Raw genomic sequence first — 71,020 nt, 5'->3', positions numbered from 1 at the left:
ATGAAGTCAGAAGGATCATGTGGGGAGAGTTGTAGGTATGTTCATATTTTGTTGTATACATGTATGAGATTCTCAAAAAAAAATTAAAATAGCCAAGCTTTTCAAGGCATTCGTTCTTCTGTGAAAATTTAAATCTGCTTATAAAATGCTAGAGGCTTCAAGGCCTCCTGCTGCACTGGAAATCATATGCAATCTTTGCATAAAATACTAATACTTAATCCAAACTTTCAAAGATTTTAAACATATTGAGCAAATTAACCCACACTCTAAGGAATTCGATTTTCTATTAATTAAAACAGTTCATATCTTTAAAAACTTGAGTAAAGGGCTGGAGAGATGGCTCAGTGGTTAAGAGCACTGATTGTTCTTTCAGAGGACCTGAGTTCAATTCCCAGAAACCACTTGGTAGCTCATAACCATTGGTAATGGGGTCGATGCCCTCTTCTGGTATGTCTGAAGACAGCTACAGTATACTCACATACATAAAATAAAATTAATAATTCTTAAAATTAAAAAGAAAAAGTCTTTAAAAAAAAAAAAACCTGAGTAAAATGTTGAGTTTGACAGTATAAGTAAGAGATGAGATTTACAAAGCGCTTGTTAATACTGGTTTTAGTCTGTGGACTCCAGGAAGAGGATGTTTGCTTTCCGGAGGTCTCAGAGCCGGCCCTGGTCTAAGGCTCTTGATGACACATTTTCCTCAGCTCTAACTTTTTGAGCTGAAGGCCAGATGATTGCAATAGGGCCCTAGTGAAATGTCACAGGACCTTACAGGAGCTGTTCTCTTCTTCGTGCCATTTACTTGTGATGACAATCCTGTGTCGGCTGGCCAGCCGCCCTCTTAGAATTTGTCTGCCAAAGAGATTTAGAACTGATCTCTCACCCACCCATCGACAAAAGCTTGCTTAGTGGATGCTCTGGGGAATCTGGTAAGCACGACCTTGGCTGTCATTTTAGGAAGTCAGGCGTGCCCAGGGACACATCGGTAGCCCAGGTCTGCCAAGCTCCCTGTTTCTGGCTAAGTTTATATTGATGAGCCAGGGAGTTTTAGGCAAACTGACAGAGGTCACATACTTGGTAGAAGGAACAGCGAGAATCTGAACCCAGGTCTTTGTGCTGCTGACTTTTTTCTAGGGCCTCACCTGTTCTTGAGCACGGATGTGCTAATGTTGACAGGACCAGAGATGAAGTAGGATGATAATAGTTCTTAAATGTCTGTCTAAACAGGGGTATTATTTAGAGCCTTTGGCCCCTATCAACTAATTTTCCCCCTTCCCTATGTACCATGAAGCTGATGTCTGTATCCCCACATTACAGTTGAAGGACAAGACACCAAGAGGCGTGAAGTGACTTACACAGGGCTGCTAAGCACGTAGGGGAGATGAGATTGGAATTTCCGACCTCTGGAGCTCCAGCCTGTAGCTTTGAATGTTAACCTGTGCTGCTTTGATTTTGCTCCTGGAGTTAGAGATATGAGCTGAAGGAAATACTCTTAAAAAAAAAAAAAGATTTATTTATACAAGTATACTGTAGCTGTCTTCAGACACACCAGAAGATGGCATCAGGTCCCCATTACAGATGGTTGTGAGCCACCATATGGTTGCTGGGATTAGAACTCAGGACCTCTGGAAGAGTAGTTAGTGCTCTTAACCACTGAGCCATCTCTCCAGTGCAGAAATGCTCTTTTGTTCAGGCTCAAGAACTGTAAATTCTCAGATGTGCCAGCTCTGGTAATGTCAGTTCCTTTTTTTTTTTTGTTTGTTTGTTTGTTTGTTTTTTGACAGGGTTTCTCTGTGTAGCCCTGGCTGTCCTGGAACTCACTTTGTAGACCAGGCTGGCCTCGAACTCAGAAATCCTCCTGCCTCTGACTCCTGAGTGCTGAGATTAAAGGTGTATGCCACCATGCCTCAGCTGTAAGGTCAGTTCCTTTAAGGAATTGAATTCCCCCAGCATTTACCTTACACCCCGGAAGCCCCAGTTCCGGCATCAGATCTCACCAGAAACAAAGCAGGCTGCCACTTCCTCAGGAAGAGGCCTGCACAAAAAGAGTAGTTCCTGGGCTGGCCCAGCCAGCCAAGACATGACACAGAGATTTCAAAAGAGATAAGTCACTGTGTTGTGCTGGTCACTGTTATCTTTTCTAGTCTCAGATTTCCTAACCCTGACTGGGCTATATGCAAATGTACTGGGGCTTGATCTTAGAACCTTTTGTATGCTAAAGCATGCGGAGCACATGCCCAGGCCTTGCCAGAAACCTTTGAATGCCAGCTATAACCCACGCATATCTGAAATGCAGATTTAATGAGCTTGACACCCCAGGTTCAGGGTTCAGGGTCCCGGTATGCGGGCAGGTTGTCTGTGACTGGGTTGGGCACTTACATTCTATTGCCCACATTAGTAGCCAGTGGTGCTCAGGCCTGGGCAGGCACCCCACCGTTTTGCGTTCTGCCCACTGCTTCCTGGGGAGTCCTCCAGCTGTTTCCTCTTTCATAACCACTGTGCTTTGACATTTGTCCTTTGAGACCCAACAAAAGGGAGCTGGGGAACAGCTTGTTGCCTTTGTTTTCTGAAGTAACTCCCATTAGGACAAGCTTCCCCTGCAGTGAGGGAGCCATGGCCTCTTGGAAGGCTGGTACTGACTTGAGTTATCCTGGGAGGCTGCAGAAGGGGCTGGGCCCGGCTGAGGCCCTTGCTATCTTCATTCTCTGTGCTCACATCTCTCATTGGTAGCAGGGCCCAGCTGGCCTCAGAAAAAGCTTCTATGGTCAGGAAAACCCTGATCTGGTCCCGGAGAACCAAGGTGAGCCCGGTGGTGTGTGAGGGGCTTTGTCCCACGGAGGGCAGCTGGTGACTTCCCCTCCCGTTTACAGATGCTGGTGTGGAAGCTCCCTGCAGAACTTGGAGGCCCTCCCTCCCACTCCCAAGTCCTCCTGAAGTGTGCCTGAAGCTCGAGAGGTCACACTGGTTCAGTGGGTCAGACAGGCTCCAAGAGCCACACGGGTTGTGGAGACCCCTGCTTCTTTACCTTACAATGCTTGAGGAACTTTGACTGATGCTCTGCAGAGACTCATGGTTTCTGAAGGAGAGGTTGTGGGTGCAGATCTGAAATTGTGTGGAGAAGGTAAACTCCATGTGTGTGATGATTAATTTTCTTTCTTTTTCCAATAATTTATTTTTATTTACTTTATATCCCTATCACAACCTCTTCCCTTCTCTCCTTCTAATCCTACCCTTACAAATTTCTCCTCCCATTGTTCCCTACTCTTCTAAGAGAAGGGGGATCCCCCTTGGGTACCACTCCACTCTGGGACATCTAGACATCCTCTCCCACTGAGTCCAAACTATGAAGTCTAGGTAGGGGGAAGGGGATCCAATGGAAGGAACAGAGACCAAGACAGCCCCCACTCCACTTGTTAGGGATCCTACATGAACACCAAGCTGCAAATTTGCTACAAATGTGTAGGGGAGCTATGTCCAGTTCCCTGGCTGGTGGTTCAGTCTCTGTGAGCCCCCAGTGGCCCAAGTTAGTTGACTCCGTAGGTCTTCTTGTGGTGTCCTTGACCCCTCCAACTTGTTCATTTTCTATCCCTCAGTCTTGTACAAGACTCCCCAAGCTCTGCCTGTTATTTGGTTGTAGGTCTGTTGCCTCTGTTTCCATCTGCTGTTGGATGAAGCCTCTCAGAAGGCAGTTATGCGAGGCTCCTGTCTGCAAGCATAGCAGAGGGTCATTAATAGTGTCGGGTGTTAGCGCTCTCACATGGGATGTGTCTCAAGTTGGGGCAGTCATCCATTGGCTGTTCCCTCAGCCTTTGCTCCATCTTTATCCCTGCACACCTTGTAGGCAAGACAGATTTGGGGTTGAAGGTTTTGTGGGTGGATTGCTGTCTCTCTCCCTCCTCTGGAAGTCCTGCTTCACACCAGGAGGTGTCCACTTCAGTCTATATCCCCCTCTGGTAGGAATTTCAGCTACCCTTCCCCCAGTAGGCTCCCCTGTCCCAGGTCTCTTTGGCAGCAAAAAGGAGCTCTGATGGAGGAGTGGTGTCACTTGGTGGCCACTGCACTAAGGTGAATGGGAGTTCTGGAGGTGTTGGGTGAGACTGGTATTTCAGGGCAGTGAAGAAACCTGTGGGATGTTATTTGGATTGGAAGCATCTCTGCATGGACAGGCAGCAAGCCTCTGTGACTCTTGGCTCCCTTCACACTGTCTCCTCTGTGACCCCAGGGTCACGCCCTCTAAGAACCTGGTGCAAGTGCAGAGTATGAGCTTGACCTATCAAGCACCTCTGCTGATACCACTGTAACCTCTCATAGCCCAGGGCAGGATGCACAGCTCCAGGGCTCCGAAGCTCAGAAAAATGAGCTGAATGGTCACTGAGTCTCAGGACTCAGTCGTCAGGGGAGAAAGACGTCAAAAGTTCTAAAAGGCTACTTCTACAGATGTTTATACAGCATGCAGCCCCTTTCTTCTAGAAAAATGGGCTATTTCCTCTGAATTGCTTATGTGCCTTTGCTTTGTAGTCATTGTCGACTGGTTCAGGCTTCTTCGGGGATTTGGAGTATATTCTCTTTCAAAAACAAAAAATAAAACAACCAAAACAACCAACAAAAAAGTTCATGCAGTTGGAAGCCTAGCATCGAGCGAAGCCTAGCATCGAGCACCTTTCTGACCATCTAAATTAATCACCTAACCTGCTACCTGACATCCGTAGCCCCTCTCTTACCTATCACGCTCATTTGGAAACAGCTATTTTCTTGTTTGTCTTTTCTCACTGCAGTATTAAGCTCCCTAAGGCCAGGGATCTAGTCTGCCCTGTTCAGCAATGCTGCCCTAGCACAGTAGGTTCCCAGGAAGTTATTTGTAGATTTTAGGAAGGCTGGGGTTTTTAAGTAGAATTCACTGGGGGGACTGAGGCCCATGAGTAGGAGGTCTATTCTCCCCACAAACTCACCTTGCTGTGGTTTAAGTTTCAAGGGATCTTGTGCCAGGAGCCTAGTCCTCAGTATGCAGGTTGTGTTGAGAAACGCTGGTACCTTTAAGAGGTGGGGCCCAGTGGGAGGTGGCAAGTTGGCCCCTCCCCCTTACCCTGGCTTCGCGTCTCACCTGCAGTGTCTCCTTTTCCCAGGCACTCTATTGTCACTCACCAGCGAGGTGGTGTGGACAAAAAGGTTCTTGTCAAAGCTGGTACTGTGTTTGTGTCTTCCATATCTTACCTTGGAAGCTCAGTTCTGCTTCGGATTCTCCACATAGTTGTGATAAACTGTCTGCAGTGCCCAAATCCTAATTCTTGCCTTGGGCTTTCATCTACTCTGCCCCAAGTTTTTAGGCTCCCCAGAATTGTTCCCATCTGTACCCGCCCCGCCTCCCACTCCCCTGCCCAGGTGCCAAGGGTTGTGCTGAGTTCTCTCTCTCTCTCTCTTTCTCTCTCCCCCCTCCCTCCCCCCCCCTCTCTGTGTGTGTGTGTGTGTGTGTGTGTGTGTGTGTGTGTGTGTGTATTTTCTAATGGCAGCCTCACATGGGAGTTGCCATTCCCTCTGTGAACGCAGGAAAGAGAGGTAGACTCAGAGACCAGGGATTCACAGAGCTGAGGTTCGCACAAGGGGGCTGCTGTTGGCATCTTTATGCTAACAACTTCACCTGTCAGTACTGTTCCCCTTCTGATTTAGCAGTGGCCATGATGGTGGCAACTTCAAGCTAGAGGGAGAAAAGCTGTCAGTGCAGCAGAAGTGCTAGGGATAGTAATCCCCAGCAAGTGTCCAGACACCCTCTTCCACCAGGGTGGGCTTTGCAGCTGAGCTCAGAAAGAGGCCCAAAGCCAGAGACAGAATGCCAGGCTACAGGCTGCTTGGTGTTAGTGAAGCAGGAGAGACAAGGCAGAAGAGAGGAGGTGGAAGGGCTAGAGGGCAGGACTGTTTTACAGTCTAGAAGAGAGTGACAGCGATGGTGGTTGATGCTGACAAATGAGTCAACTGGGCCCCTTGTTTGGTCATTTCTAGATTGGGCTGTCCTTTTCCAAGTCATACAGATGCAATTTAGGTTTGGGGGCTGGTGGTATATTCTCAGCAGTTGAAGCAAGGGTTGTAGCTCACTTGGTTGAGTGCTTGAGTAACAAACACAAAACCTTGGATTCCATCCTCAGTTCCTGTATTTGGGTGTGGAGGCAGAAGCAGGAGGATCAGAAGTTCAAGGTCATACTCCTTTATATAGAGTTCAAGGCCAATAAGAGCTCTGAGAGGCCTTGTCTAAGAGAGAGAGAGAGTTGAAGGAATCAGTCACTGAAGTCATGACAACCAGATCCTAGATATCTCAGGGTGCCACCACGCTCCTAAACCATTTCCAGCTCTACAGCTGAACCCTCACATCCATTCTGTGTCCTGCACCTCCTTCCTGTGTCTTTCTTAAACCTGCATCCAAGCAGGCCAGGCTGCATTCTGGATGAATGTCTCCGGTTCTGGGAATTCTGCAATGACTGACTTGCAGGTAGCTCACACAGACAGTAAGAACCAAAATTCATTGGTCCTCCCACCCTGGAGGACTGACTCTACCAAGAGACCTAGAAGACCATTAGGAGCAGCCCCTGCTGGGAGTTAGAGCGGGCAGCTCACTGCCAGCAACCCTGCTTGCCTGTGTGAAGTCGATTGGGTGCTGGCATCCGATCTTTCCCCACGGTGTCTCTCAGGTTAGCTCAGACACCAGCTCCCTCCCTCCAACCCAGACTCTCTTCCTTGTTCTCAGCTGATGCATTGGACTTCCACCCGTGGGGCTAAACACTGGTTCTTGCACAAAATAAAAACATAGAAATCTCCCCTTGTTCTGTAAAAGGCACAGACACAGAAACAAACACACAGTCTGGAAACAGGGCAGTGTTTTGTCAGTATTCTAAAGTGTACGTTTCATGGGGGAGTGGGGAAGATTGCTTTAAAAGGCTTTGTAGTGGGCACTATAGCGGGGGAAAAAGATTAGGAAACATGGATCTGACCAGCGGCTTGTGTGACCTCAGCACTGGCACTGAGCTTTCCAAACAGTGTCTCTGCTCCCCTCTGCCAGCCTCGCCAGGCAAGTCCACCCTCCGTTGCCCTTCCTGAACCGGGCATGCCTGGCATGTCTGCCTTCCGTCCAGATCCATTCATGGTTGCTCTCATCGAGGCTCTGGTGCCCTTGGCTTATTTTCTGTGGTTTTCCTTCCCTCTAGCTATGGTATCGCTGGCTCAACCAATGTGACTGGGGATCAAGTAAAGAAGCTGGACATACTTTCCAATGACCTGGTGATCAATATGCTGAAGTCGTCCTACGCTACCTGTGTTCTTGTGTCTGAAGAAAACACAAATGCCATCATAATCGAACCTGAGAAGAGGGTGGGTCTGTGTTTACGCCTCTGAAGGCTTGCTTGCAGCCATTTTCCTTCTCAGCTTCATGGAAGATTTTATTCACTTCTCTAAGCTAGATTTCTACCGATTACCAAGCTCTCTTGCTCTTCTGTGTTCCCAAACCTCTCCTCTTACCTTAGTCCCAGAGGTTGCATTGATCCTGCTCTCCCCGTCTCTCCAGGGTACGTCTCTGTCACTGCTGTGTTTAAGGGATCATTACAGCCTGATTCTGGTAGTTGCCTGTTCATCATGACCAATCTCCAGCCTTCGTGTTAGACCCACAGCCAAGCTGAACTGCCTGGCTCAGGCACTGGGATTCTCTGGTGCTCAGAGTGCCTTGTGGGGGAAGAGGAAAAAGCAATCGTCTGTGTGCCCCACCATCTAGCTCCACACGAGCATGCTGTAGGACTCAGTGATAAACAGGCTGGGGAGGATGGAGCAACTGCTGGGGACATGCTCAACACTGCAGAGAGACCCAGGGACTTTTGAGCATGGCACGCTGCAGGGCAGAGTTTATTTGGCTCCTATAAGATAATAGCAGCTAGTCATATCATCTTTCCCCCATCAAGGCGAATTGACAACATGGAAGTGTAGAACTGGGAAAGAAAATCAGCTTAAACATTCAGTTCGTGTTGACCTTAGTAAGGGACAGAAGCCAGGCTAATGTGACCTGCTCTACAGCCCTTGCAAAACATCACTACCTGCCACAGAAGTCCCCAATCATCTCCACGTTGTTGGCCAATTCTCCATCTCTGCCTGCTACCCCTACCTACCCCCTCCACTGCCCCGGTGACATGCCATCATAGTGGCTGCTGTCTCATTTTCCAGTCTACAGTTTCCTGCATCTGTGGAAATGACTTGTTAAGAATAGGCAATGAGGGAGTCCCCTGACTCTGGGAGAGACTTAAACACCCCTCCACATCTACTTGAATTGCTAATGGGAATCTCCCAGTGATGAGCTCATAAACCGACTCCCTTGAAAAATGTCTCCGATTTGTTGATCTGAGAGAACTTAGTGGTATAAATGTTCGGTCTGGCCTGCCTGCACACGGTCACTGTAGTGTCCCTGACGGAGCTTGGAAGAGCCTGTTCAAGGAGCTCTCGAGCTCTCAGCTCTCCTGAGCTGGAGCTGGCCAGCCCGAGTGGCACCACAGCAGAGAGCCATTTCCTTCAGGAGTCATAGCAGGGATTTTGTTGAGTAATCTGAGCAGCAAAGTCTAGAGGATCCATAGAGAGAGTCCATTAAAAAGCCAGTGGTCAATGAGCTGAGGCAGGAAACAGGAGGTGGGACACTGGCAAGAAGAGAGAGGATTCTGGGAAATACTAAAAGAGAGCTGTTGGGAGAGACAAGACAGGAGATGGACTGGAGAGACATAAACCAGCTGATAAATGAAATAAACCTAGGAAGACGAGAAGGAAGAAGTGGGCCGGGGTTAAAGGAGAGGTAACTAACCACATGGTAGACATAGAATAGTTTAAATGGGTTAAATAATTAATCTCAGAGTCTGGGAAGGAAAAACAGATAGAATATACTTGCAAATGGTGCCCAACATGGTGCACCATTTATAATAATTATTTTAATAATCCACTTTTTCCTCTCCCAATTCCTGCTCCTGAAATGATGACTCTGAGATTAAATATTTATTAATAAATGCCTAGGCATTATTAGCTTTGGCTCATTCCCTGACTAGCTGATACCTTATTTAACCACTTAAATTATTCTATGCCCACAACTTGGTTGGTTACCTCTCCTTCAATCCTGGCCTACTTTTTCCTTCTTGTCTCCTCAGTATCTCTCTGCATTCATCTACCTGCTGGTTTATGTCCATCTCCTCAGTCCATCTCTGGTCTTATCTCTCTCGTCTCTCCCCTCAGCTCTCTTTTATCTCTTACTATTTCCCAGAATCCTCTCTCTTCCTGCCTGTGTCCCACCTCCTGTTTCCTGCCTCAGCTCATTGGCCGTTGGCTTCTTCATTGACAGTCCATGCTTTTAAGAGAGTTTCTCTACAAGTAGCATCTACCAAGTGTGAGTGACCAATGTCTTACAAACCCAAGTGCTAAGAATGGCTTCTCTTGCCCTCAGGCCTTAAAAGTAAGAGAAACAAATGACTGATTCTGTTTGGCTTCTTTCCTTTGGCTGCCCAGACACTCTCAAACCAAGTGTGATTCAGTTACATCAGTGACATAGGAAGCAAAGATTTAATTATCTGTCTTTTGTCTGTCTGTCTGTCTGTCTGTCTATCCATCTTCTCATACTCCCCAACAGAATATAAATAAGACCATTTCACCTGCCTGTCCTTTCGAGTCCATTCAACGCATACTCACCTTGTTTGCCTTCTGTGCTTTTTGCCTAGGGCAAATATGTTGTCTGTTTCGATCCCCTTGATGGCTCATCCAACATTGACTGCCTTGTGTCCATCGGAACCATTTTTGGCATTTACAGAAAGGTAAAGTGAAGTCAGGTAAAGTGTACAGAGTCCCTGGCTTTGATCAGAAAATAAACATGGAACATAAAGGCTGTGAGGCTTGAAGAGATCTGCAGCCAAGCCTTGTTGCCCTGCAAATACCGTGCAAGAAAGATCCACAAAACTGCTAAGATATGGTGGTAGGAGGCTGGTAGACAGAGAGGCCATTTCCCTCTTTTAGCTACCTCTCTCTTTTACAAAAGACGACAAGGCAGATATTGTGACAACCTCCCCAAACCAGCCCAACCTGCCCCACTGCTTTCTTCTTTAAGCCAAAAGCTTCGTTTCATACAATACAGAGAACAAAACCAAACAAGTCTTCTCACTTGAGCCAAGCCACCTCTCTCTTAGTCTAGTCTTCCTCTAGTAATTGGCAGAACCAAAAAGTATTCAGTTCCCATAACCAAGAATGGAACTGTAAAAGGAATGGTTTTTTGTTTTTTTTTTTTTTTTGCTCTTGTGAGAGAAAAGCCTTAGGGAAACCAACTAACAAACCAAAAAACAAACAAACAAACAAAAAAGAAAAACAATTTTTCTTTTCCTCCCCCAGCCTCTGGTAACTTCTGCTCCCTCTCAAGTTCTGCGAGACAAGCTTTAAAATGTGCTCTTACTCTAGGTTATGGGAAAAAAATTGAGCAGCATCTAACTTGTCCTCTCATGACTCCAGAGAGATGCTACAAACTGTTTCTGAGAATGTCTTTGCCGTGGGAGTAACTGACCACACTGCTCAGAGAACGTGTGTTTCAATTGACAACAGCTCACAGAATCGATTTTTCTCATGAAATACTCGGCCCTGCAGCCCTTTGCTAATCTGTTTAAATAAAGATGGAAAAGGCAGGCAAAAGGTGCTGGGGCCTGTAATCAGGTTACCTTTATGGAGCTGGCGAGAATATGTGCTGCTTTTTGGGAGTGATAATGGAGACACAAGGGAATATCAAATCAGGGAGATGTTAAGAGGCTGTTGACTGGAAAGAAAGATCCTGATACAGGATGCAGGGACCCTTCAGGAAGTTGCAATCAGAATGCTGCTAGTGTGGGGAGGGAGGCAACCCCTGGGATGGGATCTCAGTAGCTTCCGTGAAAACAGTGGGTTCCACCGGAGGGTCTTGATGCCCTTGGGGGTTCCATGTCAGATGCTTATATTATGATTTACAACAGGAGGAAGAGTACAGTTATGAAGCAGCAACAGAAATAATTTCCTGGTTGGGGGTATCACAGCACAAACTGTTATTAATGGGTTGTAGCATTAGGAAGGTTGAGAACCGTTGCACTGCATCCTCTTGATACATCCTGTGGATGGCTGAACTGGGAAAAAGGACCACGAAACAAACGGAAAACGTGTCTTTATTTTCTCCTTTGCTTTAGAAAAGTACTGATGAGCCTTCTGAGAAGGATGCTCTGCAGCCCGGCCGGGACCTGGTGGCAGCCGGGTATGCGCTCTATGGCAGTGCCACCATGTTGGTCCTTGCCATGGATTGTGGTGTCAACTGCTTCATGCTGGACCCGGTGAGACATTTCTCAGGCAGAGTGTTTAGCTAGTAGCTTTGAACTTGTACCTGGTGTGTGTGTGTGTGTGTGTGTGTGTGTACGCACCACCCAACCTAGATGCTGAGAACTGACCCCAAGTCCTCTGGAAGAGCAGCAAGTGCTGAACTATCTCTCTAACTCCTTCTCCTCTTTTTCTTTTTCCTTAAAAACAAAACTAAACAACAACAAAAACCATACACAAGGTACAAAGCACAGCATGGTGAGAGATTGCTTGGGGCGTGACAAACTGCTGTAAACCAGAACACCATCTCTACCTTTGATCTGTGCATGGGTAACAAAACTGTACTTTCACCTTCCTGGGAGCAGGGGCACTTAATTAACAAACTAAGACTGGAGAGGAGGGTGAATACACAAGTCAAAATCTCTGCATACGGCCCCAGGGGAAAACAGGGCAGGTCCAGAGCCCTGGACCTTTAATCTTTAATCTGAGAGATGGGTACAGCCTCTGATACCAGTGATGTCTGCCAAAGTCTCTCCTGTCCACATTGTCCAGTCCCTTGGATGAGCTCCTGGTGCCCTCTCTCTTAATTTTGAGTTGACAGACATTGGGGGGGGGGGGCGGGAATCAGTCTCTTGACTGTTGATTGCATACAGGCTTGTGAACAGGTGGGTTTCTGGGTACTCAGGAGCCTCCCTCCCCGGATACAGATGTTTGCAGGATCAGTGCAGCAGCTGGAATGTTCCCTTGCTGATTGCCAGGGCTTCTTTAGATCTGAACCCTTTTGCTTGCTCTTTGGCCTGATGGAGGCAAGGCTACTCCAGGGAGATGCTAAGTGCCTTTCCCTTCCTTATGTCTCCCCTGCAAGGACAAGTCTGATGGCTAAGACTCACCTGTGGCCACAAGTGGGTTTCCAGCAGGTGTCAGCTTTCACTGAGCTCTTATAGCTCCTGGCTTCATACTTAAGAGACTCTCCTTCACCTACGCAGGTGGGTACTCAGGCTGCATACCAAGATGGCTGCCTGGGGAGCACGGGTACCTGAGCTCAGCAGGTAGCCCCCAGCTGCTTGCGGTGAGAGAGTTTCCTTTTTCGGATGTTTTAGGTGGAGATATTCATTTTTGTCTTCCTGACTATACAAAAATATTCCTGTAAGTTTGTGGCCCAAATTTTTAGAGATTGAAACCAGAAGGCACAAAAGTAAATAAGCGAAGGCTCACTTGCAGTGATGCACTCTGTGATCTTGGTTACTTCCCCTCCTCCTCCGCCTCAGCCCTCCCTAGCCTCAACACCCCTCTGTATCTCCAGGAATGAGTCTTATCCTCTTATTTATTTATTTATTTATTTATTGTTAGCACCGATCTACTTTTCTTTTTCACATACCTCTTTCATTCATGCGTCTTAGCGGGTTTTTCCATATATAATGGATTTTGGTAGGTTTCATCTCCTGGATTCTCTCTTTCCCTTGCTAGCCAGTCCTCTCCTACTTTCATGTCTCCTCTGTGTGTGTGTGTGTGTGAGAGAGAGAGAGAGAGAGAGACAGAGAGAGAGACAGAGAGAGACAGAGACAGAGAGAGAGAGAGACAGAGACAGAGAGAGACAGAGAGACAGAGACAGAGACAGAGACAGAGGAGAACTTAAATAGGGTTTCTTGTATGGGCACCAGGCACGGGCAGGGGCTCTTTATAGGGGCATGGGCAACTTATCAATGACCATGACAGTGAGGAAAATGACCTTCAAAACATTAACTGATAATTGTCCTTCATGGAGGGGTGGGGCCTCATGAGTCCCTCCCCCATCTATGATGTTGGAGGCAGGGTCTCAAAATGTAGTCCAGGTTGATCCTAAATTCCTCATCCTCTTGCCTCAACCTCTCTTGTATTGGGATAAGAGTTGTGCTCTCCTGTGTCTGGCCTTGTGGAAATCATTTGCACTCTATTCTTCTCACCACTGGAGCCTTTGGCTGCAGTCGCTGTGCACTGGAATGAGGCGTGGTCATGTCCCATGCTTTGTTCATGCCAGGGGGAGCTTACTGGTCATCTCTCTACCTTTCTCTCTTGTTTCAAAGTCCATTGGAGAATTCATTATGGTGGACAGGGACGTGAAGATGAAGAAGAAAGGTAACATCTACAGCCTTAATGAGGGTTATGCCAAGGACTTTGACCCTGCCATCAATGAGTATCTCCAGAGGAAAAAGTTCCCTCCGGTGAGTGAGACGGCAGGTGGGACTGGTAGGGTGTTCAGCCCTGGGAGCAGTGTCCTTGAGAGCAAAAGGGACACTTGACATTGAGAAGGTCTGGACTTCTCTCTTGATGAGAAAATCTACGGATGTGCATTTTATCCTGGAGATGGAGAGAGAGGTGGGAACCATGGAGCCCTAGATGCTGGGGCTGGAAAGCTTGCTCAGAGACATCAAAACCCAAGTATGATTTCATTTTTATCTCTCAACATATCAAAATCTGGACAATAACGTCAACCAGATGAGTTCCTTTACAACAATAAAACATTCCTTGGGGGGTGGGGGGGAGGGCTGGCACCCAAGCACCTACTATGTGAGGTCACCCAAGCACCTACTATGTGAGGTCACCCAAGCACCTACTATGTGAGGTCTGTATCTTCAGGCCTATGCCTTGGTGGACCTCTGTTTGTTGTATGAAGATGGTCGTTGTCAAGCAGGGGAGATGGCTGTGTAAACTGTGTGTTTACACAAACATGGGAACAGGAGATTGGTCCTCCGGGTCCAGCTTCCAGGAGGCCTGCCCGGAATACTCGTGTGGGGAGGGTGAGATGGGATCTCCTGAGCGAGCAGTAAACTAGGAGCACCAAATCATCAAGCTTATGTGAAAAACCCATCTCCGTATCCAAGGTGGCGAGTGATGGAGGAAGACACTAGACGTCCATCTCTTGCTTCCACATGCTTTTACATTCCCATAACCCCTTGCACATAGAAACATGCATACACACCTGCATGCACACCACCAAACACACATGCACACGTGCACATACAGAGACACATGCCCATGCAGACACACACACAGACAGACAGACACAGACAGACAGACAGACACATCTACTTTGGTATCTCACTACAGAGGTTACTAACTGGAGACTATGAAAACGAAAGATGGCTGATATGTCCGGGGGCTCTACAGGGGTGTCTGATTCTGCCTTACCGTTGATACGCTTTTCTGAGAATGTATTCCACATGTTAACATGGCATCCGGGGTCCTCAAAGCCAGCCCCAGGCTTCCTCTCTAGCATGGGTTTCTCTCCTTTCCCAAGCACAATCCTCTGCACACACGCATGCCAGCAGGCCCTGTGGCAACAGCCTTTACCTCTCTGCTGTTAAGTCCTGGCTTGTACGGCGTCTTCTCCTACAAAACATACAGCTGTTCACCTGCCCAGTTCTTTAGCTCGACAGAACCCTTGTCAACCTTCAAGTTAAAATATTCATATTGCCTGTTCCAACCCCATAGCCAGAACCAACCACACTCTCCTTGGAAGCTACTGCCAGAACGTGACCTGCTGGGAGATAACTGAATAGGCCTTGTCCCCATAACTTCCCTTGTTCTCTGGAATTGGATTTTCATTTTATGTCTTATCTCAGCTCAAAGAGAGTGTTTGTAAGATCCTTGCTAAGTTGCTGTGGAGAAGAATAAGCACCAGGACACTAGGAGTATGCCTCTCATCTCCCACAGCCCTAATCCTTTGCTCTTGTTAACCTTGTAGGATGGTTCAGCCCCCTATGGTGCCCGGTATGTGGGGTCCATGGTGGCTGATATTCACCGCACTCTGGTATATGGAGGGATCTTTTTATACCCCGCCAACAAGAAAAGCCCAAGTGGAAAGGTATGTTCATCTCCCAAGGAAGTGAGAGAGAGGCAGTGAAATTCGTTTCTGGCCTGGGGGATTTGACTTCATTAGGGAAACAAAGGCCATGGAGCTGATGAATACTCCTGTGGTTGCTAAGACATCTGTGACATAGTCTCTAGATTTGAGGCAAGGCCCAGATTGTATCAACTAATGTCCTCTGCCGGAGGCGATGGCAAAAGAGAATTAATGGAGATCCAGCAGGGGACTAAACATGCTCAGAGCTTCCAGGGGCATGGGTTTGGCTTGGGCAGAATGGGTTCCATTCATAGAGGGAAATGAAATAGTCTTGTCTCATTGCCAAGACAGAAAATCAAATATGCATTGCAGAGAGGGGTGTGCTTTGATGGCTCCCAAAAGGCCTAAAATAGATGTACTAATGAGCTTGGCATTTGCTACTTGGGAAGCAATGTCGTCTGACGAGGGACAAGACTATGGGGAAACCCAGAGCTTCCAGGTGGAATTTTCTACTGACTGCACTGGTCTGTGTTATGGCCCAGTTCCCAGAAACTCACAAGGCTAGTGTGCCTTCTAATGCTGGCTAAGGGAGATTCTTTTCTTCTTCACACAAGAGGACAAAATGCGTCCTTTACTGTCTTCTTTGCTACCCATCACCCCTCTACCTCTGCCTTTCCTCCACCTCTGCCTCTGCCTCCTTCTTCTTCTTCTTCTCTCTCTCTCTCTCTCTCTCTCTCTCTCTCTCTCTCTGGCCCAGGATGGTTTTGAACTATGTAGCCAAGGTGACCCTGAACTCCTGATCCTCCTCCTTCCACCTCCTCCTAAAGGCTGGGTGGTGTGAACCACCATGCTGGGTTCTACACAGTACTAAGGATCAAATTCAGGGCTTTTTCATGAGGGACAGGCACTCTTAGCAACTGAGCTACATCCCCAGCACACCTCTCTCTCTCTCTCTCTCTCTCTCTCTCTCTCTCTCTCTCTCTCTGTATGTATACACACACACACACACACACACACACACACACACACACACAAAGAAATAGGAGGAACGGTGCCCTTAGGATGTCAGGAACTGAGACTGAGGGTCTGACCAGTCTGCTTGTGGCCATGTGAGGTGTGTGTTTCACTAAAAGTCACGTCGCAGCCTGGAAGTGTACAGCCAGCTTGCTTTCTATCACACTTTCCCCAAGCGACTCACTTTCCTTTTCTTGGAAAGAAGTGTGGAGGTGCTCCCTTCCCCACTCCAGGCTCTCGGGTCTGGCCCTGATTCCCATATGGAAACAGACTCAGGAAGCACGAGCACAGGCCAACGGCATGAAAACGTATGCAATAAAAAAATTAATATTCAAAAGCAAACACCAAGATACATGGCAGCAGACAAAATCCCAACCCTGGAGCACTAGGCGGGTTTCCACGAGGAGTGAACAGGGCTGGAGACAATAGACCACTGTTTGGAGGGGCCAGTCTGCCTTCCAGATGTCTGCAGCCAGACACCACTGTGGATTTTAAAAATGCTTTGGGAACAGACAGAGCTCCATCCAACACACACGGAATCACTCATTAAGTCCAGTCACTGGCTGTAAAGAGTTGGGAGCTGTTAGTGCTGCCAAAATGTCACTCTGTCCCAAATCCAGGTGGTCTGCCTCATGTTTGCCTCAGGTGGCTGGCTAGGCTCTGGTTCCATGAATGGTTTTATTCAAACATAATACCTAATGATTTTTGTCTCTGATACATTCTGGGACGCAAGGGAGCTTTCCTAATTCAAAAGGAGAGAGAGAGAGAGAGAGAGCATGGACACCCCCCCAGCTCTGAGGCAGAGCTTTACATTAGAACAAGCTCACCCAAAGAGTACATATGGTACATATGGAGGGACCCATTTGGCAGAGAATGGCTTTGTTGTACATAAGTGGGAGGAGTGGCCCTTAGGCCTGAGGGGCTTCGATGCCCCAGTGTAGGGGAATGCCAGGGCAGGAAGGCGGGAGAAGATGGGTGGAGGACTATCCTAATAGAGGCAGGTGGTGGTGGTGGTGTAAGGGGTTCTGGAGGGGAGACCTGGAAAGGGGATAACATTTGAAGTGTAAATAAAGAAAATATTCAGTAAAAGAAAAATAAGAAAATAAAGAGCAAGCGCCCCAACCCTGATGGTGCAGCTTCTGGCTGAGGGCCTTGGTGCCTCTGATCTTGTTTTCCAGCTGCGGCTGCTGTATGAGTGCAACCCCATAGCTTATGTCATGGAGAAGGCCGGTGGGCTCGCCACCACGGGGGACAAAGATATATTAGACATCGTTCCCACCGAGATCCACCAGAAGGCACCAGTCGTCATGGGGTCCTCTGAAGATGTGCAGGAGTTCCTGGAGATCTACAGGAAGCACAAAGCCAAGTGAAGGCCAGCCTTGCCCCTGCCCCAGAGCAGAGCTCAAGTGACGCTACTCCATTCTGCATGTTGTACATTCCTAGAAACAAACCTAACAGCGTGGATAGTTTCACAGCTTAATGCTTTGCAATGCCCAAGGTCACTTCATCCTCATGCTATAATGCCACTGTATCAGGTAATATATATTTTGAGTAGGTGAAGGAGAAATAAACACATCTTTCCTTTATAAATTATTTTTTCTTTAGTGCGTTGTGTCAGTATAACACTAGACAACTCCTTCACTCCCCACAATGGCAGCCACACTGGAACGCCGGGTCGAGTCCATTTTATCCAAGGTAACATGGAGAACTGAAGGTCCAGGAAACCTGCTGGTGGTCTCCAGCCAGTAGGTGGCAGGTAGGGCTGGGAGGTGAACGCAGGCATCCTGGTCACTTCTCATGCCATAAACTGGGCCAACGTCGCGTCATTTATGTGCAGTACTGTTCAGTTCTGGCTGTTTCTGCCCTTCTAGAAATGAGCAAGTGTCCGGCTTCTCAACTTTCCCCAGGTGTCCATAACCATCCGAGACACAATGGCAGTTTATGTTACTATTCAGTGGTGCTATTTATGCAAGAACGGCATCGAATAACAAAGCCATATAACCCCTAGGGAGGGTCCAGTTGCCATGGTGAAGATGATTGATCCTAAGAACTAAATTTAATGAAACAGATTATGTGCCAAGTGGTTACTTTTTGAGTTAGGGGGGCTTTCCTAAGAGGACCTGCCACAGCTGGTGCTATGCAGAAATACACCCGCCTGGTGCATGGTCTATTCTGCACACAGTTCACCCCTTTCTGGATCAGAAGTTCCAGATTATGGTAAGTTATATCAAATGTTAGAACCCTGTACTCTTGTGAGCTCTCTCTCTCTCTCTCTTTCTCAGTGTGTGTTTAAAATGTGCTTCCCCCACACACTTGTGAATGAAACACTCCACTGATTTCATGTCCTTCAAACAGGAAACTTGGTTCAATCCCAAGCCTTGGGTTTGTTTTTGTTTGCTGACGAAACTGAAATCCTAGCATTCCTCTGACTCCAGCTGTGACTAGTCTTCTCAGGAAAACCTCTGGACTCAAAAAGTACCGTTTCTGTGGGGGGGGGGGGGCGCGGGGGTATGTATAGTGTGCGCTCATATCTGTATATGCATGTGGAGAATAGAGGACGACCTCAGATGTTGGTTTTTCCCCCCTCAGGTGCCATTTATTTTCTAATTTTTAATTTCATTTTTAAAATAATGGATCGTGTACCTTGAACTCAGGTCCCCATGCTTCCAAGGCAAGTGCTTAGCTGACTGAGTTATCTCTTCACCCTCCACTTGTCTTCCAATGGTCTTACAGCATCTGAGGAGGGTGCAGCATCCAGAAATGCACACCCCAGTACCATGATGAACCCAAGCAGAGCCACAAAAGTTTCCCTTCCTCTGCCTTTGTCTGTGTGTCCCACCTGGTGTCTTTGGATCGGGAGTTGGATCCGATGAATGGAATGTTTTCAAGAATGCTTGTTTGTATTCGCTGAGCGCATTCCTCTGTATGTAGCCCTGAGCCAGGGCAATAACAGCACAAACGCCCATCCTCATCTGATATGTCTCAGATTCAGCCTTGACGGTTTTAGATGCAGTCCTTGGATATACAACACACTCCCTATCCATAAAAATGCATGGAGACTTCGTTTCTATGGGCTGGTCTTGCCCAGAAGTGGGTGACCCTTCCACTTACAGCATCTCCTCTGCAAACAGCCCCCTCACATGCAGGCTGCCAGGCCTCTTTGCTGACCTCAGTATCAGCAGAAGCAGGAAGTGTCAAGCAGCTCCATTGTGTTTGCTTTTAGAGTTTCCATAGATTATGCTATGCCTCTTATCTTCCAACCTAAATCGCACAGCAAACCAGCAGAGGGTGCATCCATGAGGACATTCCTCTGATACAACTGGAAGCCATTCCTGCTCCGGCTTTGCCAACAAGGGCTGGTTACACACAGTGTATATGGCTGGGCATTGGATAGAACAGGTCAGGCGTGGTGGAGATTCTCAGAGCCTTTGGAGTAACTGCAGCCTGATCCCCAGCCTCAGGTTTGGGAATCACTTCCAGATTCCTGTAGCTGGTGCCATCTCAAGGATACATTCACATTCAAATCTCTGGGACTGGCTGGCCAACGTGACCCTATCTGGGTGAAGGGTCACTGTGGCTGTGATTAAGCTGATGATTTTGAGATGAGCTCAAGCTAGACCCCACGGAGGGCCCTAAATGCAGGAAGTGTCTTTATAAGATCACATAGGGGGAGGATGTATATTAGAGTTCTCAAAAAAAAAAAAAAAAAAAAACCCCACAAGTGACAGAATGAGCACACACACACACACACACACACACACAGAGTGTTAGTTACTGCTGGAAGGGCTTGCAGGATGCGGCTGTCTCCAAAAGAAAGAGTAATGATCAAGCATCTGCTCTATGAGACTGAATGATTTGACAGTCCCAATCTGGTGTTAAAATCCCAGGGAGGTCCTAGAGATCAGAGATTGGCAAGTCTGTGTTGGCGTTCCTAAGAAATATGTCCTAACACCAGGAAAGGAAGGGATCAGCATGACTGGTGAACTTGCCAAAACCTTCCTTCCTCCTTCCACGTCTTATTTATGTGGTTGGCCACCAGAAGGTATGGTCTGGATACTGGGTGGGTCTTCTGACCTCAAATGATTCGGATTTAGGGTAGGCCTCCTACCTCAAATGATCCAAGAAAAATCCCTCCCAAGTGTGTCTGGATGCTTGGGGTTTAGTTAATTCCAGATGCAGTGGATGACCACAATTAGCCACTTACCCTATGGCAGTGGAAGGAGAGACCAGAGTGATGTCACAAGCCACGGCAGCCAAGGAATGCACCAAAGCCAGAGGAGGCAAGCAAAGGCGCTCCCCAGAGCTTTCAGAGGAAGCATGGGCACCTTGGTTCTGGGCTTTGGGCCTCCAAAATGGTTAAAAATAAAATTAATCCTGGATTGTTGGGTGTGTTGTGTGGAACAATACATCCGTGTGTGTGTGTGTGTGTGTGTGTGTGTGTGTGCGGGGGCACGTGGGCTCGGGGGCACATGTGTCTGAGTGCAGGCGTATGTAGTATGCACACATATGGAGACCAGAGGTTGGTGCTCCATGTCTTCCTCAGGTGATCCCCATCTTTTTTTTTTTTTTTTTTTTGAGACAAGGCTTTCCCCTGACCCTAGAGCTCACTGACTGTGAGGCTGGCTGCCCAAGGAGCCCCAGGAATCCTGCCTTTGTTTCTAAAGTGCTGGGACTGCAGGACACATCTGGCTTTTACGTGGTCACTCTGGCTGGAACTTGGGTCCTTGTGCTTGCATGGCTATCACCCCGTCGACCGGTTTACGGAGCCATCTCCCCAGCTGCACATCCTGTCGCTTAAATAACCTGGTTTGTGACTTTGTGTGGCAGGCCTGGGAAGTGTCTTCCCAGCGCATATCACAAGACCCCCGTGTGACAGCCCAGAGGGCTCCTCCTCCAATAGTGGTGGGAGGTGGAGGTAGCTGTGAACCAGAAAAGGAAAAGGGCACAGGTTAACTATGTGTCATGTCACATGAGACATGTCACTAATGTGCCAGTGGTCCCAAAACACCTCTGTGGGGCAGCTCTCACCCGCCTCATCTCCTGGGGAAGCTTCCTTTGCATCTAGGCCACAAAGGTGCCACATGCAGATGTGCTAGGATCACATGACAGGATTAGATAAAGCAGTTTTGCCAACAGGAAGGGTCCTCAGACAATCTTCCAGAAACATATTTCTTTGTCCAGGTCTCTGGTGGACGGTCTTACAAGCTTTAACTGTTCCAGGGTCTGTTTGTCCTGATGCGCTCAGACGTGGGGTTTTCATGGAACACAACCAGGTCCTCAATAACTCTGTCGCTAATATGTCAGCAGTCCTGAAATACCTGGGAGGGGCAGCTGCCACCCAGCATCCAGAATGTCACTGTGGCCACGCTATGAGTTTCCAGTCTGGTGTGTACCCTGGAAGAACTTTGGCATTTGCAGAAAGGCCAGCAGCTGCTGTCTCAGGCCACTTGGGCAACCTGAACGTCTACCCTTTAAGTGCAGCTTTGTGTATGGGCCAGAACTCGACATTAGGCATCTTTTTTCTTTATATGTTGACAGAGTCTCTCACTGAACCCAGAGCTTACTGATTTGACTAGACTGGCTCTAGTCTCTTCCCCACAGCTGAAATCACAGGTGCACTCCAGTATGTCTGGGTTTTAACATAGGTGCTGAAAAATCCAAAGATTCTCTGGCTTGCACGGCAAGCACTTCACCAATGAACTCAGTCATCCAGCCATCCTTCCAGCCTCTTCACCAATGAACTCAGTCATCCAGCCATCCTTCCAGCCTCTTCACCAATGAACTCAGTCATCCAGCCAGCCTTCCAGCCTCTTCACCAATGAACTCAGTCATCCAGCCATCCTTCCAGCCTCTTCACCAATGAACTCAGTCATCCAGCCAGCCTTCCAGCCTCTTCACCAATGAACTCAGTCATCCAGCCATCCTTCCAGCCTCTGAATGAGGCTCTCAAAGGGGACCTTTGAGTACCTGAGAGGATGCAACAGCCACAGCCTGGAAGACCAAAATACAGTCATGTACAAATTTCTCTGAGCTATGAATGTTCTGTCTGCATGTGTACCTGCAGGCCAGAAGAGGGCATCAGATGCCTTTGTCGATGGTTGTGAGCCACCATGTAGTTTTCGGGAACTGAACCTCTGGAACAGCAGCCAGCGCTCTTAACCGCTTATTCATCTCACCAGCCCCACCAAACAAATTTAATTGAAATAATTATCAAGGGAGGATATAAAATTGCAAGGCAAAATGCACACCCTCAGTTTTGTTGACTAACTTATTTGATAGAGAGTCTTGACATATTGCCCAGACTTGGAATTCTCCTGACTCAGCTCTCCAAGTAGGTGGAGATATTGAAATTATTTATATGTATGCTTATAGTTCTAGGTACACTGAAGAGCTGGAAGGATATAGGTTTCTAAGACACCGAGTTGGATACCAGGCACACCGACTGATTTTGAATACTTAGAGCCACTCCACCAGTTGTTGTCTGAATTTATGAGGAAAGCACAGTCTTACATGTTGAGCATTACTCTCAAATTAATCCACATATTGGGTAGCCAGCTTGGGACCCAGAGCCAGGTCTGTCTGCCATCAGAGAAAGTTAGGATATCACAGTAACAGAGAGCATGGCCAACTCTAAGCAGTTAATTCTAGGTCACCTTTAAAAAGTATTTCTTTAAGCGTTTTTGTTGGGAGCTATTAAGATAACACTATTGTCCTGATCTCTGAATTGGGCCTCTTCCCCCGAGAAGAAAAGAGGGTCAAAAGCGGGCCACCGGCACACCGCTCCGAGAACAACCACAGATTGTTCCAGCCCTAAGTCAGCGCGGATGTCCTGACCTCAAGATACCCTGATACCGCCAAGTTCCTGCTTCCACGTGTAACTGCCTAAGAATGTGCAATTCTATTGCCCCTCCCCCACTGATAAGTACTTCTCCTTTTGCTTGTATTGCCCCATCCCTCCCGCTGATAAGTATCTGTACTTCCCCTTTTCCTTGTGCAATTCTATTGCCCCATCCTTCCTGCTGAAAGGCACTTCCCCTTTTGCTTGTGCATTTAAACCTCAGGCCTGACTAATACATTTGGGGGCTTTGATGCATTCTAGAAGGTCTCCGTGTCGTTATTCGCACAAGGCCCTCGTCCCTCTCTACCCCCCATTTGGTTCTTAGGAGGAGGTCCCCTCGAGACCCTCGAATAACTGGACCTGCTGGACGGGTCACCTTTTTATGAGACCATTTCGTGTGTCTGTCTCCTACACATGCTCCACTTACATGCTTGGTATCCTGGAGGTCAGAGAGGGCACTGGAGCTTCCCAGAACTAGAGTAAAAGTTGGTATTTGGACCCAAAGCCAGGTCCTCTGCAAGAGCAGCCAGTGCGGTCCTGATGTATGTTTTCAAATCAAGGGTTTTTAAAATAAAAATAAAAATCCAGAGAAACTGGCAAATCAACCCTGAGACTAGACACTCTGCTAGGAATGTAATATTATCTTCCTCATCCCTCCAGTTACACATGCTTAATAGAAGCAAGCCTGAAAGAACTCTTGCTCCAGTCACCCTGGGATTGCCATTAGTTTGTTATGTGACCTATGCCCCAGATAAAGAATCTGCCAATATGCCATCTGAGAGTCTCAACCGTGCAGAATGACACACAGTGGCGGCTAGCTGCAGAAAGCCCTCTTGCTTCCCATAGGAGGAATTTGTGAGTCATTTTATTAGCTAGTCTTCTTTCACCTGTGGCTGATCCTGGCTTCTTAGGATCAAACAAAACAAAACTGGGTGTAGAGATTGAGGCCAGCCCTTCCCTGTAGCGCAGTACTATTTACAGCCTGCTTCTTGCACTGTGGCAGCTGCCACCGTCAGGGAGGGAGGCCAGGGAAGTTTCCTTGAGGGCTTGTCCGGCTATCTGAGTCACGTGGGGTGGGGTTCATTTCCCTCGGACTTTGGCACAGTCAAGTGCAGGTGTGTCTTCAACGAGTAGGCTGTGAGGCTGCTGCCTTGAGAGAGCAAGGATTTCTACAAGGAGCAAAGGGAGGCTTTGGGATCTCATTTGCACAATGACGGACAGAAGCCCCTTTGAGACAGACATGCTGACCCTGACCCGTTACGTTATGGAAAAGGGGCGACAGGCCAAAGGGACCGGAGAACTCACCCAGCTGCTCAACTCGATGCTGACTGCCATCAAAGCCATCTCTTCCGCAGTGCGCAAGGCCGGCCTGGCCAACCTGTAAGTCCTGGAGAGCATGCGCAGGCAACCCAAGCCAGGGTGTGGAAGCCACAGACCGGTGCTTGTGCTAGAAACGGGGTCCAAAGCTAATTTGCTCTTTGTGCCGTAAGGACACTGCATTTAAATTCTTTAAGCCTGCTTTGATAAAGCAGCCTTTGGCATGTTTTGCAAGGAAAGGGAAAAACTGCTTAGCAACAAACTGCAGAGAAAAGTGTGACTACCGGTTACTTGGGATTATAATGGTAACACTATAGCTTGTTGCCTCAAAACCTATATTGAATTCTCATTACTTATATTTGCAAAGTCTTAATGGGACTTTAAAATGTGTTTTGATGCCTTTTTTTTTTTTTTTTTTTTTTACCCCGTACAGGTGTGTTCAGTTGTCATGACCTCTGTCAGTATTGTGGGGTAGAAATCACCAGAACACAGGTTAAGGGGGCTTGACTGTCATGAAAAGAACCTGGCTCAGTTTTCTCCATCTTCACGTGGTGTTCAGGAATCTGGACAGGCTGGGCTGGGGCAGGCACAGCAGAGCACCTTTGCTTGGTTCTCTTTTGCAAAACAGGGCCACGTTCATGCTGGAGTTGCTCTTGGCCACAGCCAGGAGTACGGTTTTAAGGCATGATGAAAAGAAATCACTTCCTTTGGACTTCCATTTTGATTCCAGTGAAGGGCCCCTCTGAAGTCGAAGGAAGGGACATACATGTGTGTGTGTGTGGGGGGGGGGGACCCTCGAAGAAGAGCCAACAAAGTCCACCTATTTAAAATGTTTATTCTCGATCGTGTGGTGCCTTTATTCCCAAACTGTGACAGCATTAATTTCATAATTGCAATCATAAAACCACCACAGAGCTTACTATGTACGTGTTTAGGAACAGATAACAGGACCCAAATTAAAGATGATTGATTGGCTCTTTCCCCGGCCCGTGCTGTCCCTTAACTGTGTGATTACTTCATTCGGCAAGAACGGCCAAGCGCTCTCTGCCTTTAAGAACATGCTTCCAGAATGGGCGTTGCCTGCATGTGTGAAGATCATCCCCGAGTAACATTAGATAGCGTCTTTGCTACTCCTGTGTTCCCGCTCTGCTATAATTAGGGCGGTTTCCTGTGGCCACTCAGGACTTTTGCCCACACTTTTAACCCCTCCTCCGTGCAGGCCTCTCGGCTCCACAGCAACTCTCTTGGCAGCGTTCCTTGTGTATCTGCCACAGTCTGCTTCTCAGTGGTTCAGCATCCGACCAAGGGCCATGAAGGTCTAGATAGTTAAGTGCTTTATTTAACTTGGTTTTTCTTACCTTGTAGCTGTGGAATATGGTTTATTCTCGCTAAGACCTCCATGTTTGTAAATCTGGGAGCTACTAATAGTTTTAACACAAAGGGCTGTTACAAGGGTTAGTAAGTCATTAGGGCTATGGTTCTGACAGTGATAAATACTCAAGACATGCCCCACTATTAGCTACCATGGTTCTGAGACCATTCGAGGAAAAACTTACAGACTGGCCTATGTGGTGATTGACCACTTGGTGGCAGGCTCAGCCCTGGAAGTGGTGTCAGACAGAGTCCTAGGTCCCTGGACTGCTCTTCATAGTGGGGAAACCCTAACCTCCTCACACAGAGAGCAGCCACGGGGGTGGGGAGGAGACAGGGGCTGCAGGTACCCTGGCCTTGTCCAGTGCAGCTGTGTCCAGCCTTTAGGCATCGTGACAGGACCTCGTGGTTTACAGATGTGTTGGGCAGCATTCACGCACATGGCCAGTAGGTGGCAGGCTGTACACATTTGCTCAGCTCTTCATGCCCCAGCAACAGCTGCTTACATAGGAGACTGTGATCCTGAGGCAGAGCAAACCAATTTAATTGTTCTATTTGTTTGCTTACACGCTGCCGTTTTGAACCAAGGGGTAACAGCCTTTGAGGTCATGACGTTTGACGTGAGGTTGTTTCCCAAGGCTCATCATACCATACATCAAATTCTGGATGGGAGTAAAGTGGGAGGGGACGCCGTCAGTTAGAGAAAGGGGAGGGGTGCTTTTATGGACGTCAGCGTCCATACGCGGCTCTCAACTAGAGACACCTGTTCGCATCACCTGAGGATTTCTTCAACAAATAAATGGAATTAAAGGGAAGGGAAGAGGGCAAATGGCTTTTTTTTTTTTTTTTTTTTTTTTTTTTTTGCCACCCCTTCTCCATAGTTCAGCAGGACCTGGCTCTGAGTGTGGGTTAGTTAGCTTCCCCATTGCTGTGATAAACACCAGGACTAAAAGCAACTTGGAGGAGGAAAGCAGTCCATCACTGGGGCGCGCGGGAGGGGGGAGGCGTGGGGGGTGGGGGGACGGTCAGAGCAGGGACTCAAGGCAGGGACCCAGAGGCAGGAACTGAAGCAGAAGGCACGGAGAACGCTGTTTACTGGCTTACCCAGCACCACCCACCCAGGGGTGACACCATCCACAGTTGGGTGGGCCTCTCACATCAGTCAGTAACAAAGAAAACGGATGTTTCCACAGGCCAATCTCCTGAAGCCATTCCTCGATTGAGGTTCCCTCTTCCTAGGTGACTCGAATTTGCTTCAGATTGACAGAATTAAAGCAGCCCAGAGTGAGACGAGCCCGAGGTTATCGGGGACACCCTGAAGGCTTGAGGTGTGAGGAGGAGATTGTGTATTATGGCTCTAAAACACAAGCCTCTGTAGAGATGTTTGAAGTTGAAGCTTGATGTTCCAGTGTCGAAAAGCTATGACCATCCACTCTTTGGTACCCTTAGTTATCCTTAGGGGCTCTCCCGTTCCCTCTAGCTGCCAGTGCCACGCAGGAGTCTGCATTTTAGTGAGACTGGATCTGGTCAACTTCCTTGGAAGACCAAGGAGACGTGACAATGCCCCCAAGGTGCAAAGGAAGTAACCTTGAGTATCACTGCTTTGGGTCATAGCACGCTCCCTATGTATTTATAATTTGGAGATGGAAGAGGCACGGGGGAGAAGGGTACCTGTACTGTTGGTTTGGGCTCCTCACATTCTTTGCTGGGATTAAGACCCCTTCGGTGACTTAATCTACCCTTGTCTTCTTAGGTATGGGATTTCGGGGAGCGTGAATGTGACAGGAGATGAGGTGAAGAAACTGGACGTGCTGTCCAACTCCCTGGTCATCAACATGCTTCAGTCCTCCTACAGCACCTGTGTGCTCGTCTCCGAAGAGAATAAAGAGGCGGTGATCACAGCCCAGGAGAGGAGGGTGAGTCTAGCGCCGGCTGCAGTACCTCCCGTCAGCAGTAGATGGCGCTACTGGGCTGAGAGAACGGATTGTTTTGCTTAAACTTTTTCTGGGATTGTCCTGTATTTTAGGACTTTTGTTTTCTGGAAACAAAGCATTTCTCAGTTCTTCAGCGGGAAATTGTACGTGGTCTCCTGTTCAGTGCGTCAGTAAACAGGCCTTGGCGTCATTTTGATGAACTTGGACTTTGTAGAGTCCAGGGATAAGGAGGGTTTATTTGGGGAAGTCTTCTCTTTGACAAGAGCTGTACAGAGCAGTCTCTGATTCAGCCCCACCCCCACCCCCAAGATTTCTTATCTATGGCCTTCACTACCCCTGTCTGGAAGAGGGCTGCAATCTCTTGCAGGGAGTGGCTCTTCCCAAATAGATTAGCCTAGCAAATAGACGAATTCGGGGAACACTTTATGATAATCCTGTGCCCTCGGCAGAGTTTGCTAGCGCACGGAAAGGGGTTACATTCAGCAGAGTCACAGAGACTTATTAAAGACTGAAGTTTGCTGGTGGTCAAAAATTCGGTCAACCTTCAGTCACAATACTGTTCTGCGTTTGAACATCAGTTCCACCACCCGAGCCTTGCAGCAAGTGGTTGTGAGTGTATTTTTCAGCATACACCAGACATATAACCGATACCTGTTGAGCTATGTCCATAAGCAATGTCTTTTGGCATTGCAGAAATGGAAGGCTCATGGGTCTAAATGTCTTTGCTGGGACAAACGTCAGTCGCGTGCAGCTCTAATATAGCACAGTTGGGCCAATAGGTAGCTGTGCTGACGGGGTGCTTTTCTGTCTGTGATGTAGGGGAAATATGTGGTTTGCTTTGACCCTCTGGATGGATCTTCAAACATTGACTGCCTGGCCTCCATCGGAACTATATTTGCTATTTACAGAAAGGTGAGTAGATAGACTAGCATCTTTCCACTTAGTTCCTAGTCTGGAAGTCTATCTTTTCTTTTACTCACTAGACAAAGCACCGGAGGCAACTCCAGAAACCCCTCTCTCTTCTCCCTACCTTGCAATCTCCACTGGGAATCTTCATCTACCTTCTTCCCAACATTCCCCTGGGAGAGAAAAATGGCAGGGCTCCCATGGGGACCTTGTTCTGATTGTCTGGATGGAACTGAATAGCCTTCATCCAAAATGCTAAGGGGCAGAACTATCAGGATTTCAGATTTTGAAATTTTTGCAAATAACATAATGAGTTGTTTTGGGAATGAACACAAAACTCAATTGTGTTTCTCATAGACCTTGTACCCATCACCTGCATGTAACTTCATACAGTATATGTTCTAAGTACTCTAACCTGCAACCCAGGGTCAGGTACAGAATCTGCCATGCATGAGCTCATACTGGTACTTAAAAAGCTTCAGGTATTAGAGGATTTTATTTATTTACTTATTTTAAGCAGTGTCTTGCTAGGTAGTTCTAGCTGGCCTTGAATTTACAATATTCTCGCCTTACGCCCCTGGATGCTGGAGTTACAGGCATGTGCCACCATGAGTAAGAGTAGGGATACTCCACTCTCACTAGGCTCTAAGCACACACATCCTCTGCTTCCGAGTGAGACTCAATGCTTACTGTTGGTTTTCTGTTGCCGCTGTGTACTTTAAGCCTCTTAGAGGCTTAAAACACCCATTGATTATCTGTTCACTAAATCAGAGAAGGCTTGGAATACCTAATCACCCATTGATTATCTGTATTCTAAATCGGAGGAGGACTGCCAGCTTTATCTACTTAGGGTCCATAAACCAGCCAATCTGATCTCTTCAGTACCTAGAAGCTGGGAGTGGGAAGAATTTGCTTCCAGGTGAGCTTAGGTTAATGTGAGCTTCGGTTGACGGTGGAGTTCAGTTCCATTTTGTAGTACACTAGAAGTATTTTCCCTCTTTGTTAGAGGAGTCCTTTTCAGCTTCTGGAAGCTGCCTGTATTTGGCCTGTGACTTCTTCAGTTTCAAAGTTCACAAAGGCCCCATGGCCTTCTCTCAGAGTCACTAAGACAGCCCCTCCTTGACATTGCTTCAGTCTCCTTGACTTGCCCTTGAGAGCCAAGTAAGTTCAAGCTTTCATTTGTTTAGACAGGACTAATATTTTCAGGACCACTTGGAAGAAAAGGGTCACCTCATCTTACAGCCCAGCCCTGGGGGAAGTCAAGGTGAGAACTCAAGGCAGGACCCTGGAGATAGAAAGTGAAGTACAGACCACAGGGTAATACTGCTTATTGGCTCACCCACCTGGCTTGCTCTGCTGCATAGCCCAAACTCGCCTGCCCAGGGATAGTGTCACACCCAGTGGGCTGGGTCCTCCTCCATCAATTAACAGTCAAGAAAACATCCGGTAAGACATGCCCACATGCCAATTTGATGGAGGCACTTCTTCAACGGAAGTTCTTTCTTCCCAGATGCGTTGAGTTGACAACCACCACGTCTGGGCTAAGCCTTTGCCTCAGTCCCAGGAAGTGGGTAAAGACCCACTGAGGAGGAGACCCTTTGACTGAGGAGCAGTAGAAGGACAGAGAAGGAGAATTAACTCAGTGTAGCTCACTGTGTCAGCAATGGCTGGATGACAACTTAAATGGGTTCCCCAACTCCATCACTGCAGCCTTTAACATCTGAAGACCAACTGCGTTGGAAACAAAGGGGTATTATTATTCATGGCATATAGCCATCATGCTTGAATTTAGAGAGACTCAAGACACAAGGGTTTTGCCTTAAGTTTTAAAATAAAGCACAGGCTCTAATGGCCAGTCCAAATAACCATGGGCCTCCTTAGATTATAGTTCTAAAGAAAAGGTAGACTCCAAACACACCAATGAGGGTGTGCTAGGCATCAGAGAAGACATGTCTGATTATACCATCAGGTATCTGGAACACCAAATCATAAAGTCAGAATGTTGAGCTGTGGTTGGGCGTACCTACAGTCAGTAGACAAAGTGTATTAGTTACAAACTTGAAGACCTGACTGTAACCCCATGGACCCACATAAAAAATGTCAGGTATGGTAGAATGCACTTGAAATCCTAGTGCTGGTGCAGTGGGGACAGGATGATGCTTAGGGCTTACTGGCCAGTCAGTACGGCCTACCTGGTGAGTTCCAAGCCAATGAGGGGTGTTGTCTCAAAAGGAGGTCAACAGGGTTCATAAGGATAAACCTAAGGTGTCTTCTGGCCTTTACCTTGTAGGGCTGCTGAGTAGAGATCACTGTAGTGAGTTAGGGACATGGCTTGTGGGAATTACAAGGGAGGGGATGACTTGAGCATCTTATAGTGCTCTTGACAGGATTCAAGAACAGATACTCCCATGGAGACACAAGAGCAGCCTTGGTTCTGGCTCTCAGTCTGAGCTGTTCATGAGCCAGTAACTCACATCCTCTGGATGCGCTCTCTGCAGCTCAGAATTGTTCCCGAGTCACCCGAGTTTGTCCACTGTGCAGCACCCCATAACCACTGAAATAAATAATTTTTTCTTTTTTTATTCTCTAATCCTTTTTTATAGTCTAGTCTTCATCCCCCTGCCAGTCTGCCCCCACCCGATCTCTCCCCATCCTATACCTCCTACCCACCCCACCCTGTCTCCAAGAGGATGACCCCACCCCTCCACCCCTATCCCACCAGACCTCCCCACTCCCTGGGCCTCGAGTGTCTCAAGGGTTAGGTGCATCTTCTCTCACTGAGGTCAGACTAGGCAGTCCCCTGCTGTATATGTGTCAGGGGCCTCAAATCAGCTGGTGTATGCTGCCTGGTTGGTGGCTCAGTGTCTGAGAGATCTCAGGGATCCAGGTTAGTTGGGGCTGCTGGTCTTCCTGTGGGGCCGCCCTTCTCAGCTTCTTCCAGCTTTTCCCCAGTTGAACCACAGAGGTCCCCGGCTTCTGTCCATTGGTTGGGTGCTACTATCCGCATCTGACTTACAGCTGCTTGTTGGGACTCTTGCTGGGCTCCTGTCTACAAGCGCGCCACAGAGCATCAGTAACAGTGTCAGGCCAGGCCTTGGGGCCTCCTCTTGAGCTGGATCCCAATTTGGGCCTGTCACTGGACCTCCTTTCTCTCATGCTCTTCTCCATTTTTGTTTTTGTTTTGTTTTTTGTTGTTGTTGGTTTTTTGTTGTTGTTGTTTTTGTTGTTTGGTTTTTCGAGACAGGGTTTCTTTGTATAGCCCTGGCTATCCTGGCACTCACTTTGTAGACCCGGCTGGCCTTGAACTCAGAAATCCGACGGCCTCTGCCTCCTGAGTGCTGGGATTAAAGGTGTGCGCCACCACGCCCGGCTTCTCCACTGTAGAGCACTTCATTCAAATTCCCTCCCTTTCAATCCTGCGAGTCTCTCACCTCCCAGGTGTCTGGAACATTCCAGAGGGTCCCTCCACCTCCTATCTTCCAAGATTGCTTGTTTCCATTCTTTCTGCTGGTCCTCGGAGCTTGAGTCCTGCTTTCCCCGGCCCCCCAATATCTAATTATGTTCCCCCTTTTCCTCCCTGTTCTCTCTACTACCCAGATCCCTCCCTCTCTCTGCCCCCCATGATTGCTTCCTTCTCCCTCCCAAGTGGGATTGAGGCCTCCTTACTTGGGCCCATCCACTTGTTAACCTTCTTAAGTTCTGTGGATTGTATCCTGGGTACTCTGTACTTTTTTGGTTAATATCTACTTCTTAGTGAGTACATACCATCCTTGTCCAAATACATGGTTTAAACATGAGGTGGCTGTGTTATCTTTTCACCTTGGTGACCAAACTCCTGATAGACTACTTCACAGGGAGGAAGAAGGCTTTGCCTAGGCTGTAGGTTTTAGAGGGTTCAATCTATGGTTGCTTGGCACCACACACTTAGACAGACATCATCATGTGGAAGTGTATGCTGGAGAAGATTCTTCATATGAAAGAGGATGGGAAACAGAGAGAGACATAGAGAGTGAAAAGAGAAGGCCATCAAAGTCATAACGCCGTTGGCCTCCTTCCTCTGAGCCCCTCTTCTGATGTCGCTAATGAAAGGAAGACTGCGAACACACTGATGAAGATGTGCTGTCCAACACTGCAAAGTTTCCAGAATGTCCCCCAAATATTTCCATGAGCTGTGTACCCAGCCCCTTACACATGGGCCTTTGGAGCTAAGGCCACTTCATACCCAGTTCACAACTGCAGCCAAGTAGGTGGAGCAAATCTCAACTTTCCTGTCAGGACAAGACTTGACGATGCTTACTGGCTGAGATGTGTGAAAAGCAATTGCAACAGGCAAAATGGGGAAGGGTTTTCGGGTTTTTTTGAAAAATTTCTCACTCTGTTTAGGAGCTCTGAGGGGCAGCCCCTGGTGAAGGAAGGGCTCTCGAGGCATAATGCACTGTGCATTTCTTCTTGTCTTCCACAGACCACGGAGGATGAGCCTTCTGAGAAGGATGCCTTGCAGCCTGGCCGCAACATCGTGGCTGCGGGTTATGCACTGTATGGTAGTGCAACCCTGGTCGCTCTTTCCACAGGACAAGGAGTAGATCTCTTCATGCTGGACCCGGTAGGCACTGAATACAGTGTTGTTTGTTCTCAGGGGCTCTATGGGCTCCTGTGTTTGAATTCTTGTTCTCTGGGATAATTTCCCAGTCATTCTGAGAACTTGTTTTTGGAGTTAGAGAACTCTATCATGAACAATATGAAGAGCCTCCATGCAATGTTTTATATAAGTAAATTATTGTATATGTCCTGGATGTATAAATCGTGTTAAATATCTCTCTTCAGATGTTTATCATTTCTATTTGGTGAAAACATTCAGTCTCCTTTTGTATAGCTTCCGGGGTAAAGTTTCTTCTCTACAAAAGCATTCACCCTGTTTACATGTTTACAGAGCATTGAGAGGTAACAGTCCCAGACCAATGTCCAGATGATGTCATAGATCCTTAGGGCAGCGCCATTCCTAAGCCTCTGTGAGATGATGGGTCCCTCAGCCACTTCTGTGATGACTGAACACTTGACGTATGGCCAGTATAAATGAAAGAAGGGAGGTTTACATTACTTAAAATATTAATTAAAGTAGGCCCACATGACTAGTGGTTTCCCTTGTGGACAACAAGGGCCTAGAGAATTTTCCCCACTGTGCAAGGAGAGTGGGTAGAAAATGGTCCCTTCCAGTACTGTGTTATTCTCCTCACTGTTCATGATGGCAGAGTGTCCTGTAGTAGAAAAGGAAGAGGTATGGTCTCTGGACAGATGAGAGCTGTGACAGCATAGTCCTGACCAAAGGAAGAAAAAGCTGGGTAAAGACAGCATCTCTAAAAGGAAGACTAATCTTTTCTGAGGTGGGCAATTTAAAACAGAGAAAAAAATATTAAAAAGTATTTCCAAGTTATAGAATTTCTCCTTTAAATGACAGGAGATTCATCTACCAGTGGCAATGTGCTTTGTTGAAGAGGCTGAGCTTTTTATGAAAAATCCCAAATTATGACCAAAGACTGTTTCAGAGACTGCAGAACTCACTTTAGTGGAAAACTCAGCATTTCACTTTAACTCAGGTTTGAAAATACACCCCCCCACACCATGGAATAGCTAGGTTTATTATTAATGTACCATCGATAGACATAAGACCCAACATCCCCTGCCCCAGCAAGGAACTTGAAAAACCATGAACAAAAAGAGCACATGTTAGATGCGCTAGGGAGTCAGAAATCCTGCCATCTCTGCTGTGGTACCCAGAAGAGAGTGTGAGGCTCTCCAAGGCTCCCAAAGCTTCTTCAGGGAATTCAGGGTCGTTTTGGGCAGAGTCCTGGGGGGGCGGGGCGGGATGCTTTGCAGAAGCCTACAGGCACACTGTACCTCTCCCATTCCTTCTCCATGAAGTACAGTAAACTAATTCCCAGGCCCATGTCAGAGCTTCTGACAGTTGGAGGCGGAAGGGTGTGTTCCCTTGACCCCAGCTCAGATGTGTGGGCCTCAGACAACCGCTGGAGCTCCATTTCACCCCTTCGATACAGGAACCAAAGCCTCGCGTCTCTTTTGTTCATTTCCAGGGACTCAGCCGAGGCCTCCAGCGTCTTCTCGTTAGGGTTGGGGTCTGTCTGGAAGGCTGTATTAGCTCCATGAACTGCTTAAGGGTGAGCACAGAGTTGCTATCCGTGGAAGACAGACTCGGAGCTGTCTCCATCTCAGTTTCCTCCATCATGGCTGCAGCTCACTTGAGTTCCCTCCTTCAGTTTTCAAGTTTGAAAATATTTGTTGAACACCTTCAGTACTCCAAAGTGCCACTCTAGACAGCAGAGATAAAGGCTCTCAGATGGAAATCCCAGAGTCAGCCAACAGGGCAACTATACAGTTCATCCAGTGACTGTTCAGATATAAAAGCTTTTCATTATTGATCCCACAGACCCAGCCCACTTCCCGTACCACTTTGCTAATGTCCTGGCTTCTCTTTATTTTTGAACAACAACAACAAAAGCCCTGAGAGATTCTGTGCTTCACAAACATGACCTTTGAGCAAAATCCTTTAGAAAATTCTTCTGCATTTTTCAGCCTACCAGTTAAGTGGTGCCATTTCCACCTACAGATGTCAAAGCAGCCCTATGAGGGACCCTCTGTCATTCTTGTTTGTTCCAGTTTTCTGAGGAGTCAGGCAAGGTACAGTGAGTGAGTGATTGACAGAAAGGAACCTGTTCAGGTCATATTAGTCACTGGCTGAATTCTGACTCTCCTCCCTTGACTATAAGCCATATTCGATCATATTCTGAAGAGGTCCGGGAAGCCATAGGACACACAGAGCCAATTCTAGGACGCAAAGGCAGTCTTCTGCTCTTGCAGCCATGACAGTCTGAATAGAGATCCGCATGAGATAAGCAAGAGAACTTGTCTCTGTGTCTGAAAGAGATATAGACCATAACACAATCTTTTCAGATCTTTCTTTGAGCCACACCACATTGCTGAAAATAAATTTGCACAGTGAGAAGTATATGACGCTTTTGTACTCTTTGGGATGGGGGCTTCAAGCTGAAAAAGCTTTGGCAGTTTTCATAGATGGGAATTTCCTCGAGAGTGACCAACAGGTTCTGCAGCAAAGTTTGCAGAAGAGTGTTCTCTGGTGGGTGGCCAGATCTTGCCAGATCTTGCCAGATGCAAGGCTTTGCAGACTGATATCCTGATTCGGTTGGATCACATCTTTTGTTCAGGCACAAAGGGATTCATGCATGTTAACTAAACTCTCAACTGAGAAAACAAACTCTAGCCTCAGGGAATTCGTTTGTAAGTGGGAGATAGTAGTAGGTCTAAGTTACTAGGGCCTGTTTCCTGATAACCAGGTGCTCTTGGTGTGTGGCAGGCCATGTGACCATCAGTGACTATTGGTGACCTCACAGTCAGAATGGAGGAGCATGATTTCTGTAGCTAACTCCTACTACAAGGAACAACACTCCAAGGCCTGAGGGTCCCCATACCCAGCTCAGCCTCGATAGGCAAAAGCTTTCCATGGCCATACTGAAGCAAGACACACCCCTGTGTACAGTCTGGCTTCCTTGTTTAGAAGACTATGCTAGTGCTTAGCCATTTATGATGAGCAAGAGAAAAGCGATCCAGCCTCAGCCAAGCAAAAAGTGGTAATGTGTTGTTGGGAGAGCTGAGGACCCAGGCCAGACATGAATAGGTCTAGAGGAACATGAACCAGTAAGGTTAGGAGTGGACTTGAATTTTGTCTGGCCAGGTCTTGATGCTGCACACTGGTCATGTGTCTCTTGCCCAGTTTCAAGGCTTGGGAGGAAATATCCAACTCTTGGGATATGTCATATCCACGACCTTGGGCTAACACGGCTAAAATCAGAGGCTTCCTAGACTGGCATTTAAAAAGAACACATTGGGGCTGGAGAGATGGCTCAGGGGTTAAGAGCATTGACTGTTCTTCCAGAGGTCCTGAAGTTCAATTTCCAGCAACCACATGGTGACTCACAACCATCCATTAATGAGATCTGATGCCCTCTTCTAGTGTGCCTGAAAACAGCTATAGTGTACTCATACACATAAAATAAACCTTTAAAAGAGGGGAGAAAGAGAGAGAGAGAGAGAGAGAGAGAGAGAGAGAGAGAGAGAGAGAGAGAGAGAGAGAGGAGAGAGGAGAGAGGAGAGAGAGAGAGAGAGATTAATTTTGAGATGGGTTGTCAGTATATAGCCCAGCCTGCCCTCAAAATCATGGTCCTCCTGTCTCAGTCTTCTGAGCACTAGGATTCTACAGACCAGCCAGCAGCAGCGCACCTGGCAGAAGAACACTTCTTTATATAAAGTTAGGGATCTCTTAAAGGGTGAAGCCAGGCGCTAGATAGAAGGCTCAGTGGGTAAAGGACTTGCTTTACAAGCATGAAGACTTGAGTTCAGGTCCCCAGCACCCTGTAAAATGTAGATGCAGAGGCACAGGCATCTGTGATCCCCATGTGACGTCCCCAGGATTGTGAGGAGGACACAGGAGAGAGAATCTCTGGATGCTCATGTGCCAATTAGCCTGGCAGACACAACAGTGAACAGGAGAGATCACATATCAGGCAATATGATAGGCAAGGGTTGACATCTCAGGTTGTCCTCTGACATCTACATGTTTTGTGGCACTTGTGTGTCTGCACACACACACACACACACACACACACACACACAAGGTTGCAGACACATGAACACACTTGCAAACACACTCAGCTTGCACATACACAAATATACCCAAACACAAACACAGAGATGAACACATATATGAACACTCCTGTACACAGGTTCACACACTTGCATACATACATATATATGCACACACACAAACACCCAAGTGCATACACATGCACAGAAGTGCTCACATAGGTATACACACAGGCATATACACACACAGGAACACACAGGTGTGTACACAGAAACACACATATACTTGAATACACAGGTGTGCACACACATGAACAACCTTCACACACTTAAAAACATACAAACTTGTGAACATACACACAGATGAACGCACAGGTATGCATGCACATGAATACACGGGTATACATACATGTGAGCACACAGGTATGCATACACACAAACACCCCTCACACATACATAAGCGAGAGCTCGCATACACACACACACACACAAATAAAGGAGTTGAACTAAACATCAGGCTGTCACTGCCATGGACCACCCCAGTCAGGTATGGGGGTCCCTGGAATGAGGGTCCTTGAATCTAGGTGGGTAAGAATTTGGCGGTGACAAACAGAAACAAACATAGAGACAGTTTGAATCTGAGTGTATTCTTCAGCTCTCAAGCAGGGGATTTTATACATTAAAAAAAACAAACAAACATTACATCTCTTAGAAACTATATCCAGTGAAACAATCACAGATACCAACAAAAATCATTTGTCACAGTAAAGCACAAAAACCATCCAAGCATTACAACTCTGAAACCATGTATTTAGTGAATCGCAAACAGAACAGGCAACATTATTATAAATCATCAAAATATAACAATTCTAAAAGGATGTATTCATTGGGGGCTGTCGTCCAAGGCTAGTGGCATATTTCCAGGAGCAGGTTAATAAATCTTTAACGGTCAGTGCTCTTAACCACTGAAGTAACTTTCCAGCCCCGTGGTCAATTATTATTTAACATCTAGTGCCTGATTTTTTATAATCTTCAATGTATAAATTTAAACTATTTTAATTCTTTCTAATTAAGGCTTTCTTTACCATATACCAAAACCCACCTCCAATGACACATGTGTAGCCATATGAAATTTTATTGTCGGGAAAGTTTTTATCAGAGTAGTTTTGTAAATGATTTAGAAAGTAAAGTTGGTTTCCCTGGGGATAAGGTCATGTTAGTGGCCCCATCTCTAGGAATTGTTTCTTACCCATTATTCTCCCTTAAGATCTTGGCCTAGGCTACCAGGAACATGTAAATAAGAAAAGGAATAAGAGAAAACAAAACAGATAGATTGCCATGAGAACTACAGCTCAAAATTTTTTTCTCCAGCGAAGAGTTCCACAACCGGTTCCAGTCAGGGTTTCTATTCCTGCACAAACATCACGACCAAGACGCAAATTGGGGAGAAAAGGGTTTATTCAGCACTAAAGGAAGTCAGGACTGGAACTCAAGCAGGTCAGAAGGCAGGAGCTGATACAGAGGCCATGGAGGAATGTTCTTTACTGGCTTGCTTCCCCTGGCTTGCTCAGCCTGCTCTCTTGTAGAACCCAAGACTACCAGCCCAGGGATGGTCCCACCCATAAGGGGCCTTTCCCCTTGATCACTAATTGAGAAAATGCCCCACAGCTGGATCTCATGGAGGCACTTCTCAAACTGAAACTCCTTTCTCTGTGATAACTCCAGCTGTGTCAAGTTGACACACAAAACCAGCCAGTACAATCACCTCAGTCTGTGGAACTTGTCACACAGATCCTACTGGAGGTAGTGTGGCATATCACAAAATAAAATCAGGCTATCATAAAATAAAGATACCCACAGTGACTGATTGATGTCAGGAGCCAAAGACTACCAGGAGCACACTTGACTTACAGTAAAAAGAAGTTGGATTTCCTTGCAAGGAGAGAGAGTTGAGAAAAGGAGATGGTTTCTTATAGCACTTGGTGATTCTTAGGGCGATTTGAGGAGGAATAGGTCTGTTCTGGATAAGATGCTGTCTAGAGTGGGTGAAACTCAGGACTGGGTATCTCCATCTAGCGTCTTTCAGGCAGGACGAGTAAGGAACACAGACTCCCTGGGAAGCAAGCCGCTTCACTACTCTTTGTCAGGAGAGAGGAAGGGGTAGATAATTCTGCAGTTGCTGAGTTTTCTAGTTTCTGTCCTGTTTCAGACATGGTTGGCATAGCTTTGCTTACGTATTTGGGGAATGAAACTGGTGTTCCTTGGGCAGCTTCTAGCCTGACCATCAGCTGTGAACCAATACATACGTCAGTCCTTCACATCCTTCCAGCTGTTACCAGCATTAACACAGGTCTGGTCTCCAGATCCTGCAGACAGTAATGTTTAATGCGAAGGCCGCCTCATCAGTTCTTAGGGAGGTGATAACCAGAACTAGGTGGAGAGTTGCTTAAGAGATATTCTTCAGGAACTTGGGGCATTGGGCACAGGTTTATTAACAATTATGGAGGGCTCTTTTTGTTTTTGCCATTTATCTCCTTTTGTGGGGTGAACCCAGTAATGGACTGGAGTCATTTCTTCTTTTTCCCAGGTAGAAGTGTCCAGAAAACCAGGAAATAGTAATGGGTTTCAAGAGAGAACCATTAACATAAAATAATTAAACCACAAACTGATAGTAAAACCATATTATCTCTTATCCATGTAGTTGCTTTCTTTCGTTGTTGGACCCATAAGACATTAAACTGGAGAAGAGAATCTGGGGATTAGTGTAACTAGGTTGCTTAGAAATGACATTGAGGGTTGGAGACATGGCTTCCAGAGCTCCTGAGTTCAATTCCCAGCAACCACATGGTGGTTCACAACCATCTGTAATGGGAGCTGAAGCCCTCTTCTGGTGTGTCTGAAGACAGCTATAATTGTAGTCATATACATAAAATAAATAAATAAATCCCTTTTTATAGTAAGTACATTGTAGCTGTCTTCAGACACCCAAGAAGAGGGTATCAGGTCTCATTACAGATGGTTGTGAGCCACCATGCGCTTGCTGGGATTTGAACTTAACCGCTGAGCCATCTCTCCAGCCCATAAATTTTTTTTTTTTTTTTAAAGAAAAGACATTGAAAACATGGAGGAAAAGGAAAAAGATCACAGCCTCTTTCCTTTGATTAGTTTTATTCTTTATTCTATTACTGTTGGGCCTCTGTGAAGATGGCATATCATCTTATTCTTCCTATCACTTATGAAGACACCACATGGCAGGTTCCAGATGACTGCAGGGAAGCCCCAGGCCCTCCTAGCAGGCTGTTGTCTTCTGACAGTTGTGTGATGTGCTACTGGCTTCTGTTTCCTGGCATGGGTCATCTTCCTGAAGTCTCTTGTCTCCTCAGGCTCTTGGAGAATTCGTGCTAGTGGAAAAAGATGTCCGGATTAAGAAGAAAGGGAAAATTTTTAGCCTCAACGAGGGCTATGCCAAGTATTTTGATGCTGCTACTGCTGAGTATGTACAGAAAAAGAAATTCCCCGAGGTGAGTGAAGGCAGCCTGGGCCAGTGGCAGGGAGCAGGCTGTCTCTGTGGTGTGCTATGTGTGTGACTTCTTCATCTCTTTAAAGGGGTTGATACCAGTGTTTACAACTCTCATCTGCATGAGTCTGATGGACTCTGCCCTTCTTCATAAATGACCAGTCTTCTTTGTACCTAAAAGTTACATATTAAAATGAATGCTGCCCAATTCAGTCCCTCTAGGAATTTGTCAGGACCCACATTTTCAGAATTCATAACTTCAGCCAGAAAGAACCACTCTCAGGTCATGTTTGCTAATCTGTAATCTATAGATATTGGATACCCAGTTACTCTGCTTTAAGATGGAATATGATTATATCTGACAGTTCAGTTTACAGGTTATCTTATCATGGATCTTGCTGCCAGCTGTAGGTAATCCTGTGTTGTCATTATTGTTTGTGATGCCAGGGCTCCAAGTCAGGTACTTACATATATTCTGCAAAAGCAGTGAGGGACTGAGCTGCCCCCTGCACCCACACCATCTCACAGTATAGAGAAGAATGGAGAGAAAAATGTCTACCTGCTCAATAGCACAACCTTTCGTTGTCTTTCTCTCTGTGTGTGTGTGTGTGTGTGTGTGTGTGTGTGTGTGTGACCTTGGACACAGTTCTTGGGTACAATTTATCTGTTTTTTTTGCCAGTCTGGAGCTTGCCAAGGGGGCTTGGCTGGCTCGACCGTGATCCCAAGGAGTTTACCAATCTTTACTGCCCTGGCACTAGGACTACAAACATGTTTCTCCATACCCCACTTTTATGTGGGTTTTGGGGATTAAACTTCTGGATGCAAGCACTTACCTAATTTAGCTATCTTCCCTGCCCCACGGGGTCTTTGAATAATTCTTTTTTTGTTTTGTTTTTGGTTTGGTTTGGTTTGGTTTTTTTGAGACAGGGTTTTTCCGTGTAACTCTGGCTGTCCTGGAACTCACTCTGTAGACCAGGCTGGCCTTGAACTCAGAAATCCACTTGCCTCTGCCTCCCAAGTGCTGGGATTAAAGGCATGTGCCACCACTGCCTGGCAAATCATTCTTAAATAAAGTTATTTTATTTTATTTTATTTTATTTTATGTTTATGAGTGCTTTGTCTACATGTGTGTCTGTGTACTGCTTGCATGGCTTGTGCCAATGGAGGACAACAAAGGGCATTGGATCTCCTGGGTTTGGAGTTGCAGATGGTGTGTGCTGACATCTGCGTGCTAGAAATGGAACCCAGGTCCTCTGGAAGATCACCCAGTGCTTTTAATCATTGAACCATCTCTCCAGGCCCAGGAATGTGGAGGCCCTTTTGGCCTCTAACCCCGGCACTGGTGCAGGCTAGCTGCTAAACCTAGTGGTTCTGATCTCTTCCCTTTTTGCCCTTCAGGATGGCAGTGAGCCTTATGGAGCCAGGTACGTGGGTTCCATGGTGGCTGATGTGCATCGCACCTTGGTCTATGGAGGAATCTTCATGTACCCAGCCAACCAGAAGAGTCCTAATGGCAAGGTAAGTGTCTGCATCCACTAGCTGCCATGATAGTCAGCGAGCTATGGGGATTCATCTGCTCCTGGCAAGCTCTGTGGCTACTGAGCTGCTCCTGGGCATGTGTGTCCTTCAGATCACAGAGAAAGAGAAATAAGGTCTATTCCTTTCCGTGAGATTTGAAGTTGTGGTAGCTTTGGGGAAAAAAAAGCTGCTATGGTTATGGCTTGCAAGTCTTACAGGCCCATTGTTTGCAACAGTCATGTGCCCCCCCCCCTCTCTCTAACTCTCTCTCTCTCTCTCTCTCTCTCGTCACGTGCTCATCTCTCTGTAGTCACGTGCTCATCTCTTTCTTTCTCTAGAGTTGCAGGTTCATTCATATCTCTCCCTCACTTTTGTAGGCTGTGTCTGATTTTTTTTAAAAAAGATTTATTTATTTATTATATGTAAGTACACTGTAGCTGTCTTCAGACACTCCAGAAGAGGGAGTCAGATCTCCTTACGGATGGTTGTGAGCCACCATGTGGTTGCTGGGATTTAAACTCCAGACCTTTGGAAGAGCAGTCGGGTGCTCTTACCCACTGAGCCATCTCACCAGCCCTGTGTCTGGTTTTTATCAGCAATAGCTGACCTGGGACCTTTGGCCCCAGGGAATAAATCTGTTTCCCAGAGAAAAATATTTTGTAAGCATGGTCTTTGCACCTGTTTTGGAGGGTTTACATATGCCATGAGCTCCACACAAGAATTCAGGATAAAGCTGTCTATTCAGAGTCCCTTCCATGTCTCTAGAAAAGTAGCTTCCAGAAGAGCCAGGAACAACTTTATGATACAATATTGAAAACAGCCACTTTAACAGTGGGAGCCTTATGATCCAAATTCTTCTATCATGGCAACAACTGTCAACAGAAATGTATCTGTATTTTGACCACAGAAATCACAGCTAGCTCCTCACGCCAACAGAAGCCATGCATTTTCCTCTAAGCTGACTTCTGAGATTTCCACTATTGGAGTGCCAGATTCAAAGCAAAGATAAATTTATCACAGCCCATGAGTCTGAACAAAGACTGTCACACCCAGGTTTGTGTATGGGGCACCTCTCTTTGTGAGTGTTTAGCTCACATTTACTGACCTGCTGACCTCATGACCACAGAGAAGTCTACACAAGAGGGCCACAAGGGAAAAAAAGCACAGCAGAGAATCAAACGAGACTGTGCAGAAGATGTAACGCTCTTGAGTAAACTCACACTTGCCACCTGCTTAATTCCAGCAGGTAGAACACAGACACGTTTATTAGAATGACTGTAAATGATCCCCAAAATGTCCACATACAGTTACGTAAATGTGTCCTGAAGACACAGGCAGTTCCATGTAGAGATGTGTTCACTGCATCATGACTGTTATCCAGGCTGAGGATACCCTCGATTCCTGATCTCCACATTTTAGTTCTCTGTGACCACATCATTGTGTGTGTGAGCCTATGTGTGTGTGCATGAGCCTATGTGTGTTTGCATGAGCCTATGTGTGTATGCATGAGCCTATGTGTGTGTGCATGAGCCTATGTGTGTGTGCACGAGCCTATGTGTGTGTGCATGAGTCTATGTGAGTGTGTATGAGCCTATGTGTGTGTGCATGAGTCTATGTGTGTGTGCATGAGTCTATATGTGTGTGCATGAATCTATGTGTATGTGTATGAGTGTGTGCATGAGCATGTGCTTGTACATGTGCATGTGAGTGTACACACTCACATCCCTGTTTTCTGTGCTTGGCTCATATGGCTGAGATCTTAAATGCTCCCCCACCCACCCACGAAGAAAGGAGACCATATGATCCAAAGCACCATGAATTTTTTCCGATGAAGGCTACTTATGTACAACTAAGATATCTGAGATCCTCATCATCAAAAACACATTATGTGCTACTGTTGAGCTTTTGAAATAGATCTGAATTGACAAACTGGTTGTAGTCTGACTTGTCCTCAAGACTCCGAGACAAAGAAAGGGTGGAAGAAAAGAGCAAAGCCAGCCAGGCGTGGTGGCGCACGCCTTTAATCCCAGCACTCGGGAGGCAGAAGCAGGTGGATTTCTGAGTTCGAGGCCAGCCTGGTCTATATGTGCATGAGTCTATATATATAAAGTGAGTTCCAGGACAGCAAGGGCTATACAGAGAAACCCTGTCTAAAAAAAAAAAAAAAAAAAAAAAAAAAAAAAAAAGCAAAGCCTAGAAGCACCCAAAATAAAGATCTGCCTGGCTGAATTGTCAGGACAGAGTGGCTGCTGGGCGTCCCTCCTGTGGATGATCAGAGAGCTAATGATTAGGTGCCAGGGGTGCTTGTGTGTGTTAGGCCTTCTGTCAGGTGCCTGCTACTATGAGGTTCTCTAGTGAAGGCATCCTAAGTGTTTGGCTGACATGTTAGTCATTTCCCCTAGAGACTGAACCTGCTCTGTCTCTTCAGCTGAAGACATTTTTGTTTGTATGTTTGTTTGTTTTGTTTTTTTTGAGACAGGGCTTCTCTGTGTAGCCCTGGCTGTCCTGGAACTCACTCTGTAGACCAGGCTGGCCTCGAACTCAGAAATCTGCCTGCCTCTGCCTCCCAAGTGCTGGGATTAAAGACGTGTGCCACCACTGCTTGGAGACTGAAGACATTTTGTTTGTATCCTTGGGGCAGCAGTAGTAACACCAAAAATAAATAAGTAAGTAAATAAATAAATAAATGCCAGAAAACAAACAAATAAGAAACCGAGCATTCACATGGACATAGGTGTTATCAGACAGTTACATTGCTTGAGCTTCACCTAGTCAGTGGTGCTTCTAAGAGATTACTAGCCCATGGTACCCAGTGGTAGGCAACAGCTCAGGCCTAGGCTCCTATGGGTCCAGAAAAACACTTAGACCCAGGATTCACACAGACAGCTCAGCAGTTCACACTGCTCTTAGTATTTAAGGGCGTGTCTTGACGGTGGAGGGTCTGACCTCTTGAAAAATGTATATGCCTGTCCCCTTTCCTTGTTCTGCAGCTCCGGCTCCTGTATGAATGCAATCCTGTGGCCTATATCATCGAGCAAGCAGGAGGTATGGCAACCACAGGCACCCAGCCAGTACTGGATGTGAAACCTGAGAGTATTCACCAGCGAGTCCCCCTCATTCTGGGGTCCCCTGAGGATGTGCAAGAGTATCTCAGCTGTGTGCAGAGAAACCAGGCAGGCAGGTAGTGAGCCTGAACCCATGAGCCCGCTTCCCTTTGTCTTTGTCAATTGAAAAACTAGATGAATGAGCTATGGAGATGGGAGGAAAGGCAAAGAAGTCAAGTGACACAGGTCACGGTCAGAACAGCGCCCTGCTGCTAAGGACAGGGTTAGAAGCCAGGGGTAAAGAAAGATACAGTCAAAGGACTAAAATAAAAATATGAATCTGAAAAGAATTCTTGTTATGGGTCTTCTGTCATGAACAACAACCTAAGTGGGCAATATAGGCCCCCATCCACCTAGTGGGAAAGGCACGTGACCAGTCAAAGAGTGTTTGAAGTTTAACTGGGTTCTTCCTCTGCTCACAAACATAGGGTATGCAGATGCAGGTGATGGTTATGTTGGGCAGGTTTTGAGTCAGGAATCTCAGGCTATGAAATGCTGAGCCTTTCCCTGAGCCCCTTTTAGTCTGTGAGTTGGATGGTAAGCAACCCACATAGAAAATACGGTTACTTTTCCGAAAAGCCAGATACGACGTAGAGTTCAAACTTAAACTGAATGCTTACAGTTTTCAACTTTGGCATATTCATTTTTGGGGAACTATTATAAAAGACCCTAGAGTAGTAGTTCTCAACCTTCCTAATGCTGCAGCCCCTTAATACAGTTCCTTATGTTGTGGTGACCCCCAGTGATAAAGTTATTTTGTTGCTACTTCATAACTAATTGTGTTATGAATTATAATGTAAAATTTGATATGTAGGATATCTGATATCTGACTCTCTGTGAAAGGGTCATTTGACTTCCAAGGGGGTCATGACCCACAGGTTGAGAACCACTGCTCTAGAGTTTAACAAAAATCTAGTCAAACTTGTCAAATGGCTCCACCCTTGGTCAAATTGTGTCAAGAGTAAACAAGTATAGGCCTCTAAAATCTGAATTGGTTTGAAAGATAGTTGATATGTATGTACAAAACTTTATATATATATATATATATGCATATATACACACATACCTATATACACGTATATACTTATATATACATATGTATGAATATATATATAAAGTTGATCAAGTATATATGTATTTAATTGAATAATTAAATTTGTAAAGTATTTGCAGGCATACAACAGCATACTAATACACACTTTAAAAATTTTGGGCTTTCTGATCTAGTGTTTTCAGACCATGATATGGGAAATCTTAGGAAGCAAACATAACTGGTGTGGAATTCTGACTTGAGAACTGGGAGAACCACACATCCTTTCTCCTAGAATATCAGTACTATACTTGCTTCTGACTTCAGGTTTAATTACATATTTGACCACAAAAAGTCAGTAGTCACTAGACAAAACAGGAAAAAAAAAGCCAACTTCATTTTGTCTTTTTTTTTTTTAAGATTTATTTGTTATTATACATAAGTACACTGTACTGACTTCAGATGTACCAGTAGAGGGCGTCAGATCTCATTACAGGTGGTTGTGAGCCACCATGTGGTTGGTGGAATTTGAACTCAGGACCTATGGAAGAGCAGTCAGTGCTCTTACCTACTGAGCCATCTCACCAGCTCCATTTTGTCTTATTTTTAAGGATATAATCTTGTATATCTTTTTAAAAATGAAAACTCAGAACTTTTTTTCCTAAAGTAGCAGTAGTGTTTCCTAAGTTAATGTCACAGATTCATATCACAATGTGGACCTTCAGTGACTCAGCTGCCATTCCCCACAGAGCAGAGGCTGGTCTGTGAAGGAGAGCATCCTCCTCTGTACATGCCACAGCCTCCTTCTTCCTTTTTACTGTACAGCAGCTCACACAACAAGATACCAAGCATTTGAAGAAATTCCACAGTTGTCTTTCCTGTCTCTGGCCATCTTTATGTAGCCAGTCTTCACCCCAGCTCGAAGAAAAGCGTGTTCACCCTTAATCAGAAAGAATACACAGCCTTCACATACCCATCTCCCTTAAACACTGAACCAGAGGTGACACTTAACAGACAGATCCAGAAAAGGCAGAGGATCAACTCCTGAATAGCAATGGTCATATCACAGAGGATTGTGAAAACCACCCGGGCACAGACAGGCTGTCTTCCTTCCACCCACACATGGCTCAGAACCAGCAATGCCGTGGTGCGAATTCCATCACAACCCTGCCAACCATGACAGAGTCTTAATGTTATGATCATACACTGATAGTTTGGGATCGAGCTTCTGGGATCTGCAACAGCAATCCCTTTGGAATTGGAAGCATAAAGATTTCCGGCAGTCTATACTTGTTCTTGACCAGCCAGTACTTCTTTCTATCCGATTCTGTGTTGATCACCAGTGGTCCTGATCCTGACTGGTGCAGTTTGCATCGGAATAGTTGCCTCAGGTACCTGGAGAATAAAACCAATAAATATCACAGATTCCTACCACAATGTGACTGGTGATGGTATGTACAGAGGAGGATGCTCTCCTTCACAGACCAGCCTCTGCTCTGTGGGGAATGGCAGCTGAGTCACTGAGGTGAGAGACTCCAAGCACCTCACAGTGATCTGTTGCCACCAACAAGCCTCCTGGTAACGTCTTCTGAGCAACGACTGAATGTCTCAGTGTATTGTCTGAAGAGCTCTCCTGGTTGGTCAGTCAGTCCTTCTGTGCTTAGGCTAATGAGGCATGGATGGTAATTGCCTTGTGCACCATTTTGGTCTGTTTGTCACCTTTCTGCGCTTAGGTTTGCCCCCTCCCTTTTTCCTCTGTTACGGTTTTATTTCTACCATTTTTTTTTTTTTACTTTGTTCTATTTTTTCCAATTTTCTTTATACATTTATCTAATCTGTCTGGACTTTTTTTTTTTTTTATTGAGTAACTAAATTAAAAAACATCTCTTGGGCTGGCGAGATGGCTCAGTGGTTAAGAGCACTGACTGCTCTTCCAAAGGTCCTGAGTTCAAATCCCAGCAACCACATGGTGGCTCACAACCACTCGTAATGAGATCTGACGCCCTTTTCTCGTGCATCTGAAGATTGCTACAGTGTACTTATGTATAATAATAAATAAATCTTTAAAAAAAAAATCTCTTTCCCCCTCTTCCCTGTGTGTGTGTCTCTCTTTGCTATTTTTCTCACTAGCAATCTCTGTCTGCCCCTGTCATGGACTACCACACTCACTTCTCCTTTGTTTTTTGTTTTTTGTTTTTTTTTAAGATTGTGTGTGAATGTGTGTGTATGGGGGAGGGGAGAGGGAGGGAGGAAGGGAAAGACGGAGAGGGGGAAAGGAGAGAGGGGGAAAGGAGGAGAGGGGAGGGAAGAGAGAGGGGAAGGGAGAAGGAGAGAGGGAGAGGGAGAGAGGGGAAAGGAGAGGGAGGGGGAGGGAGAAGGAGAGAGGGAAAAGGAGAGAGGGAATAAGAGAGGGAGTGGGAGGGGGAGAGGTGGGGAGAGAGAATATGCAAGTGTCTATGTATGGGGGCTGAAAGAGGTCCTTGTTTGTCCTCTATCACTTTAAGGCAGGACTCTCTCTGAGCCTGCAGCTTGCATTTTCTCAGTTTATCTTGTAGCCTCACAGCTGGGAGCCGGTTTGCCTGCTACTGTGAAGGCCTGCGGGTCTCACAGAGTCAAGTCAGGCCAGGGTCTACTGACAGAGGCATGGAATGATAAGAAATCCCAAGGATTCTATCTTATTTCTTATCCCAAGGAAAGGGGCTGAAAGTTCTGTTAATCTTGGCAGAAGGAACAGGGAGACCTCTGGATCGGGACAGATATCGAATGTACAGCAGCTATTGTGGCTTGTGACTTTGCTTCCCATGATACTGTAAAGTCTATAAAGCCTAAGAGAATTCAACTCAGGGCTGCTTAGTACTGACTGGACAGCCCTCCTGATTTCTAACCTTTGTCTCTGAGCCTTCTTTTCTGTCTTTTCTATAATCATCCTCACTCTCCCCTCAGAGGACTGTTTGAACTTGCACCATTGGTATCAGTGCACCTCACTATCCTAGAGGAAAGGTTATATAGCACTTAGATGATAAGACTCAGGCCCAGCAAGTAACATGTAAATTTTTTCTACTTCCTTTTTTAATTTTCTTCTTTGTATGGTTCTGCTAAGTAGCAGCCACCAGATCAAAATAGCTTGATACAGTCCAAAGATCTTTTTTTCTTTTCTTTCTTTCTTTTTTTTTTTTTTTTTTTTTGGTTTTTCGAGACAGGGTTTCTCTGTGTAGCCCTGGCTGTCCTGGAACTGAACTCAAAAATCCACCTGCCTCAGCCTCCCAAGTGCGGGAATTAAAGGCATGTGCCACCACTCCCCAGATAAGATTTTTTTTTTTTCTTGTGAGTTTATGGCAACCACAAAACAAACACAATTTATGAACTATAACTTCTCTGAGTAAGGAGTTAAAAATACAAGATTAGGCTAAATCATCTTACTATGTAAAGAATACTCGAGGAGAAAGAGGGGAAAAGTAAACAATAAAATTAGAAAATAAGTTTAAAAGTGCTTTTAAGCAACATCTTCTTGATAAAGGCTTTAAATAAAATTAGGTTAAATACTGCAATTAAAGTCAAGACGAATGAATAGAAACAGACCAACTGTGCCATTCCTACAGCAAATTATCTTCACCTTGCCTTTGTAGACTGAAGCTGAGGGAACAGTGGAATTTACCCTCATGGTATAAGATAAAACAGGCTTTAAATGAAGGGACGGGCAGACAAAGGTCAAGGTTAGTAGTTTAGCCAGCAGCCAACAGTTCTAAATATGTGTGTACCAAGGACAGAGTGCCAAGATCTATAGACATCCCTAGAGCTCAGGGAAGGGATGAATTAGAACACAGTAGTGACAGGGCCTTAGCACCCCACTGTCACTGATGGACAGACTACCCAGATTAAAAACAAAAAGATCAGAAGAGCTAAGTGGAATCTTAGGCCACATGGTAGTAACAGAAACTTACAGAATGTTCTGTCCAGCAGTGGCTGATGACACAGGCTTTTCATCAGTGTGGAAACATTCTCCAGGAAAAACCATGACAGGCCACAGAGAAGTCACAACGCACTTAAAGAGAATCAAAATCAAATCATGCATATTTTCCAACCACATTGCGAAAAGGCTGGATATCAATATCAAGTAAGGACTCCGGGAAAATATGGACATGCACAGAAACCAATCAATTTACTTTTCAACAAGTCAGGTGCTGTGATGGTCTCGAGCTCTTCCAGGTCTTCTAACGTTATCATATTTCCTTAGCTGCTTGATTTCCAGTCTGCAACTCACCTCTCTCTCCGAGGGACTTTCAGAGATCTTGTCCGCTTGGGGAAAGAGGTCTCGGCACAGATGCTGTAATGCTGACCTCCTAGAATGCTACACATTTAGAAAAAAAAAAGCAGCCAAGTGATTTAAACAGGGACCTCCATGTAAAGGAGTTGGAGAAATAGCTCAGCGGTTAAGAGCACTGACTGCTCTTCCAGAGGTCCTGAGTTCAATTCCCAGCAACTACATGTTGGCTCACAACCATCTGTAATAGGATCTGATGCCCTCTTCTGGTGTGTCTAAAGACAGTGATGTACTCACATAAAATAAATAATTAAGTAAGTAAATAAATCTTAAAAAAAAGAAAAAAGAAAGAAAGAAAAGAAAAGAAATACACTTACCAAACAAAACCCCAGTGTTATGGGGGAACTACTTCTCTGTGATTTGTTGCTAGGAAGATGAAGGAATCTCTAAAACACACAGCCTATGTGGCAAGCATAGTGGCAAGCATACTAGTTAGTAAGGATGCTTAAGCAGAGAAAGCAAGCTGATCTGGAAGCTTCCCTGATGCCCAGTAGCACTTGTAGTTCCAGAAGGCACTGGGCAGAGTGGGCTCTAGAACTGTCACCTATAGCCCACTTGGTTATGGCCATTGTGTGTTACTGCCAAGATGAGTTTGATGATAAAACAGATGGATGGCTGTTCTAGGTATCCCCCCCCCCCCCACCCCGCCTTTTTTTTTAAATTGGATTAGAACCTAATGGGTAGGAAATCTTGACTGGTACATAAGCCCCACCCCCAGTGGCTCAGTCAGCCCCAGGGCCGAAAGGAGAGAACAGGGGAGAGGGGGCGCTGGGTGGTTCCCACACAGGTCAGAGTCCTTGGTCCTGATCATGGCTGGAGTGCAGGAAGGCCTTCCGGCAGGAGGTTAGACTCAACTCTTTAGGGGAAAGCCTATTCCATAGTTCAAACAAGGCGGGCCTTGATGAGCAGAGACAGTCTATGGTTTTAGAGCTTTACTGTAGAAAAGCAGAGAGAAAAAGAGAAGATAAAAGAAAGAGGCCGGCCATGGCCATATGGAGAGAAAGGGAGGAAGGGAAGGGAAAAAGGAGAGCTAGAGATAAGAACGAGAGAGTTGAGAGCTTAAGAGAGAGAGGAGGGGCCAAGAAGCCCCTTTTATAGTGGGCTGGGCTATCTTGCAGTTGCTGAGTGGCTGTGGGGAGGAGCTTACCTGGCTATTGTCAGGTAACTATGAGGGTGGAGTCTAGCTAAAATGCCAGGAGTTTGGGGCCTTGTCTGCATTACTGATAGTCACAGAATTATGGAGCTGGGGGGCTCTGTGGTGTCAGGCACCTGTCTCTGAAAACGTGGCTCACTGTTCCGTCCCTTGTAGAGTTTTCTACTGGATCTCTGGAGCAAGCCTCATTCAACCAAAATAGGCTGTTTTTCACGGTCTCACACCCATATGGCTGCCCATGTTCTACAACACCACTGGTACCCAGAGCACTACCACACCCCAAGACTGTCAGAGACCATCCCGTGAGAAAGTGAGCCCTTCACAATCTCCCTAACAGGCCAAATGGCCTTGTACTAAGAGCTGGTTATCACCCCCCTTCCTCCCTATTCCTTTCTTGGCACCTGAGGCTGTAAAAGCTGAATTATAGTCCCCTCTTTCCTATCTCTTCCTGAGTTCCCATGCCATCCAAGGACATGAGTTACGCCTGAGCCCAGCCTGACCCCCAAGGCTGTCAAGGAGGATCGATGTTCCAGAGATAAGATCCAGAGTGCCCGCTGCCTGGCGCCTGCCTTCGGCCCCCATGTAAGCAGTTGCCCATTTCTTTGTTCTTTGTATAATTCTCCCTTGACCCCTCCCATATTCCCCGCGATGTATGCTTTAAAAAGAAGGCACCTCAGCATAATAAACGAGACCTCGATAGGTACCCTTCCTGGTCTCCTACTTTTCTTTCTTTTCCTCCCATCTCCTTCCAGGTTCATGGTCCTCCTCGCACCCACGAATAACTGAATCCCGCGGGACGGGATACAAGACTTTACTGTTCTTCCAGAACTTGGTCTCCCACCACACTCTTCCTTTCTTTTACCTACACAGAATCCTGCCAGGATAATCAGAATAGCAGACTCTGAGGCTATGAGCTTGGATAGGAGGACTGTGATGTTTGCTCCCTTCTCACAACTAAGGTCATTCTCCATGGATCCACTCCTACCTTACAGCTCAGGGTGGAGGAGATGGCTGCCATGCAAAGGCTGCTGAAGGTCTGCTGATTTCATGTGATCATTCCTTCGGGCACATGTCTCCCATAAGACCAACTTCTTGGGGGAAAGGAAGCCAAGCCAAATGCTGTCCAGGCATTGGAAACCAGGATGCAAGTCAGGCATGCTCTTCCTCTCTTCACCCCTCTCCTGTCCCTACATGATGTCTTGGTTATATCTATTTCATCATATTGCAACTGCTCTCAAATTCTGCCTGTTCATTTACTATAGGCAATCCTAAGACGTTTCTATGACCATAAATTAGAGATAAAATCACAACCATTCCCACATTTTACCTGGGTGGCAAAGCAAAACAAAAACCAGTGTTTTGCAAGTGAGCCTCTTCTCTAAGCCTAGAAGCCTGACAGTATGGGCGGCTATTTATTTGTGTATTTTTTTTAGCCTCTGAAGAAAGATCTTATTCTACCAAGGTAAAACATATAACCTCAGAGGTGCATATTGCAGGAACTTGCATCCAAATATTGTGGGATTTAGTCCAGGGGGATAGATGTTGGGTAACATTATTCCTCTGGAGATGTAGACAAATATCTACTGACCCCAGATAGGAAATCAATGTATGGATATGACAGAAGTCCAGGTTGGTGAACTATGGAGTTCTGCTGGGGTTACTTACAAGAGCAGAAATGACCCAAAGGCAGTTGTATCACTCAAATAATCTTCTCTCCAGGATGGATGGTTTTATCTCAGAGGCAGCTGCATTGCAACAAGAGATAATGCAGGAAATTGCTTCAAATCCTAGCTAGGAGAAGAGTAATCCCAGAAGAGTTAATCCTCACACCAGAGTATTCAGTTCTTCTGGGGCTTTGCTGTTACACTAGGCTGTCCAGACTGTGATAGCTGGAAAGAGGAAGCTCCAGCCCATCGAGTCTCTTTGAGGACATGGAATGAATTGGAGGGCTGCCTTAGTCACACCAGTTCATACGGTCCCCATTCTCTTTCCTATTCTTCTCTTCTTTTCTCTTTTTTTCTTTCTTTCTACCTATCTTTCTTCCTTTGTTTCTTTCTTTCTTTGAGTCATCAAGGAAAGTTCACCATCAGTTCTTTTGAACTCTCTGATATAGTGTATCCTGAAGATTGGAATAAACTTGATTGTGAGACTCTAAAAAAGAGAGGCCAATATTTTGTTGTGTGGTGCCTTAGGCTCAGTACAAAGTGGATGGCAGGGAATGTTGGCCAAAGAATTGAAATCAAAGCTACATTATTCCGAAGCTGGACCTACTTTGTAGGAGTCCAGAGAAAGAGTTTAAAGGGCCTTATGTATACTTTCATGGCTCTCACCCAGGAAAGGCACTATCAAAAGACAGAACTAAAGGGGACACCTTTGGCATTTTGATTGATGCTAGTTTGTGTTCCAGCCCTTTTTCCAAAGAGAGTATAATGGGCAGTAACCCCAAGATGAACTATCTTATCCCATGCAGTAGTGCTCCAAGCTAACTCAATGTTTTCCCAATCACACCAATGAATCAGAAAAAAAGGTAATTCAGATTGAGTGTGAGTGAGTAATGGAGCTTTCCAACATGGTCTACACAGAATAGAAGAGGTGTTTTTCAATCATTCCCTCTTACGTAGACCAGAAATGGTAACAGCTCCTGGAACTTGAGTTATAGGTGGTTGTAAGCTGCCCAAAGTAAGTTCTGGGATCCTCTAGAAGAGTAGCAGGCCTCCCTAACCATTTAGCTATCTCTGAGCCTCTTGATAAACAGTTTGGTTGTTTGAGATGGGGTCTTTCTATGTAGTCCTGGAAGTCATGAAACTTGCTATGTAGACAAGGCTGGCCTCAAACTCATGGATATTTTCTTGTCTTTGTCTCCTGCACGCTGAGATTAAAAGTGTGTGCCACCACACATGACTGTAAGAAAGTTAGGTTCTTTTTCTGTTAGGATATCTTGGACCATTTCAGGTGCTGGGGCTAAAATGAGACTCTTAGGACATTGTAGAATTGGGACACATGCATACTTGTTGCACACACAGATATAAAGTAAGTCTTTAAGGAGAAACCTGCATGTCAAATAAAAATTCACTTAAATCCTATGTAAGTTACACTAAACAAAACCAACACTCACTCAAGATGAGTTCCAAAACATGTCCTGTTGATCCCTTACCATTACCTATGAAACACTTGGGTTCTTCTAGAAGTTGAACATAGTGAAAACATCCAGACATCTATAGCACAAGACCTTAAGCTTATCCACTCCCCTACACTCTCTGATGGGGAATCTTTTCTATCCTACCTCAGCTCCCTCAGTCTAAGGGGAGAGCATCAGAGCTGAAATATGCCTGCTTTTTGCCATCCTTCACACCTAGGCACTTAGTACTTGCTTGCTTTTGAGGGTCCCAGGAGTACATTTGGAAAGTTCTACTTCAAGGGTCCAAGATCAGCCCAACTTTAGGCTAGAACATTATGAAAATGTTTTATGTACTAACATTTGCCACTTGCTAGAGAACCAAACAAAATCCTTACAGACCTAGTTTTTCTACCAAGAGCCACTCTGTGATATGAACATGAAATTTAAATATGTAGCTGTACTGTAGAAAGCCTAGACAACAGTGCCATCAGAGCCCCAACCTCCCTGTTCTCCCAAAGCTTTTAGATTGCTCCCCTGAAAGATCCCAGATAACTCCACACAAATACAATGTTTGTCACATATCTTGACTCTCAGGGAAGGGCAATTGTCCTTGTCTTGATTTGATTAAAGTAGCTTCCCCCAAGAACAAAGAGACAGCTTTTATTCATCTTGGGACCAGTGGCTTTTGTCAAGTGTGGGTTCCTGACTTTTGACTAATGGGAGAGCCTGTATGTGAGGTCACCAAGTTCCCACATTCACAGCTTCTCAATTGGAACATCCCTAAATCAAATAAAGTAGGCTTTTGAAGAAGTCTCAACATTGGACTTCTCAGATCTTCAAAAGGCCTTCTTTTATTTGAAGAAGTAAAGCAAGTCCTGGCCCTTGGCATTTTGACTTAAGGTCTGTGATTGAACTAAGAACTCTGGCTTCCTCTTCAAAGAAACAAGATGTAACATCAGGGAGACCCCACTGGGCAGCAGTTGCAGTTGCTATGACACTGTTAGTTGAAGAAATTTGTAAAGTATCTTTGGGGTAGTCATTAAAAGTGTTCACATCTTAAAAGGTAAAGGTCATACAGACCAGAATTATACTTCAGGCAGCCCTCCTAGACAACCCAGATGTAGCTATTAAAATGTGTGGCACTCAATCCCACATTGCTTATGCCCACCGAAGCTGTTCTAATGTAGAACACTTGTGTACTGAAACCATCTGCTTCACTTGTGCCTAATGGTGGGACTTAAGTGAACAATCTAGCCAATCCAAAAGAAACTGGTTTACTGATGGGAGTTGTTACCTTTAAATGAAGAACAAGACATGATACAGAGTGGTCAGCCAAAAAGCAGCATTTGATGTGGAGTCAATATCCCCTTCTTTGTTGGCCAAGAATGCTAAGCTAATATACCAAACAAGGGGACTTATTTGGGGGAAGGAAAAAAGAGTTAACATCTGGACTTCTTTAAAGCATGCTTTCATGGTCTTCAAGAAAGAGGAGAGTGGTTAATTGCCAAGAGTTCACTCATAAACTATAAGGAAATTATCAAAAATCTTTTGGGAACCATATAATTCCCCTCTCAAGTGACATTCAGATACTACAAGAGCCATCAGAAGACATATGTGAGGTTGGCCAAGGAAACTGGTTAGTAATTACAGGAAGTAGGTAGTCTTATAGACTCAAGAGTTTTAATAAAAAGTAAATTATGTACATCCAAAGTATACATCTCACAAGAGAGCAAAGAAGACTAAAATCTGTAGTGAGCCAAGTGTTGTTCCCACAGATAGTACAATAGAAAATAAATAATACATGACTCATTTCACTGAGAAAGAGAGGCCCACCTTAGAAATGGCAACTTGACTGTTCCTACCATAAGGATTAACCACCACAGTAAAAAGTGTTCTGTCCACTCATGCCCTGTCCCATTCCTTGAACCAGCACAGAGAAGAGACACCTGCCCAGGTGAGGACTGTCAAATAGACTCTGCTTACAAGTCCTCTTGCACCAGAGTCAGGTGTCTGTTTGTGAACCATATCCTAGCTGGATAAAAGCTGTTCTCATCGGTACTGAGAATGCCAGAGAAGTAGCAACAGCTGTCCTGGTGCAAATTCTCCCACTTGTTACAGAGCAGAAATGGACCATCATGTACATAAGTAATCCAGTATAGATTGATGGTCTTTGGAAAAATACCTATCTTTTAACAGGCCACAGTCTTCAGTCAAAGGACATCATCAAAAGGACTAAATCAGTACATATATTATAGCCAAAGTTTGCTGGAGAACCGCAGGGGGGAAAATGACTAGAGCTGTAACCCATCAGCCCATAAGAATCTGAACATCTCCAAAATTGATAAGTGTAGCCATACAAGTTACAAAGAAAGCACTGCCTCATGCTAGATCTGGTCTCGTACTGTGGCTGGTCAGATAATCCAGTGTGTAACAAACCTGGGGCAGTTCCCAAAAGTCCCCTAGGAAATGGAAACAAGGTTATACTGGCATAGGGATGAAGCCTAAGCATTGTGAACGCAGGTTACTGGGTCCTTTTTAAAACACTGAAAGAAGGACCATAGTCAAATTGGATACTGGATAGAAGATACAGGTTATACTGAACACCACCATTGTTGTCTGGCTGTTGGAAATTTACAGCTGGGTTCATAGCCAAAGAGCTCTGAATCAAAGGACTCTGCTCATGGTCCTAGAGAAGAATACTATACTGGTAAGCTAATGTAAGAGCTCAGATTTCTTTTCCAAACTCCCTGTGACTGCTGACTCAGATGTAGATAGCCAGGTCAAGGAAATATTACAGACAGTAGGCAAGGGAAAAAAAAAAAAAACCCTAGCACAACCCCAGCTTTCGGGAAGTCTAGCACAAACTGGACCTGGTTGTTCAAGTCTGTAAATCTACTTTCTCAGGAGATAGTGTCTTAAGGATCAAGATGGGTCAAGAGTGATTTCACAATGGATACTCATCTTAAAATATGAAATGAATGCAGAGATCCTGTTCATGGGGAGATCATGGGTCATAAATGCAGTAGGGTCTGAGTTCAATCCCAAGTACTAAAAATTAAGAGGAAGGGAAGGGAGGGAAGGAGGGATGGGAGGGGAGGCAATTCAACTCATTTTTTTTCACTCACCCTATGGGAATATAGACTATAATAACATTGGTGGAAACCAGTTTGGTTGTTCTTCAAAGAGTTCTTCATATGATCTATCCTGACGTGTAGACAATGAGGATAAAACAAGGTGATCATTAGAGCCGGACGGTGGTGGCACATGCCTTTAATCCCAGCACTTGGGAGGCAGAGGCAGGAGGATTTCTGAGTTCAAGGCTAGCCTGGTCTACAGAGTGAGTTTCAGGACAGCCAGAGCTATACAGAGAAACCCTGTCTGGAAAAAACAAAAACAAATAAAAAACCCAAACAAGCAAAGTGATCATTAATGTGCACTCAAAGGCACAGTTATTCTAGCAGCATTGATCCTACTGGCCACAAATTGCAGCAAACATCCATCAGCTGAAGCATGCATAAACACAGTTTATACTATTATAATGAAATATCTTAGCAATAATTAAAAGATCCTAAAATACTACAATGTTAAAAGCATTATGTGAGATCAACAAGGCAGACATAAAGTTACCTACTTTATGACTTTCTTTATAGGACCCTTTTAGAATAGAGCACAGATAATGGGACAGGAGGAGGAAACCTGCAGAGAAAAGACATAGAATTTGTTTTGAACCAAGTGAATATTCTGGAACTAGCTAGCTTTAATAGAAGCATAACTTGGCAAATATGGCATAAACATTGATACACTCACTTTGATGTGAGAACTATCTTATGTATATCTCTGTAGGGAAATGATGAGAATACATATAAGAAACAAAAAGCCCAAGAGTGGTATGGGTGCACAGGTGTTTAATTTCAGTACTTAGGAGACAAAGGCAAGAAGATCTCTGTGGGTTTCAGGACAACATGCTCTACATAGTGAGCTTCAGGACAGTCAACTCTATATAGACACTATCTAAAAAAATACTAAGATGATTAAAACAAACAACAACAAAAAACCAGACAAATGTCAAGAAAACAAACAACCCAATTAAAATGAGCCATAGAACTAGATAGTTATCAGAAAATGAAATACTAATATCCAAGAAACTTTTTTTTTAAGTGTTCAGTGTTCTATACTACAGGAGAAATATAAGTTAAAACTATTTTAAGATTTCATCTTATCCCAGACTGGCCAATTAAAAAAATATTGCCACAAATGTTGGTCCACGCCTTTGGGGAAAGGGGAACAGTTGTTAAGAAAAAAAAAGAGTATAACTTTTTTCTTCTTTTTTTCAAAAGATTTATTATTTATTCTATGTATGTGAGTACACTGTAGCTGTACAGACAGTTGTGAGACTTCATGTGGTTGTTGGGAATTGAATTTAGGACCTCTGCTCGCTCTGGTCAGCCCAGCTCACTCCGGTCAGCCCAGCTCACTCCAGTCAACTGCTCAACTCTGCTCGCTCAGTCCCTGCTTGCTCTGGCCCAAAGATTTATTTATCATTATACCTAAGTATGCTGTAGCTGACTTCAGACGCACCAGAAGAGGGCATCAGATCTCATTACAGGTGGTTGTGAGCCACCATGTGGCTGCTGGAATTTGAACTTAGGACCTTCAGAAGAGCAGTCAGTGCTCTTATCTGATGAGCCATCTCACCAGCCCAAGAGTATGACTTTCAAAGGTAAATGGATGGAGCTTGAAACAATAATTTTGCATGGAGTAACACATATCATGAGATGAATGTTTTCATTCATGTGTGGATGTTGACTTTGAATTTTCCATATATATGTTTCACTTGGAATATCTACAGAATTCTGGAAACTGTAAGGGTTCCTTTGAGGAAGGCGATCAAATAGGGTAAAAGAATCAGTAATATAAAGGTTTAAAGGGGATAATGGAACAGGCAGAGTTAAACTGGCAGTAGCTGAGAGAGCACAGTAGAACAGGGAAATAGATGGAAAGATCAGTAGTGATACAGACACTTGAAAAAGTTGTACAGGAACCAACTATGGTAGAAGCTTTACATACACACATGCATAGCGTTAAAATGGATTTACTCTATAACAGGGAGACAATGTTCCCACTGGATATCACAGGCTAACAAAAATTCCAGTGTTGGGAATGGGTTATTGTGATTTTATAGTCTGCTTCTCTGCTGGGGGGTGCCCAGGTACCACTGATACACTGCCAGGAGAGGAAGTCGGCAAAAGAGGTCTGCAGTCTACATTTCATCTCAGGGCATCTATGCACTAGGCAGGAAGGAGAAGGCAGAGCCCTGGAGGAACAGGACCTGGCCTTGTTGGGGAGCTAGTACCAGAGGAACTGGAGGAGAGAAAGCCTTTTTTGAGAATCTTAGGTGTAACTCTTTTAGGTGAAGGCCTTCCCAATGGCAGTCTTTAATGAAGCAACTCTCTGAGATGATCTTTGCTTGTTCACATTGCTCTATTTGGTGGTGGATGTAAACGCATACACTTCATTCAGGGTGAAGCAGAGATTATATACCTCTTAGGGGAAGGAATACCCAGGAAGGTAAGGCCGTTGGCTGAAGGCTCAAGGCTATCTAGACATCTAGCATGGAGAACTCCAGGTATTAAGCCCATGACTGAATGCCCATCATCCTCTTGGTAGAGTTTTGTGGTTAAGTGTTCCAGAGCAGGTACAGAGACAGGTAGGAATTGGCTGGGTTCCTGCTGTTCTCAAATCTCTGAGATTCCAATGTCTGGGCTCACTTAACCTTCCCAGTACTTAACGCTTGTCGGGTAGTACAGTCCCACATGCCCCACAGGTGTTTTGTTTGTTTGTTTGTTGTTTTTGGTTTGTTTTCTTTTTTGGAGTTTTTGGTAGTAAAGTCTCATAGACCTGCAAATATTAAAGGCTATTGCCAATGCTATTGGAGCTCCCAGGAGTCCAGGTTAGTTGACACTGTTGGTCTTCCTATGGGGTTGTTGTCCCTTCCAGCTCCTCAGTCCTTCCCCTAACTCTTCCATAGTGGTCCCCAACCTCAGTCCAATGCTTGGCTTTAAGGGTCTGTGTCTGCCTCAGTCAGCTGCTGGTAGAGCCTCTCAGAGGACAGCCATGCTAGGCTCCTGCCTGCAAGCACAACATAGCATCAGTAATAGTGTCAGGGTTTGGTTCCCTCCCATGGGATGAATCCCAAATTTGGCAGTCACTGGATGGCCATTCCTTCAGTCTCTGATCCATTTTTGTCCCTGCATATCTTTTAGAAGGAACAATTCTGGGTGGAAAAAATTTAAAGGTGGGTTTGTGTCCCTATCCCTCCATTGGGTAACAGGTGACTAGTAGCTACAGTTTGCCTGACCCCAGTGTGCAGTCACAGAAAAAAAAAATCAAATTTTCTGTCTTAAAATCTCTCTTTAGAGGCCGGGCGTGGTGGCGCACGCCTTTAATCCCGGCACTTGGGAGGCAGAGGCAGGCAGATTTCTGAGTTCGAGGCCAGCCTGGTCTACAAAGTGAGTTCCAGGAAAGCCAGGGCTATACAGAGAAACCCTGTCTTGAAAAACCAAAAAAAAAAAACAAAAAACAAAAAAAAAAATTCTCTTTAGTTGTTAATATCGTTGGCACTGTTTGGTCTGTGGGTCAGATTGCTCACGCTGTAGCAATTTGATACCAGGAGGAAGAAGAGGAAATTCCTGCTGACTGCTAGAAGACAGAGGGGTAGGCTTATGGAGGACAGGCACAAGTTCTACTGGAAAAAAAGAAATCTCTGTGGATCTAGAAAAAAACGTATGCTCCTGTACTCGAATCCTTGTCTTAGACCCACAAGGCTTTGTCTTCTCATGTCACTCAAGACCCACTGACCAATCAGGGCCTCCAGGAGGGCCCACCAGTTGGAAGAGGAGGTGGTTCTTTTGGGGGCCTTGTCAGTTACTCTGGCCCAGCACCATTGCTGGGCAGGTTTGAGTGGTTGCCTGGTTGGTGTGACCTGTTCTGGGTGCTGCTGTTGGGTGCTCTGAGAGGAACTCAGGAGAGCTACTAAGTTGTAACATGGTGAGCATGTGACCACCATGCCTAGACAGAAGGGTTATGGGTACTCCCAGGGGCTTGGTGGGAACAGGGTTTCAGATGCAGCCACCCTTGATGTTCCTAGTTGTCCTAGATGTGAGACCCCGACTTAAAGCTTTTCTCCCTGAAAGGTAAAGCCTCTAAAACATTCCCCCAAGCTTGTTTTCCCTGATCTCTAAAAATACAGCCAGAAAGAAGCTCTTTGTTCTCTATATGCCAGCAAAAAGCCTTTTTGTTTCTGTGCCTTACAGCCAGAGATGCGATAATTGTAAAAAGACCTAGCCAGGTGCTTGCTTGGCTCCCTGCGCCAAGGACATGGAGATAGATTCCACAGAGAAGAGCTGTAGCCAAACTCCTCCCAACTCCTCCCAATTCCTCACTTTTCCTTTAAAAGCCCCCTACTGTTACTGCTCAGGGTTGAACATCCTCAGCTAGCTGACAATAAAGCCTCTTGTAGTTTGCATCAGGTGTGGTTTTCTCTCGAGTTATTGGGGTGCCGGCCAGCTCATCCCGGGACTTGAGCAGAGGTCTCCCCAGTTTCAGGGGTCTTACATAGCCACTCCATGAATCCTACGGTAGCATCTGAATAACTTCAGTATGGGACCTGCCTCTGCTGTGCAAAGGCTTGTGTGTAGAGGCATCCTAGTAGGATGTCAGATTCGAAGAGTCCTAGTTTCTCTGGTATCTTTTAGAAGTTCTGCCCTTGGCATTTAACATGTACATGTAAGATCCATTTGGAGTTAATTTTGTGGAGGTTGTAAACAGAATCTCATGTGCAGGGTAGCACTTCAATATTAAGCTGTGATATAAAAGAGTAGAATGAATAGATGGTGTAAATATTTACCAATGCTTAGGAGATAGTAAGTCATGCCAAGTAGAATTTACAGGAGGAAGGACTGACTCTAAAACACCCCACAGATTTCTATGCTAAGTAGGTCTGTTAGAGATTAGGATGTTAGGATACAAATGTTTGTTCACCAGGATTGTCCAGAAATATGGCTCTAGACAATAACAGAGGAGACAACCCTGATTTACAATTAGCCACTAGGCCCATCCCCAGATCAAAAGCAGCCTTCTAACAAGTTGCTCAATAGGGCATTACAGGGTCATATCCTACACTAAGATGTAGTGTGCCATAAAGGGCCACTTTTCTTCTTTAGAAAAGCATAGTTCTGCCACAGAGGCGAGACACCATTTCAAAAGGAACTACACAGCTGTACTGAGGACTGGACTGATCCAGTAAGGCTTTTCCTGAGGTGCTCATGTATGGAGAATGATATAGCTTCTTCTCAAACTGAGCAACATGCTTGACAGGACTAGTCACAGTCTGGGACCTAAGTCTTGGGAGTTTTTCCTAAGGCCATGAGGTATTGATAGGGAAACTGAGCTCCTCTAAGACAGGTAGATGCTTGGGAGAGCCGGTAGTCCTCTAAGACAGGTAGATGCTTGGGAGAGCCGGTAGTGTTCTGGGGCAAGGGCTTTTGGAGAGGATTGCATCAGATCCTAAGACCCCCAACACTTCCTACCACATGAGGCTGTTGTTATCAGTCCCATGGCTACTGTAGGCTTGGTCAGTAATGTTGTTGAGCTAACCTGTGTTCCCCTGTACAGCACTGTTTGAATAGACTCCTCTTGATTTTATTCCATTGTATGATAGTTTCTGCTGACTTCAAGGAAGTCTCCATTGGCCATTTTACCCCTGTAAGTAACAGATAATCTGCTTTTGTTAAGCATACTTAGCATAAGACATAGCATGTGCAATACTTCTGCTTTATACTTTCAACGTTCCACTTTTCCTATCTTTCACATCCTCTGAGACCTTCCGCTTAAGACTGTCAATGAAGAAAGACCTGCTGTTTCAGGAAACTGGTGTACTTAAGAAATAATTCTGGAATATCTTTGCCATGTAAAACACCCATCTGCCTAAGTGGTTAGATGAGCAGTCTCTAGTCCATACTTGAATTGTTCACAGTATAACCTGGTGTATAAACCTAAAAGAGACTTAAGGATTATGGTATATATGGAATGCAAAATCTCTTCTAGCCCGGCTCTTCTTTTAGCATTTAGCACAGCTATATGGATACCCAATATTTTTATAGAGATTTTTCTTAATTAAGTTTTTAATTGTATGTTGAGTGATTTCTTCCAGGAAAGACATATTAATTCAGCACAGCTCCATCTTCAACCTTTTAGAAAAATGTTTCTGAGAGAAGCTATGTTGAGTCAGAGGGCCCTAATTCCAGTCTGTTTCTCCCCAGGGCAATGGCCTTACTTTGCTTTTGCTTAAACTTACTAACTTTTTTTTTTTTTTTTTTTTTTTTGAGACAGGGTTTCTCTGTGTAGCCCTGGCTGTCCTGGAACTCACTTTGTAGACCAGGCTGGCCTCAAACTCAGAAATCCACCTGCCTCTGCCTCCCGAGTGCTGGGATCAAAGGCGTGCGCCACCACACCCGGCTTAATTTACTAATTCGTAAGTTAAAGGGCAGTACTACAACCGAGTTTTTAATGTACCCATTTGATTCATAGAATGAACTGTCCATTGCAGTAACAGGGAAAGGGTCTGCATGTAAGCATGGCTCTACCCTCAGACAAGAATACGAGGCACAGTTTCCTGTGTACAGTGCAGAATGAAATGGTAGGTAATAGCTAGATTATAGACTAACTCAAGTTTAAGGCACTCAGATGCAGGGCTCACCAATATAAAGAAGGGATTAAAGCAGGATGAGTGATTTTATTATTTCCTAGCATGTCTTAATTTATGTGTGTTCATGAAAACAAACCAGTTAGGGTAGTGTTCAATGGAGATACGTGCAATCTTTTTTGACATAGGTAAGTCAGCTCAGATATTTGGGACACAGGCCATTGGCCATAGCTGTATCACATTACAGGACTCAGCAGTTAACATTGCTAGCAGTATGCAGAGTTCTCATAAAACGACAGGATTACCATGTGTCTTAGTCAGGGTTTCTATTCCTGCACAAACATCATGACCAAGAAGCAAGTTGGGGAGGAAAGGGTTTATTCGGCTTACACTTCCACCCTGCTGTTCTGATCAAAGGAAGTCAGGACTGGAACTCAAGCAGGTCAGAAAGCAGGAGCTGATGCAGAGGCCATGGAGGGATGTTCTTTACTGGCTTGCCTCACCTGGCTTGCTCAGCCTGCTCTCTTATAGAACGCAAGACTACCAGCCCAGAGTTGGTTCCACCCACAAGGGGCCTTTCCCCCTTGATCACTAATTGAGAAAATGCCTTACAGTTGGATCTCATGGAGGCATTTCCTCAACTGAAGATCCTTTCTCTGTGATAACTCCAGCTGTGTCAAGTTGACACAAAACTAGCCAGTACACCATGGATCCCAGCAGTCTTCTCACTATATTTCCATGCATTTGATATTAGTTCAAGAAGTATCAGAAGTCTCAGTAACCTCTGTTGCAGGATTTTCCCTGTCCAATCACATTAGGGCAGTGGGAGGCTTGTGATTGGACAGGAGAAGGACTGCCCAGCAAGGAGTTGAGGAGACAGTGGTTACAGGCAGAGAGAGAACCAGAATGGAGGCTGACGCAGTATTATCAAAAGGTTAGAATAATTGGGTTAAAGCTATCATTATCAATTGGCTCTGAAATTATTGTACTGGCATCTTGTAAATTGTGATTAAATTGATATTTAAATCTAATTGGTTAACTATAAGCTTTAAAGTCTTCTTTTGCGCTGGCAAGATGGCTCAGCAGGTAAGAGCACTGACTGCTCTTCCAAAGGTCCTGAGTTCAAATATGAGCAACCACATGGTGGCTCACAACCATCCGTAATGAGATCTGACACACTATTCTGGTGAGTCTGAAGACAGCTACAGTGTACTTATTTATAATAATAAATAAATCTTTTTTTTTAAAGTCTTGTTTCTACTGGATAATTAGGTGTTGAGATGACTAACCAGGGGTGCATGGGCGTTACATGGAAGCAAAAGGAACTCAGGGGGTCATCTTAGAGATGACCTGGTGGGAGCCCTGTACCCTCTCAGGGCCGGCGAGTTGGCGGGCTGAGAGACCAAGTGAGTGAGATCACCTGGCACAGGGGCTAGCTCTAAGGAGTTATTGGCGGAAGGTGGCCTGGCCCTGCTGATATTTTAATATTTCCCCCGCAACAAACCTCAATGCTCATTTGAATAGGACAAGCTGGGAACCTCAGGGGGACATTGTGCTAAGTAAATGAAGACAGTAGCATTGCATAAAGGAACATACACTTAAAAAGGACTCTAACACTCCGTGCTGTATCGGTCAACACACAACATGTAATTACAGCTCAGGCTCGGTTAGCTCACTTCTTTATCCTATCTGATTTCAATTGTTAATGTATCCTCATTTTTTAGATGGATATGAGAGCTTCAGCCACCTTGCCTACACTACAGGTAACAATAGAAAATGAAGAGCAGAAAGAACACAGAATCTAGCTGTAGCAATCTGTAACCTCCCCCCAGCCTGAAGCAGGCTGAGCCAGACCTTGACCTTGCTGCCACTAAGGAGATTACCTAGGGTGGAGCTTTCCTCCCTAGCTCACTCTATTGTTCAGCCACTGCCACTGTTCCTCCTGCTGAGAGGCCCCTGAGCTATTCTGGAGACTACACCCTATCCTGGAACCACCTGCAGCTGGTTCCAGGCTCCAAGGATGAATTTGGAGGGAATGGGCCTCCCCCCTCCTTTATAAGCATATTTGCCATTAAACATTTGAGCCTCGATCAGGAACCCTGTCTTGGCTCCATTTTTCTCTCGACCGCCTAGTTTTCCCCTCTCTTTTCAGCCCTGGCTTGCCTCCCAGGTGTACCCATTTATTGTGAGCCGCAGGCTGGCTTTCAACAATCAGCTACAAAGGGTTTTTCTGATGTTCTTTTAGTTGGTATGCAAAGAAAAATCAGTGTCAGTATTTTTGCAGCAGGAGTAGTTATGGAGATAATAAGGACATGCACTTTTTTTTTCAAGTTATGCTATATTAATTTATTACTAGTGTGGGTCTTCCATTAGCTTCCTACATATCAGTGAGGACTTTCTCAGCAGCAGGTACAGTAGCTTTTAAACAGAATTCATAAAGAGAATAATCACAAGAGAAAACATAAATATCCACAGTAAGTGAAACAAAACCGTCTAGTGTTCTTACACGCGTTCTCACGACCGGCCAGGAAAAACGCAACAAACCGGAATCTTCTGCGGCAAAGCTTTATTGCTTACATCTTCAGGAGCCAGAGAGCAAGAGAGCAAGAGCTCTATTGCTTACATCTTTAGGAGCCAGAGCGCAAGAGGGCAAGAGAGAGAATGGTGAAACCCCGTCCCTTTTAAAGAGAATTATCCTCCCGCCTAGGACATGTCACTCCCTGATTGGCTGCAGCCCATCGGCCGAGTTGTCGTCACGGGGAAGGCAGAGCACATGGGGTGGAGAACTACCCTTGGCACATGCGCAGACTATTTGTTTACCACTTAGAACACAGGATGTCAGCGCCATCTTGCAACAGCGAATGTGAGGGCAGCTCCCCACATAGTGTGAAATTTATCCTAATTTATCCTAATAGACTCCCATGAGTTTGTTATTAAACTAAAATCACCTTATTCTAAGCACACTATGAATCATCATAAAAGATTCTGACCCTTAAAGATCATGGAAACTTCAAGATTTTACTAATAAAGTTAAAAATCCTAGCTGTTGCGTTACTGGTTGACTTTGGTCTGTAATTTCTGGACTTCTGCAGGCCACGGATAACAATCAGGTAGGATCTGGTCATAATTAGTGCTGTACATCTGGGAGGAGACAACTTCTTCTTTGTTTTGGGGTTCAGGATAAACAGTGGCCATCTTTTCTTTGTATGCATCTTGCACAATCTTTACTGCAATTTTCAACGAATCGTCTCGAATGGTATTCAAAGGAGGATAGAGCCGGCCTTCTTGCAGGTGTTTATCTGACACTTGCTGAGATATGACCTCAGCAGTGGTGAGGAAGACCTTATCATCGATGTGTCTCAGTCCGCAGGCCACCACCCCAAGAGCAACTCCAGGGAACACGTAGGAATTGTTGCCTTGGCCAGGAAACAGAGTCCGTCCATCTGGGAGAGTGACTGGATCAAAAGGACTGCCGCTGGCAAAGATTGCACGTCCCTTGGTCACCTTGTAGCACTGCTCTGCAGAGCACTCCGCTTTGCTGGTCGGATTGCTCAAAGCAAAGATGATGGGCCGCTCGTTGAAGGCAGCCATATCCTTGAGAATTTGTTCAGTGAAAGCACCACCAATTGCAGCAACTCCTATGAGAGCAGTTGGTTTTATCTTTTGAACAATGGCTTCCAGATTCTTCATTTCTTCATGTTCATGGGCAAACACCTCTTTCTCTTCTGTGAGAGAAGCACGACCCTTAACTATTAGTCCTTTTGAGTCAACCAACCATGTCTTCTTTCTAGCATTCTCCTTTGATAAACCTTCTTTCTCCATGGCCATAACAACCAAGTGAGCAATCCCCAAGGCAGCCTCTCCAGCTCCCTGGAACAGCACTGTCTGATCAGAGAGCTTGTTCTTGGTAATTCGAAGAGCTGCAAGGAGACCCGCAACCGCAACAGACGCTGTTCCTTGAATATCATCGTTAAATGTGCAACACTTGTTTCAATACTTGTTCAGGAGACGAAATGCATTCCGATTGGCAAAATCTTCAAACTGAATAAGGCAATTCATGCAGTATTTGGAAGACGCTGCCTCCATGAACTCATCCAGGAAGGCGTCGTACTCAGGGCCTCTGACTCGCCGGTGCCGCAGCCCGATGTACAGTGGATCCTTAAGTAACTCATTTTCTGTTCCCACGTCCAAAGTGATGGGTAGACACTGTTGTGGGTTCACCCCTCCACATGCCGTGTACAAGGCCAGTTTACCCATAGGGATGCCCATTCCATTACAGCCAAGGTCTCCCAAGCCAAGGATGCGCTCTCCATCAGTTACCACAATAGCCTTGAGGACATCCTCTGGCCATGCATTAAGAACTGAAGCAATGTGCCCTTTGTCATGGATACTAATAAAGAGGCCTCTTGGCTTCCGGAATGCCAAACTGTACTGCTGGCATGCGAGGCCCACGGTGGGGGTGTAAACAATAGGCATGAACTTTTCAACATCAGACATGAGCACGCTGTAGAAGAGCTTCTCATTTCTGTCTTGCAGGTCCATTAACAGGAGATACCTGTCGAAGTCAGAGTTCAGTCGCTCGAAATTCTTAATTATTCTAAGGACCTGGAGTTCCTGGCTGATGATGCAGGGCGGCAACAATCCATGAATGTTCAACTGCTGTCTCTCTTCCAGAGTAAAAGCCAAGTCCTTGTTGAGATGCGGTCCCGCGTCAGCAGGTAGCCGCGCTGGTGGGTGTGTCGGCGGCGGGGGGGGCTCGGGGCTCCATGGCTGGCACGGTGGGGGGGGGGGGGGGGCGGACGCGGAGTGCGGCGGGCGGCGGCCGTGCGACGGAAGGCCCCGCGGCCGGGGGCGGGCGTGGGGTGGCGAGGCGGGAGGAGCCCGCGCCTAGCTGCCGCCGCCGCGGCCAGGCGGCCGGCGAGAAGCCAGGACATGCACTTTTATAGTATACTGTAAATATGTACAAAAGTGCTTTATCTGGAAGGTGTGAGAACTTTTTGCCAATGAGTCATACTGCATAAATTAAAAATGGGGTTAAGAAACAAACTGACTTACTTGGATTTAATTAATGACAATGAATTATAATGAGTGACCCATCCCGTTTTTTTTTTTTTTTTTTCTGATCAGATAACCTGCCTTAGATGGTAGCACTTTCATTTTTGATTTGGAGAACTTGTTTATACACTTAACATTTTTACATATCAGTTTTTGTTTTGTTTTTGTTTTTGTTTTTGTTTTTGTTGTTGTTGTTGTTGTTTTTCGAGGCAGGGTTTCTCTGCATAGCTCTGGCTGTCCTGAAACTCACTTTGTAGACCAGGCTGGCCTCGAACTCAGAAATTTGCCTGCCTCTGCCTCCCAAGTGCTGGGATTAAAGGCATGTGCCACCATGCCCGGCTACATATCAGTTTGTATATGTTTAATGTATCATGTCATTCATGTAGCAGTACAGTATAATATCACATTCACATTTCTATTTAATAATTATTCAAACATTAGTTTTTTTAAGAGAGGCAATAGTATTATTTTTTAATTAAACGGGCAGATACACATGTGTGATTCCATAATGCAAACTAGTGAAAGAGAACACAAGAGAATGGCCTGAGTTCATTTTCTCCGTGATACTTCACATGCTGAGAGCAGAATTTCTGATTTCACAGCTCTAGACATGGTGCGAGCCTCAGTTCATCATGAACTCCAGTGTAACTGTATCTGTCAAAATTGTGCGTTTCCTGCCTTCCGTATTCTGCTTCTCATTGTTCATCCTTGGTTTCCCCTTGTCTTTGCAATGTCATTTAGTTCATTGACGTTTTTAACTGAAAAAGAGCCTCTTCTCTCACACAACTTATAGTGGCCACTGTTTCTGCTCTCTCTACTTCTCCCAGCTAGCTCCCGCCTCTCCTATCGTCCTCTTACCCAGACTCACTCCCTCTCTTTGGTTTCTTCTTCAGAAAAGAGCTGGTCTCCAAGAGAGGACAGTCAAACAGGGCAAAACAAGGTGGGGGGGGGGGGGAAGATAAAACAAAGCAAAAGAGCTCATAATGAAGCTGCACAAGGCAACCCAACAGGAAGGAAAGACTCTTTAAGAGCAGGCAAAAATGTCAGAGCTACACCCATTACCACTGTGAGGAATCCCACAAAAACTCCAAGTTAACAGCTGTAACATATAATTAGAGAACCCTGTGTAAATCCATGCAGGGTCCCTGCTTGCTATTTCAGTTGTGAGACTCCTGAACATCTCGGCAGTGTAAGGCATATGTTCACCTCAAAGTAGTTGGTGCCACCATGCCTCTACATATCTTACAGGAAGGACAGATGGTAGATGGAGGGTTTTGTAGTTAGTTTGGTGTCAAGGTTTTTCTG

At 45.6% G+C, this 71,020-nt stretch overlaps 2 protein-coding genes, 1 long non-coding RNA gene and 1 pseudogene across 4 annotated transcripts in view; 3 read left to right on the top strand and 1 right to left on the bottom strand.

Moving 5' to 3' along the window:
* Positions 1 to 5,438, top strand: part of Gm38679 — an 8,015-nt gene extending 2,577 nt beyond the window's left edge. Inside the window, exons 1-3 of the long non-coding RNA XR_873587.2 lie at positions 1 to 35; positions 2,734 to 2,800; positions 2,871 to 5,438. The exon at positions 1 to 35 is cut by the window's left edge and continues 2,577 nt beyond it. This is a non-coding gene — a long non-coding RNA (predicted gene, 38679). The remainder of the gene's footprint in view (positions 36 to 2,733; positions 2,801 to 2,870) is intronic.
* Positions 1 to 17,749, top strand: part of Fbp1 (fructose bisphosphatase 1) — a 23,546-nt gene extending 5,797 nt beyond the window's left edge. For both annotated transcript variants that reach the window (XM_011244488.2, NM_019395.3), the window contains exons 2-7: positions 7,191 to 7,353; positions 9,720 to 9,812; positions 11,196 to 11,336; positions 13,383 to 13,520; positions 15,044 to 15,163; positions 17,335 to 17,749. In XM_011244488.2, the coding sequence (XP_011242790.1) occupies positions 7,273 to 7,353; positions 9,720 to 9,812; positions 11,196 to 11,336; positions 13,383 to 13,520; positions 15,044 to 15,163; positions 17,335 to 17,526 (765 nt within the window). In that variant the 5' untranslated portion in view covers positions 7,191 to 7,272 and the 3' untranslated portion in view covers positions 17,527 to 17,749. The remainder of the gene's footprint in view (positions 1 to 7,190; positions 7,354 to 9,719; positions 9,813 to 11,195; positions 11,337 to 13,382; positions 13,521 to 15,043; positions 15,164 to 17,334) is intronic.
* A 6,352-nt stretch (positions 17,750 to 24,101) lies between these two features.
* Fbp2 (fructose bisphosphatase 2) lies at positions 24,102 to 45,618 on the top strand. The gene is made up of 7 exons (NM_007994.4): positions 24,102 to 24,374; positions 27,436 to 27,598; positions 28,436 to 28,528; positions 32,985 to 33,125; positions 40,579 to 40,716; positions 42,112 to 42,231; positions 45,222 to 45,618. Exons 1-7 carry the CDS (start codon positions 24,205 to 24,207, stop codon positions 45,414 to 45,416), a joined length of 1,020 nt encoding a protein of 339 aa, NP_032020.2. The 5' UTR covers positions 24,102 to 24,204; the 3' UTR covers positions 45,417 to 45,618.
* On the bottom strand, positions 66,987 to 69,586 carry Gm7049 (predicted gene 7049; annotated as a pseudogene).

The sequence above is a fragment of the Mus musculus genome, chromosome 13 (assembly GCF_000001635.26).
Source record: "Mus musculus strain C57BL/6J chromosome 13, GRCm38.p6 C57BL/6J".
Taxonomy (NCBI): domain Eukaryota; kingdom Metazoa; phylum Chordata; class Mammalia; order Rodentia; family Muridae; genus Mus; species Mus musculus.
This window is presented reverse-complemented; position numbering and strand designations above follow the sequence as displayed.

Excerpts from the sequence above, each read along its gene's own strand:
- Fbp2 (NM_007994.4), top strand. The coding sequence starts at position 24,205 with ATGACGGACAGAAGCCCCTTTGAGACAGACATGCTGACCCTGACCCGT. Across the intron at positions 28,529-32,984 it reads TATTTGCTATTTACAGAAAG|ACCACGGAGGATGAGCCTTC; the intron begins GTGAGTAGATAG and ends TGTCTTCCACAG. Across the intron at positions 33,126-40,578 it reads ATCTCTTCATGCTGGACCCG|GCTCTTGGAGAATTCGTGCT; the intron begins GTAGGCACTGAA and ends TTGTCTCCTCAG.